The following is a 71774-nucleotide window of genomic DNA, read 5'->3' as shown; positions in this document are numbered from 1 at the left end:
ATCGTGCATCGAGTATGCGTGAGCGAGGAAGGGATCAGGCATTCGAGTTTGCCATCGAGTATCATCGAGTAAAGGCCATCATGCATCAAGTAAAATCCATCGTGCATCGAGTAAAGGCCATCGTGCATCGAGTAAAGGCCATCGTGCATCGAGTAAAGGCTATCGTGCATCGAGTAAAGACCACCGTGCATCGAGTAAAGACCATCATGCATCGAGTAAGGGCCATGTGCAAGCGAAAAAGCGTTTGGTTGCGTGCAAGTCGCTGAACGTAGGGGCGATGGGCATACGACTGATGAGCTATGTGATGAGGTTGGAATTGTGCGATGAAGCTAGAAAGTTGTGCAATGAGACTAGGTTGATGCGTGCAACAAGAGGCCTTAGGAAAGGAGCTTGTGCAAGCATTTCCATACATCAGGTAAGCGTTGAATTATACATGCGTTGAATAAATATGCGCCAACCATGAGGCTAAGCGTTGAAAGTAGAAGGCGGCCATTGGACTATGCATTGGTCTTGAGTGGTTGGTTGGACGCAAGGTGTTGGTCAAGACTATCAAGGTTGTGTGAGGTGGCCAAGCCCTTGTTAGGCATTGATGAGCCTTACTATGCATTGATGTAGGGTTGAAAGGTGAAGGGAATGTGTTAAGAAGCTTGTCAAAGAGCCAAGGTTGTTTTAAGGTTAGTTGATCGCATTATGAGGGCAAGGCAAAGCCTATGTGGTGAAGCCATGTGATCAAGTGGGCATATGACCATTTGGTAGGGCTATACGCTGACAAGAGGAAACTTGGAGATAGAGCATTCTTGGATGTTAAGGAAAAAATGACAGCAAGATAAGCTAGGTGGCTCAACCAAGTGAAATCTTAGCCAAACCAAGTAGGAGGTGGACGCATACATGTATAGGACAAAGATAGAGAAGACACCTTAAAGTAGGAGGTGGTAGGGAAGTATATGGTGTCAAAATAAGAAGAAGACACTCCAAAAGTTTAGAAGAAGGAGGTGTCATGCGTTGAGAGCCTTAAGGGATGAAGAGGATGGTCTTTTAAAGGCCTATAAATAGCACCCCAAGACTTCACTTCAGCTCATAACATAAATTCTCTTAAAAAAAGACGTTAGGAAGAGTGATTGAGGGCAAGTTTGGAGAAGGTCTTATGTTGATCATGAAGAGCATGCATTGATAGCAAGACCATGCATTGATCAAAAAGGTAGATAGTGCAAGTGTTGTCCGAGCGTTGAGAGCAGACTATAACACTAAGTTCAAATGAGAAGTTCTCCCAAACTACTCGTGCAAATCAGGTGATTCTTGAGCCAAAATCTTAGAAATTGAGTGTAGTTTATGTATAAGGATGCTGAAAATTATAAGTTAAGGGCTATCAAAATTGAAGGAAACCGAGAGGTGTTCACAGAATCGGGGATAGCCGAGCAAGGTGGAGGAATCTAGAGATTCTGAGCCCTTGCGTTGAATTTAAGCCCAAATTTTAAGGTAAGATTGTTAAGACAATTATGAACAGGTTTATAGAAGGAAATTTCTTGAGAAAATATCTGAAAATTAAGTTATTAAATAAGTAAATTGAATCAGGAAATCTTGAACAAGCAAGTAGCTTGAAGGTCTAATGGTGAAGATGTTGCTGCATAGCCAAGATCGAAGACTAGGAAATTGACTAAGTACTCAACGCCTACTAATGCTTGGCGTCAGAAGGATTGACATCAAATGAGGGGTACCTTAAAAGGATTGCCCAAAGACTGTGAGTGATTGTTTTAGCAAAGTTTTAGAAATTATGTTTTTATGCTTTGAGTTATTTGAAACTCTTGCTTGAATGTTTTAAGTTGGGGATTTTGAAAGTAACTTTCAAAACCATTAGATCTAGTACCAAGTTAAGAGCTCTGCATACATGTATTACGAGTATTATGTGTTGAGTTGGTTCCACATTGACACTAAGACTGAATGTGCTAAGTTGGTTCCACCTCAACAAATGAAGGTGTGAGTATGATTCCTCCTCATTACCTAGGAGTATGGAGTTGGTCTACCCCAGGGAAGCTTGGGTACAGGTTTGATGTATGATTGATTATGCATTCAGTAAGTTTATTGAAAAGCTTTGCTATGTAGTTTTCATAGTTTTCTTTAAAAGGTTTTATGTAAAGGCTAGGTTTACGGTTGGGAATCGGAAAAAAAAAAAAAAAAGTTTTTTCTCAACTAAAGACCAGACCAACTATGTTCCAGAAATGTTATACATGAATGTTTGCTTGGCTAGTTTTCAGTTACCAGTTTCCAGATCAAGCATGAGTTTTATGTTTTAAGTAAAGTCACTCACTAGGATTTTTGAAGCTCATTCTTTCCTTTCATGTTTTCTTCCCAGGTAGCGAATGATGAAGTTCCAGGGTGTTACTAAGGTCTGCCATGCCACAACTACACTTCTAAATTTAAGTTGTTATTATAGACATTTGTAGTTAAGTTTAGGAGTTGTATAAACGTTATACTGTTTGTAATAAAATAAGTTTAGCCAAACAGTTGTTGCTTATTTTCTTGGCTTAAAGTTTAGTAAGTAAAAACAGGTTCAGACGAGTAGTAGGTATCACAAAAAAAATGGTATTTTCCATCCTCATGCCTTCTTCCCAGTTCGAGAGGTGAGCTCGGGAGGGGGTGTGACACTTAGTGTTCGTTTTCCTTTTCATTTCGTTCTAGGAATTCGATTTTCCATTTGATCTATTCACTTTCTAGTTCAATTTTATCCGGTTGTGCCTAAGAAATAGTTTATGCATAATAGTTATGCAAATTGAACCACAAGTTCATTTGATTTAAGCAATTATTAGTATTGTGGATTAAAATTAACAGTCGGGATGGAGTCCTAAGATACTTTTCAAGATTAGAAAGTCGAACTACATCATGACTGGATTTTATTTATCAATTTTCCCCCTAGTAAACAATGAACTACTTTACCGCATACTTGTAGATTTTCATGCTTTTTGGTTTTTAGGGGTAAGAAACGATTTCATGAAGACCTTGAAAATTTAAAAGAGGAAAGCCAATGATAGCTTGCTTCAAGAAATCAAAGACTAATCTTGTATTATATCTGAAAATGAGGACTGAAAGCCTATTTATATAATAATGGTAAAATGAATAATATGTTTGATACAAGAGGGGAAGGTTCCTATTTATATAGTTTCATTACAAGTGAGGGTCAAAAGGGAATTAACCTAGAATATTACCTAATTACCCCATTAACCCTTATTCTTCTTACATCATTCTACCCCTCCAAAAAGAAAACTCATCCTCAAGTTTTAAAAGGAAAAATTTTATGAAGCAAATAAGGAAAAAAATAAACTTGTTCAACGGAGTATGACCAAACCAACCTCCTACATTTGAATAAAAATATTATGATCAAAAGGATAAATTCGAGACAAAAAATTCAATATTGCCATCAAAAGATGAACTTCTCCATCGACCATAAACCCAAAAAAGATGTTTCCTTCAACCTCATTCAAAACCATATTGAAAGGACCATTCACTAAAAAATCACCTTCCAAAGAGAATTGTTCAAGAATCATGTCTTCTTTATCATTCGCTTCATTTCGTTGATAGTTTGGTGATCCATTTTCAACACAATCAATTTGTTGCTCTTCCTGCTTGATTCTTGCTCAGTGTTCAATATTTCTTTTCCATCATCTTTGTTGAATTTTTTTCTTCTTCACTTGAAATATTTCCAAAGCAACATCTTCAAATTCTTGTTTTTCTTCAATTTTATATTCAAAATTTTCTATTTGGAAATTTTTCAACCACGATTCCTTTATTTTTTTCTTTGATATATGAAATTAATCTGTTCTTGAACTCTTGCAAATGAATTGATAGTTAATCAATATATTGAGTCATTTTCTCAAATGAACGTTGGATTTCTTTTATTGTTTTCTTTATTTCCTCCAATGCTACGGGATCAAAGTAGTCATTTTATTGGATTCTTTAATATGTTTTAATCTCATAGTGGGTATAAGTCTCATCCACTAATTTTCTTGATCGTGTTTCATACTAAAAAGAATGATTTTGAGTCTCGAACATTCTTTTTGGGCTGTAAAAATCTATTCTTGATGATTCTTGATGATTATTTAATTCATCTAACTCCCAATCTTTACTAATTTCTTGAAAAATGAGTTTGATTGGATCGTTGGGCCCTTTTTCAATATTGTTTGCCTTCTTATTCGTCCCAAATTGTGTTAGAAACATTATTGGAGTCACTAGAATCACTAGAATCAAATTTCCAATATGGATAATTATAGGTTCTTTGAGAAAATTGAGCATAGGTGAAATTAGTATGTTGGAATTATTCTTTTGAATCACTTGTGTCAAAACTCCAGCATTGTTTTTAGAAGTAAGTTTGATTTTCTTGCCTATACCAACTGCTGATTTTTTTCTTGGACATCATCTTTTATCGATAATAGTCCATTCTTGCAAATCTTAATAAATCTTCGGTTTCTTCTTACTTTCTTGGAATTTCAAGGGTTCCCCCTAATTAGATGTTAGTTGTTCGACAATGAGGACAACTCACAAAGCTTCCTCTTGTGATCGACGTCACTAAGAGTTTCCCGGACTTCCACCGACGGCAGTCAATGTTGGCCCAGACGGCTGCTCTAACATTAAATTGATGGCTTACTTCAAGAAATCAAAGACCAATCTTGTATTATATCTAAAATATGAGGGTTGGAAGCCTATTTATACAATAATGGTAACCAGTTGAACCAGTAAACTTGTTAAGTGACCTAAAGAATTAGTAATCAAAACATTTACTAAGATGTAAAAACAGATTCTCACCACAGACTCTCAGCTAAATAAAAGACCTTACAATATAAAAGACCTTATAACACCATAAATAATACATCTACATTAGCCAACCTCGGGTCCAAGGAGAATACAAAAGGTTTCAACTGGCCAAAACATTGTTAATACTGTCATTGTTGAAGGGAGAAGAAGTTTACACTATGAGAGAGCCACAAAGGATAAAGAAGTCTATAAACCAATCAAAGAATTTTACTTTGTATTTGAAGGTTTTGTGATTCCTTTCTAGCCAAAGGGTCTGAGAAAGGCTTTTATTATATGTAGCTAGAGGACCTACTCTTTTTTGAATGGATGCCTACCATTATCTTGGAAAGAATGGTGCTTGTGTGTTTGGGAAGGGCTAAGTGCCAATTAAACATGGAAAGTAGGCAAGTCCATATGTTTCAGATAGTAGATCTTCTAATTGAAAGATCACAACATTGATCTTTTGTGCCCTAAAATTTTAGCATGACTTTTTAGAAGAGATGTGTGCATCGACTCCTTTGGTTGTCATTCTCACAAGCTAAGTTAAAGGGTTAACTTAAGACCTAGGACTGTACAAATATAGGAAAACTTATATGGATCTTATATTCACAATCCATTTTCCACTCAACTGGTGCTAGCTTTTTGTGCTCATTGCCCCAGCTTTATTTGTTGGTATCTTTGTGATCATCACTTAAGCATATTACAAGGCCAAATTCAATCATGTAGTTTGTGAAAGTATAAACTAAGGGCTCATTTCATAACATTTTTGTTTCTTATTTCTTGTTTATCGATTCTTGTTTCTTGTTTCCTCTTATTTAATAAAAAAAGGAACTGTGTTTAGTAACTGTCTCTTGTTTTCTGTTTCTTGTGCTCTTTTTTATTTAAAAATAAAAACAAAAACATGTTTGATAACCATTTTCATAAAATGAGAAACAATAAAAATGAATTGTTTCCTAAACTTTTATGCATCTTAAGAATTGGAAATAAAGAATAGGAAGCTAGAAACATAACATTATCAAATAGACCCTAAAAAACTCACCACGTTTGTCATTACCCAAGTGTATTACTAGGTCTAAGTTTTATGAATAAAATGAGTGGTGATCTTCCTTCTTTCTTTTAATTACCTATAACTACGTTCCTCCTGAAAATTATAACTTAATATCAATGTTCCTCAACAATCATCATATCTAAAATATTTTAGTGGCATCTTGATTTTTTTAGTAGTCTTTCTAAACCATGAATGGTGTTTCCGCCCGTTGGGATGGAATTCTATAATGATCAAATCATCAAGGAATCATTTAAAACCTCTTTACACATTTAGAAGAGTGTCAAACAATATACCTCATATAGTGGAAAAAATGCTCTCTCCCCTCTCCTCTTTCCCCTTTGCCACTCTCCTTTTGATTACCTAGAACTACGTTCGCACTAAAGGTCTTCGATGTCAGTTTAAATCCATGTTGGCTACTTATTGGGAAAAGATATAAAAACTGTATGTTGGCTAATATAGAAAAGTTTGTAGGTCTGCGCGTGAGCTGGCCTGGACACTGATGGATATAAACAAAAAGTTTGTAGGTCTATCTCTCTCCTACCTCAATCAATGATATTATGATGAAGTTTCCTAGATGAAGATCCTTTTACTCTAAATGTTGGTATGATCTTCCTTTTTGTGTGAAAACTAGTTCGATTTGGAACCATGTACTCAGTTCTATTAATGGCATAATTCTATATTTCACCATCCAGAGTAATGGTGACTTAATAAACTCTTATTTATCTATCTAAGAAACACAAAGATAAACATGCAAACACCTTATTTTTTCAGGGGGGGGGGGGGGGGTGTTAAAAATAAAGGATACATGTATGGCAAGAACCATCCATAAAATATTTTTTTAAGAAACATCAGTCAACTCTAGAATGCACATCCTGGTCAATGTTTTCAAACATGAAATATTGTATAATGTAAGAATTTGAATATTGTTGCAATTATATCCCCGATCCCTTTAGTGATATTATATGTTCGACTAACAATAAATGGAACATCGCACAAAAATACACGACTTTCAAACAAAAAATTTCATCTCAAAATCCTTTCCAATTTCTCATCTTCTCCCACCATTATTTTCTACTTTTCTTTCACCACTTTTGTCACACATGAGGGATTTTGCCCACCCCAAAGTCAGCTCCGTGGAAACAGAAGTTTGAAGTTATAAATTCTCAATTTTGGGCTTGATCTTCACTGGAAGATATCACATCTCTAAATAATTCAAGTCTTTAAGAACATCTTGTGGGAGTTCACTTTAGTAAACTTCTTCCCAAGAATCTTCTCTTAGTTCACTTTTTAGTTTAAAATTCAAAATTTGGCACAAGAAAATTCTATGATAGGTCTCAACCTTTCAATTGTATTTATCAATAGAACCAAGGAGATTCGAGAGCTCTCTACCTCTCAATGTCTCTAAGAGACAATTACATTCACTAATTTCTCGATGCCTTACCCTATTACATGCTCATATATATATATAACCCTCTCATCTTCACTTTTCTAACCCTAACTAACATTATCCTTTTGGGTCCACACCTCATAACTAACATATTCACCCAATAACTAACATATTCCCTTAAGCCAACTCATTTCCCTTCCTCACTCGTTTTCTCACATATACCTTAGTGATCGGGGGCCTATCACCCATCCCCCAAAGAGTCACCTTGTCCTCAAGGTGGAAATCAGAAAATTGGTCTTTGATCACTGAGGAGAGCTCCCAAGTGGTATCAATTGGTAAGCCATTTTCCCAATGAATCAACACTTCAAAGGCTCCTTTCGTAGGTGAATTGCGCATACCCAAGACCTCTGCTAGTTGTAAAACATAAGTCAAATTAGGTGCCAATGTAGGGGGAAGCAGCAGCACCGGAAGGTTGGAACCTGTTGCTTTCTTTATGAGCGAAACATGGAAAACAGGGTGAATCCCTCAATTTGATGGTAATGCCAAGTGATAAGCAACCTTCCCTATTAGCGTAGTTATCTAATAAGAACCAATGAACCTAGGGGCCAGCTTTCGATGAGCATGCTAAGCCAATGATGATTGTCGATGTGGACGAAGCTTCAAATAAACCCAATCATTTACATCATACTCCACGTCTCGTCTTTTTTGGTTTGCTAAGTTGACCATCTGTTGTTGCACCTTCTGGAGTGTTGTTTTCAGGTGTAGTAACACTTCATCACGGGTCGTAGCTGTTAATCCACTTCAGCCACCAGACATGAATCTTGCTCATAACTCATCAGTGGGAGTGGCGGACGTCTGTATAATGCTTCAAAAGGTGATATGCCCGTGGCCTAGTGTACGACAATGTTGTAACTGAATTCTGCCCAATGAATCCCTTTGAACCATTATTTAGGCTTTCCCATTGCGAAACATCTCAAATATGTTTCAAGGCCTTGATTCACCACTTCTGACTACCCATCCATTTGTGGGTGGTATGTCGTGTTACGCCATAATTGTGTCCCTGATGCCTTAAAGATTTCTTCCTAAAATAAACTTGTGAAAATCTTATCTCTATCGGATATGATGTTGCGGGGGTAACCATGTAACCTCAAAATTTCCTTGGTGAATATTACTACCACTGACTGAGCATTAAACGAATGCTTAAGAAGGATTAAGTGCCCATATTTGGATAATCAGGTCTACCACCACCATAACTGTGTCAAACCCATCCGATTTTGGTAAGCCTTCAGAAAAATCCATTGCGATATCTTCCCAAACTTTGTCTGGAATTGGTATAGCTTAGAGTAACCCAACTGGAGCTAGGGTAAGGTACTTCACTTGATGGCAAATCTTACATTTAGATACAAATTTTTGAATTCGCGCTTTCATCCCAGGCCAATACACCTCATTTGCCAATCGTTGATATGTTTTAAGAGCTCCTTAATGCCTAACCAGTGTTTTCAAGGCATAACTGGGCACTCGCCTAAAGCGAGAGGCGCTGTAATGTGAGGCTCTTGTGCCTCTTGTTATAGATGGGTGACCAAGTTCAAATAGGCGTCCGCCTTGAAGGTGTCTCACGACGCCTTTTTGTGCCTTGGTTGAAGGCATGCGCCCGACAAACTAATTTTTAAATTTTTTTTATTAAATATGTTGGATACCCAAGAAATTTAATCAACCAACCCTATAAGAAAAAGTCTAGATGAAGATTTTTCATGAAAAAAGTATTTGATTCGATATTATTAGCTATTAAATTTGGCATCTTCTTTCATCTCATTCGATTTCTTCAACTTCTTCTACGACATTTTTTTCAAGTCTTCTTCTGCCACCAAACGACTCTTCTTTAAGGTTTCAAAACTACAAACAACTGACTCTTCTTTACTTCTTCAAGGCTTCTGCAAACGGATTCCTATTCCTCCCCTACTTTTCTTCTCAGCTTGGTTTCAAGTTTAAGTGAATGAATAAACTATTTTAAATGTTCCTCTTCTATTTTATAGTCTTCCAACTGATCCCACTTAAGATTTTCTACTAAGGTCGGCCTTATCTGAAAAGTAGCTATCATTCCTCCTGACGGTTCCACTGATAAGGCAGTTCTAGAATTCCTGAACTCCTACAATAGCATTCCTCTTATTGAACCAATAATGGCCTTGGGCCCCAAGGATTTCCTACTTAGTGCATCTGCCACAACATTAGCCTCACATGATGGTACTCGATGGAACAGTTGTAATCTTTAATCAATTCAATCCATCTTCGTTGTCTTATATTCAATTCCTTTTGATCAAAGATATATTTTAAGCTTTTGTGATCTGTAAATATCCTGCAACGCTCTCCAAATAGGTAATGTCTCCACAACTTCAAAGCCAAAACAACTGTTGCCAACTCCAGATCATGCGTGGGATAAATGCCCCCGTGCTGTCTCTTATACACATCTAGATGTGTATAAGAGACAGATTCAACATCATGCGTGGGATAAATGCCCCCGTGTTTCTTAAGTTGATGAGAGGCATATGCAATTACCTTCCCATCCTGCATCAACACACATCCCAATCCTTGTCGGGATGTGACGCAATAAATCTCAAATTTCTTACCTGGAATAGGCAGGGTAAGCACTGGTGCTGACACTAGTTTCCGTTTCAGCTCCTGAAAACTATGTTCACACTCCAACGACCATTTAAACCTCACGCATTTCTTGGTCAGGTTCGTCAATGAAAGGGCTATCTTAGAGAAACCCTCCATGAACCTCCAATAATAACTTGCCAACCCTAGGAAACTACATATTTCTGAAACAGTTGTGGGTTATTCCCAATTAATTATTGCTTCTGCCTTCTGGGTATCTACACTAATACCCTCTACTGAAATAACATGCCCAAGAAATACTACCTTATCTAACCAAAATTCGTATTTACTAAATTTAGCATACAACTGCCTATCTCGCAACGTCTGCAATACTATCCTCAGGTGGGTAATATGATCCTCCCTACTACTAGAATATACCAGTATATCATCAATGAATACTATCACGAACTGGTCCAAGTAGGGATGAAATATTCTGTTCATGAGATCCATGAATACTGCAGTGGCATTTGTCAATCCGAAAGGCATTACTAGGAATTCATAATGTCTATATCTCGTTCTAAATGCGGTTTTAGGAATATCGACTTCTCTCACTTTCAGTTGATGATAACCCGATCTCAAGTCTATCTTCGAAAACACCGTGGCTTCTCTTAGCTGATCAAACAAATCATCAATGCATGGTAACAGATATTTATTCTTAATCGTTACTTTATTCAGCTGCCTATAGTCGATACACAATCTAAGTGTACCGTCTTTATTCCTCACAAACAATATCAGAGCTCCCCAAGGCGATACACTAGGTCGAATGTATCCCTTGTCAATTAACTCTTGCAGTTGAACCTTTAATTCTTTCAACTCAATCGGCGCCATTCTATACGGTACCTGTGATATGGGAGTTTTCACTGAAACTAAGTCAATAGTAAACTCCACCTCCCTGTCAGGTGGTAATTCCGATAGTTCTTTAGGAAATACATCCCGAAATTCATTTACCACTGGGACATCTTCTGGGTTCAACTCTTTCCCTTGAGCAACCAACACATGAGCCAGATAGGCTTTACATCCCTTGTTCAATAGCTTCCGAGCTTTCACTGTCGATATCAAATTCCCCGCGACTAATCGTCTGCTTCTTGTCAGCATTGCATCTTGGCCATTTGATTTTCTGAGCACTACCTTCTTCTTGTAACAGTCTACTGAAGCATGATACTTACTTAGAAAATCCATCCCCAAGGTAGCATCAAACTCCAATTTTCTTTACCGCTCTCCATCTTAGTAGAAAGATACAATATTCGGGATAGAAAGAAAACAATAATTGAAATAAATCTATGCTTCTTGGATAAAATCTTGAATAAAAAGAAAAAGATTTAAAGGAAGTAAATCAGCATAGAAGTTCTGACCATTGATCAGTATCTCACAATGATTATAGAATCTATCTACTATTATCACATCTCCCAAAGGGATAGAGATAAATAACTCTTCAGGCATAGGTTCAACCAACCTATCTATACTAGGTGAATACATGCTAGATATAAATGAATGTGTGATACCAGGATTAAATAAAACATGCTAGATAACATTACCGGTCACATCATCTGGAGATTCCGTTGCCTCCTAGTATGTCACGGCATACACTTGCCTCTGCTGCTGGGGTCGACCTACGACATTCTTTTGCTTGGCACCACTTGACCCTTCGCCCCGATTTCCAGCACTCTTTGGTTGGTTAACTGTCTGGGAAGTCGGCTGTTGTGCTGTTGGAACGTCTCTGTTCATCTGGGGACAGTCCCTCTTGAAATGCCCTGTTTGTCCGCATTGGAAACATGCACCTTGGCCACTATAGAAATCCCCAAAATGCCTCTTGCCACAACTAGGGCATGTCGATCTCTTGTCTGTGTTGGCTACCGACTCATCAAGCTCATGGCATCTCTGATCTCGGCTAAACCTACACCGACCGAGGGTCTCCGTTTTCCTTTTCTTGGATCCCTGCCAAAACTGTTTCCCTGGAATGGGCTTCCACTAGCTGGTTGCCACTGGAGATCCGAATACCTCTGTCTTTAGGCCTACTCGGCCGCACTGCCTCTTGGCAACTGCTCAAACATCTGTCAAACTCCGCTCGACTCGTATTGCTGTTTCTACTAACTGGTTAAAAATCTAAGCCAATTAGGTGTAGACGTCACCAAAGTTCTGATTTCATTCCTCGAACTTGTCAAATTTCTGCATCTATCTCTTTCCTCCACAATAATCGAGCAGGAGTACTGTGATAACTCTGTAAATTTCTGCTCATATTCTGCCACCGACATCGTTCCCCTGTGTTAACCTGAGTGAACTCATCCCTTTTTGGCATCCCAAAACGAGCTGGGGTAAATACTATCTTAAAAGTCCTTTCCTGAACTCAGGCCATAACATCACATCTGTACTGGCTTGTCTGGGCGGATATCACTTTCCACCATTTTCTCTACTTCTTCTGTAGTAGAAAGGTGGCTAATCCCACTTTCTTGTCCTCTGGAACAACTCATAACATTGAACATTTTTCAACTACATCCAGCCACAACTCACCTTCAGTTGGATCTATTGTACCTTCAAATGTCACAGCCCCTAGGGCTTTTAAACCTCTCAATACCATATTTTCTTTTTCTGGGTCGGCTTGTGCAGAGCCCACACTGGCTGCTAACTCGCACTACCCCTGTCAAAACACTGCATCTTCTAGCTGCGAATCTGCCCTTGCTTGAGGAGTACTGGACTCTCTCCTCCGGACATCGTTTCTGACCCACTGGATCATTCAACTTTTTTTGCCACCGGTGATTTCTCCGCCCAACCTCCAGGCCCCTATTGGTAGAGTCAGTGTTCCTGCCACCTTGTCTGCTTACTCGGTCTGCCACGTTGCCTCGGCATTTCACCTAATACAATGTACACATGTTAGGGACTCACACTTAGGGACTTAGACTTATTCAAAAACTTCTCTTTCATTCCCAAAACCTTATGCTCTGATACCAACTTGTCACACCCCCTTCCAGATTACCTTTTTATTCTGGAAGAGGATATGATCATGGTAGTTACTAGCCCTACTGCCAGCACTCACCACCAAAGCCTTCTAATCTAAATACCAACCTATTCATCTCATTAGTAATATATACAAACAGCTAACCTCTCTTAAGGTTCTACAAAGATTACATAAATACATGCATACAGCGAGGACATTACTTTTATAGAAAAAAAATTATCCACAAGTGGCCCAAACATTCCTACAGAAACCCTAGTCCCTCACAAAACATGTGTACATAAACAGATCATCAACCTAAGTCTTTTAATAAGCCGAGTCTTTCGATGGCAAGCAGCAGCAAGATCAACCTTGAGGAAACTGACCGCTACCTAAAAAGGGAAAACACAGAAATTTTGTGAGCTAAAAGCTCAGTGAATGACTATAGAATCGTAAAGCTAAGTCTTTTAATAAGCCGAGTCTTTTGGTGGCAAGCAGCAGCAGGATCAATCTTGAGGAAACTGACCGCTACCTGAAAAGGGAAAACACAGAAATTCTATGAGCTAAAAGCTCAGTGAATGACTATAGGATCGTAAAGCAACAAGCGTAGCATTACTATAAACATGTAAATATACCAATGAGTAAACTCAAGCAAATGTCTCTATATGTAGTTGTAAATCATTCTCAGACATCATTAAACATTATTATTCCCTAGTTGAGAACGAGCCTAAACGCTTTAGCTCCCAAACATTTATTACCAATCAAGAGACCCATACTTTGGTCTCTCATTCATAACTACCTATGTGCACGTGGCCACACTAAGTATCATCATATTTTAGGTACTTCCGCTCAGATGCCTTCTCAAATTTGTCCTTCAGTATCGAGCTACTATGATACCTTCTCATATGTCCTTCGGTATCAAATTGGCCAGATATCTTCTCAAATGTCCTTCGGTACCTAATTAGTTAGATACCTTCTCAACGTCCTTCGATATCAAATATGTATTTTGTAACATCAAATTAAGTTCAATTGCCTAGTATTTACGCAAGAGTTGTTCCATTGCCACTCATTTACACAAGAACTCATTCTCTCATAGTCTTCTTCTAGAAAGCATATATCAAATCAGAAACATAGCTTTTGTAATGGTTACACGACATACCTTGGCCTGTGTTACACACATACAAGCCGGGAAACATGTATTAAGTTATTCTCTAACCATTTTTTACTTGAGGAAGTATAAATACACATATAAGCCAGGAAATATGTGATGGTAGCGAGATCCTCTAGAGCGAGATCAAGCTTTTCCTGTGAAATTCTTAGCGATACTCACCTTAATTCCTAGCGAGATTTTCCCCTAGAGTGAGATCTTCCTTACAAAAACAGCGAGATTTTCTTTATAAGCGAGATCCTCATGTCCAAATTTCGCTATAATTCTCCATGATGAACTGCTTGCTTGTTCTTCACAAGTAGCTGTTTGCTTATGCACCAATTTCCTATTATAACTTCAAAAATTCATAACTCAAAATCCAGAGCTCTTTTCAAGAAATTTCCTTGTACAAACCTGTTTAGATTTGAGTAACTTCCTTACCTTCAAATTTCAACCCAGAATTCCTTATAGTTTGGTTTGGAACTTCTAAACTTCACCTCGGGCCCTGATTAATCCGTGGTTCTGCCACTTCTGCAAATTCTCTACTTTTGTTCTTCTCCTCTTGCAATCTTTCTCCAGCAGGACAACCTTAAAAACTAGATTCTCCCAGCTTTCAAATAGCACTGAATTCGCTGAATTTGCTATCATTAATTGCCGAAACTATACTTTTGAAGTTTCACTTCCCTTTTAATCTTTCTGCCACTTCCTGAGTTCAAAGAATAGATTGCCATGTCACCCCACACTTAGTGCCTCCAGCCAGACTAATGATTAAGTTTCTTCATTTAATATATTTCCTTCCCTTCCTTCATAATCCCTATAAACAACATGAATTTCTACTTAATAAGTATGTAATATAACATCCCTTTGGCTAAACATGCTTATCTAGGGAACTAAGTTCGGGGTTTACAGTTTATCTTTTCATTTGTCAGTTGGTTTTATTATAAGTTTTATTTATTTATTTTCACTTTTTAGTTTTTCAAACACATTGAATCCGATTTAGTGGTTAATAATAACCTTTTTTTTATTCAATTACATACTACTCTAGTAACAATATATATTATACTTAAGGTTTACTGATTTAATGAATTGAGAATCTTTCTTAAAGTTTAGTTACTTTATATTATTAAGCTATAGTATACTTTATATTATTTAATTTATAATAATATGTAAATTTAAATTTGTTATATATTTTTTTTAATTTAAATTTTCTATATAAATTTTAAAATTTTAAAATTGTTATACGATATTAGATGATGTTTTAATTTGACATTAAATGATGTTTTAAACGTTTATTTGTTGTGTTTTATTCATTCTTATTAATTAAACTTTTACATTTGGATTCATTTACAATTTATTATTACTAGTCTTTAAAGGTTAAGACTATGCATATAAACTTATATTCTACATATATAATTTATTTATTTATTTATTGCGCCTTGCTTCGCTCAGGCGACGCCTTTTTGTTGCCTCTTGCCTGGAGGCGATCGAGGGACTTGTCGCCTTGAGGTGCGCCTTGCGCTTTGAAAATACTACCCCCAACAGGGCTGTTATGAAATTTTGTCAATAAAAGAGGAATGGTGGGAGAGTTGGCTGGAAAAACGAGGTATCCTTTGTAATACAATAGTCCTTCCCTCATGGAATAACCAGGGGTAGTTGGTTGCTCGGCTAAAAGGGCTTGATGAATGTCATTTAATTCCTCATTTTCTGCAATCTGATCCTTAAATACAGTCGTGTTGAATCCTCTCACGAGGCTGAGTAAACCAAATTCCATTGCTAGTGGTAAACAAGATAGAGCATCTGCCGCTGTATTCTCCATTCCTCGTTTGTATTCTATAGTAAAATCATATCCCATTAGCTTAGATATACAACGTTGATACTCACCTGCAATTACCCATTGCTTTAACAAGAATTTTAGGCTCTTTTGATCAGTACGGACTGTGAATCATCGCCTCAATAGGTAGGGTCTCAATTTCTTCACTGCCAACACAATGGCCATAAGTTCTTGTCCATAAACCGTCTTGAACCAGTGCGTAGGGGAAGGGCTTGACCAAAAAAGGCTATGGGTCGTTTCTGTTGCATTAGTACTGCTCCCACGCCTATACCTGAAGCATCCATCTCTACTACAAATGTTTCTTTGAAGTTTGATAGAGTCAGCACTTCTATGACAATCGTGGCCGATTTTAAGTGATAGAAAGCTTATTCAACCTTAGAGTTCCACATAAAATTTCCTTTCTTTAGCAGCTAAGTCAGTGGTAATGCAATGTGTCATAGTTAGCGACAAATTTACGATAGTAACCAATCAATCCCAAGAAGTCCAAGAGTTCTTTAACATTTATGGGGACCGACCATTTCTCCATGGCTTCAATTTTTGTCAGATCAGCTACCACGCCTTCAATGGAGACATTACGTCCTAAATACTCTATCTGTTAAGCTGCAAAATGACATTTATTCTCATTAGCCACCAACTGATTTTCGATCAAAGATTGCATCACTATTGTTAAGTGGCTCACATGTTCTTCTAAGAACTTGTTGTAAATTAAAATATCATCAAAGAATACGAGGACAAATTTATGCAGATACAGACATAAGATATCATTCATGATAGCTTGAAAAGTCGAAGGAGCGTTTCACAGCTCAAAAGGCATTACTAAGAATTCATAGTGCCCTTCGTGTGTCCTCAAGGCGGTCTTATGAATGTCGGCCGGTTTGACTCGGATTTGGTGATACCCCGACTTTAAGTCAATCTTTGAAAATATGGTGGTCCCGAATAACTTATCAAGAAGTTCATCAACTATAGGTATTGGATATTTATTTGGAATAGTGGCATTATTGAGAGCTCGATAATCCACGCAAAACCTCCAACTCCCATTTTTTTTTTCTTTACTAATATAACCGAGCTTGAGAATGAGTTGTGGCTTGGTTGTATTATCCCAGCTAACAACATCTCTTCAACAAGTTTTCCAATCTCTTCTTTTTGAAATTGTGGATATCGAGTCACCGAAGAAAAAGCAAAAGCCAGTAGTGGAGCCCCTTCATCGAGATTAGTTGGCTGTAAGATCACCAACATGAATACCTTACTTCAACTTTAAGAGGTAGGGGTACGATCGTACATTAATGAGCCCCACTCCTTTCTCTAACTCAATGGCATAGTCATGCTCTCAGATTGGGGGAAGAGAATTAAGGGTCGAGAATACCTGTGAGTATTGTGCTAAGACATCTTGAATTTCCCTGTTCATTCTACAATGTAATCTTAATGTTATTTTCCTCGAGTTTGGGCATCAATGCATTTAGCTCAATTATCAAGCCTCGATCCTCTACTATGAGAGATTTCATCATAGACTTCAGAGAGATCTGTGATTTAACTAGGGTCGAATCGCCCTGTATTTGCACTGCCCATTCTCCCAAATTAACTTCCATAATTGAAGTTCGATAATCTACTGTAACCCTTCTAAGAGTCTCCAGCCAAACCACTCCTAATATCATGTTGGCATTTCCAAGGGGAAAAGGAAGAAAATCGTGAATGATAGTTAAATTGAAAATGGTAAGTAGCACATCTTTGTAAATTCTCACTCCTTGAATGGAACCCCCAGCTCCCAACACTACTCCATATTCCTCTGTCACTAATGATGGTATTTGGAGTAAGGTGACCAGGTTATCGTTGATGAAATTATGGGTGGCTCCTCCGTCGATTAATACTACCACCTCACGACCTTTGATAGTTCCTTTTACTTTCAATGTTCGAAGGGAATTCAAGCTTGCCAAGGAATTAAGGGATAAGTGAGCTACTTCCTTGTCGTTTGTTACCTGGTTTAAGGCCTCACTGTCGTCGGGTTGTTGTAGTGCCCTATCACCTCCTTCGTCCCACGAAGACATATCTTCCCCATCTTGAACAAACAAAAATTGTAATTGCTTCTTCCTACATCTATGCCCAAAGCTAAACTTGCGCTTATTTTACGATCAGGGCTTTAAGTGTAAACCTTCGAGCATCGTTGGCTTCTTGAGACCCGCTTGGCCCACTTGATCCCCCTCCCAACCCCTCCCCCCCCACCCACACACACACACACACTATCGGGTGACCCAACTCCCTTTAGTCGTCTCTGTTGGATCATTTGGTCCTTCTCAATTAACTGGGCCATAGTCATCTTGGCCTTGATCCTTGATGAGTTTAGTTTCCTCGTTTTGCTTTGGATCTCTTCCTTCAACCTACAAACAAACTTACTCTGTAAGCCCTTATTTCCCAAGTCTTTCAATCCCATCGAATACTGCTCGAATCGATGCCGATACTCCCTTACTGACTTCTCTTATTGAAAACGCGTCAAACGAGCATAACGGTCTGCCTCATTTATCGGTCGAAACCTCTCGACAAACAGCCCGCGGAATCGACTTCAGCTTCCAATTGGTTTCCAGTCCTCCTCCCACTAGTGCCACTCTAGGGCTTCCCCTTCCAAATAGAGTATTGTTGCATCTAGTTTGTCTTTCTCTATTAAGTGATTAACCACAAAGTACCGTTCCACTCGATGCAACCATCCATCAGGGTTCTCTTCCTCCTCCCATTTGAAGATGGGTATCTCCAACTTCCTCAACTTCATGTCAAACAACGAAACCTCCTTACCCCCAGGTGCGTACACTCCTACTTGCGATTCATTCTCCTTCTTTGATTCTTTAGAAGTTATTTTTGTTACTCCTTTCCCTTTATCCATCACTGTTCATTCTGATGAGGTAGCTCATTTTTTCTTCATTATAGTGTCGAACCGTGACAACAACAGCTTGAGTTGTCTTTGTAAGCTGTTGAATCTCTCACCCATCTCGTTGAACCCCAATTTCACCTTGTTTTCTAACGTTTCATGTCCCTCGCCGATCTCAACCAGCTTATCTTCCACAACCAATACTCTTCCTTCCATCTTCCTCACCATACCCAAGATTCACTGCTCTAATACCAAAATTGATAGGTCTCAACCTTTTAATTTTATTTATCAATAGAACAAGGGGGATCCGGGAGCTCCCTACCTCTCTAATGCCTTTAAGAGACGATTACATACACTAATTTCTCGATGTCTTACCCCTATTACATCCTCATATATATATATATAGTCCTCTCACCTTCACTCTTCTAACCCTAACTAACAATATTCTTCTGGGCTCACACCCTATAACTAACATATTCACCCAATAACTAACATATTCCCTCAAGCCAGCTCGTTTCCCTTCCTCACCTGTTTTCTCACATATACCTTAGTGATCGGGGGCTATGAGTCTCCTCCTTGAGTTTTGCATTCTCATTTGGAATTGGATAAAGTCTTTTAATTTTCATAATCAAGCAAGCATTGATTTTTTTTCAGACTTTGGATCCCAGAAAATCACTAATAATGCATCTTCCTCTCCATTATGCTCGGAAGAAAAATCCAATTAATCTATTGGTTAATCAAGCAGCCAATCCAAACTTTTTGGAAGAAAATTGTGTTTGTTTAATGATCCCTATTGCTAATAATTCTCCAAAGAAGCTACATTCCTAATCTGTCTGTCACTCAATCTTCATTTAAAATACCAGGCTCAAACATCACCTTCGTTCAAGGTAAATTCAATCAAGTTGTTGAGAAGTCTTGCTTATCGGATTCAGATGACGATTCAAATGTTAGTGTAAGTAGTGAGGAAATAGATCACTCTCTTTTGGATTCAGTTGTTGAAGAACCATTTTCTGAGGATCAATTTAGGGAAGCTTGTAATGCATTATTTCAGCATCAGGCTGTGTAATTTGATTCCCCTTCTTTACCACAGCAGGTTGTGTAATTTTCTCAATTTGAGTTTTAATGAGATTATTTCTTGAAGTTCAGTGGGATTTGGTCTGAAAAGTGCTATTTGATGTTGGTCATGAACTAGATCTCTTTGATGCAAAGTGGTAAGAAATATTCTTGGGCTCAGCACTCATTTTTGGCACACATCAAGGGATTTGGGTTGAGTTTTCACCTATTTTACTTCAAACTGCATGAGAGATGGGTTCTTTTCTTATTCAAGGTGGGTGTTCCATAATATATCAAATTTGTACTTCTGATCTGATACACTGGTGACTTGCTATAGTTCTGCATGCTGCAATGACCTTTCTTTTGTGACAAATAATTGGACTTGTTTTTCCTTCAAATGTTATGAGATTGTGAATGGTAAACCTTTCAAGATATTCAATTAGATTATTTAGTTTCATTTTGCTTTTGGTTGGTTCAAGATGCTTTTCAATCTTAGTTTTGACCAAGATATTAATATCAAGATTTCAATTTTATAGACATATCAATATCTACGGATATTTTTGTAAGTCACGATATTTATAAACTTCATTTAAATTAAAAATTAAGTTTTTTTTAACTCCAAAACTAAGTTATGGATATTATTATTAGTAGTCGTATTTATATTTGACTAAATGGATGATACTTTTTATATTTTACGAGCATTTATTGAAGATGTTGAAGATTTTCATGGATATTTAGTATAGATATTGAACCCTTCGGTTCATGAATATAGATATATCCATGAATATTTTCATCCTTAATTTTGATAGACTTCCTCTAATTCATACTTATTGTATAAATTGAGTTACCATTGAACTTGAGTCCTTAATTCTTGAATGTTTGGTTGACTTATTTGATATTTTTAAAATTAAAAAATCTATTGAACTTTGAATTTTTTTTTTTCTTACAACTATGTGAGATTTTAGAAAATGTCAAAATTGAAAGTTTGGAGATGTATTACTCCTTTAAATTTTACCGACTTGTTTGACACAATTGAAAGTTAAAAGCTTTTAGTAGTAAATTTTCTCCAAATTTATAATTTAATCCAATATATTACTCATATGTAACAGTTTATTTTTTAAAATAATTTAGACCCAACTGCTTCATTTGCATATAATATAATAACCAATCATATGCTCTAATAAAGATTTAATTTCATCTACACACATACTTTATAAAAAAGTGCTTTTTTCCCCTTCCTTTTCGAGTTCAACCAGAGTGGATGTTTGATGATTTTGGTATAAAGTCAATTTGATGTATCACCCATCAAATAAGTATTTATAGATTATTGTTTAAGATGATAAAAAGATTGGGTTAAATTTAATCTTTAAATTTTTTTACGTTTGATTCTATTTGGTCTCACTTTAAAAGAGTCTAATATGTTTTTTAATTTTTTAATTTTTGTTTAATAGGCATTTAATGTATTTAAAATTTTTAAAAAATAATTATTTTAATACGAAAATTTGGATTTGGAAGATTCAAGCTTCCAACCTCTTGGTCAAGAATGTATAGTTATGCTTATATTTACTTGACAAAGGTAATTGTTTTAAACGATAAAACTGTTGAAAATATTTTCAAATATTACAAAATGCCATTGTTTATCAATAATAAACAGTGACATTTTACTATATTTATAAATAAGTTGGATCAATTTTACATATTTAAAAATAGCCCAAAAATTAACTAGTTTATTAATATCTAATTGAATTTCATTTTTAATATGACTTTAAAATTTTAATGTTGTGGCTCATAGTTATATGTATTTTTAAAATTTTTTGAATGGTTTTGACACAAAATTAAAAATTTAAGAATTGATTTGACCATTATTAAAGTTTAAGAATAGAAGTAGTTTCAAATATAACAATCAAGTCTAAAATATTAGAAGAGATATTACAATGTAAAAGAATTTGCAGACATTACAAAATTTAAATCTAGCTTTCGAAGTCTATCAATGATAGACAATATCGTTAATAGGAGTCTATTTGTGATTGAGTCTATCGCTTATAGATTTTCCTATATTTATTGTTATGGATGATTTTGGACCAAAGGGCACAAACGACATTTGTCGAAAATATGAGCAAAAAAATCGAGAATATAGCAACATTCGGGTCAAATGTGACAACTTAGGACCAAAATGAGTCTAGGAAAAAAGGTTGATTTGGGTCTTGACTGAGACCGAGCCTCACAAGATGCCTAACAGGACATGCCTCATGCATGCCCTAACCCAATTAACCATTGTAGACCCAAAATATAAATTAAAGTGAGGTGCTCAGGCTCGGCCTTGATTGAGGTCGACACTGCCAAATTGTGGAATAGGGAAACGTCCCTTGCAGGCCCGAACCCAATAAGTTAAAGGGGAAGCCTAAAACAATTTGGAAACCAAGGGAAGTAAGTCAATTCTAGGTCATCTACACCTATAAATACATCTAGATAGCTGCCAAAAGAAATAAGTCAATTCTAATACTCAAACTTTCTACTTTCTACACGATTACATCTTTTGACTTAATCATCGAAGACTGTATGGCAAGTACCACACTGGTATGTAGATTTTTCCAAATTTTATTTTGTTACAATTAGGATAAGTACATTTTTTTTTCCTATCCAAATTTTGACATCAATATTATAATTTTTAAAAAATTTTGTTAAATATTTAATTATTAATTCTAAAATTACTACAATTTCAATTACCATTAAAAGTAAAATAGAAAGTTCGGTGAGAATTAGTACCAAACTTGTGATCAAAGTATTTCTATATACTCGACCATTCCAATTTTAAGAAGAAACGAAAAGGCTAGAAAATGCGGTGGCCAAATTTCTATTTCATAACAACAAACCGACAGGTCGAAAAAGCCCTCCAACCGACGTGTCGGTTTCTCTAACACGTGGCACAAAAACAATGGCCCATGAAACAGACGTGTCCAAAGACCGACGTCTTCCCAAATTAACTGGACAAAAAGCCCTTCCTTTGCCAAAGTCCACACCCACTCGCAGTTTCCAAATTAAATTTCACACTCTTCTTCTGCCTTTATTCATAACAAACGCTGAAAAATAAACAATAAATGATTTTTTAAGAAAAATATTTTTTGGTTCCACAATTTTAGTTTAATTTCTATTTAGTCCTCAAGTTTCAAAATATTATACCTTTAGTCCTTAAGTTTTTAGTTTAATTTCAATTTGGTCTTTAAGTTTCAAATTATTACAATTTTACCATTGAAAATTGAATTTTGTTTCCATTTGGTTCGTAGATTTCAAAATTTTACACTTTTAGTCTCGATTTTTTAGGTTTAAATACTATTTTTGTCATTGTACTTTTATTTTTTGTTCATTTTGTTCATTATACTTTCCAAATGTTCGCTTTAGTCCCTATACTTTCAATTTTTGTTCGTTTTTGGCTGTGTACTTTCAAAATGTTCATTTTAATTATTGTATTTTTAGAAAGTGACTAATTTGTTCCATTCATTTCCATTTTTACTTCATTTATAAGGGATCAAAATGGCCACATTTTGAAAGTATAGGAACCAAAATAAACCAAAGTTGAAAGTATAAAGATCTAAACGAATATTTTAAAAACATAGAGAACAAAATGAACAAAAATAAAAAATACAGGGACCAAAGTAGTATTTTTTTTTATATTAAATACTCACTTTCAATTGTCGATGACAATGTCTATTAATTAATATAAATTAATTATGAAGTAAAATTTTAAATTTAATTTTAATAGTGATGCAAACTTAATTAATCATAATAGTTATAATTATTTTTAATTAATTAACAACCATTAATCCTAAAGACGAAAAATTAATAGAAAAATTTTTATAAATGAAAAAAATATGGAACTATTTATCCATATAGCAAAAACAAGATTAATATGTGTAAATAGTTTAGTCCATTTTCTATATTTGAAAATGGACCTTTAATATTAATATTGTTGTTTTCAAAATTTATTAGAGAAATATTGTTGTTTTGAAACTTATTAGAGAAATATTGTTGTTTTGGGAGTTCAAGGCTAGAGGTCGATCGTTGAGAACTCGACAAATGTGGAGGTTGAACGTTGAGAACTCGATGAACAAAGAAAAAAAACTTGGAAAACAATACATAGGTCGGAAAACTTAACCCTCGACAGAGAAAATCTCGCGAATCTCGCTTAGGTTGTCGAAGGTTGAAGTTTTCGACACACATCCACCCTCGAGATTGCAGGTTATTAACTTTTTTTCTTTTTCTCTCGTAGAGGAAATAAAGTAATGAGATGGTATACTATATGTATATGTGTACTCGAGCTGTTTTCTAACAACCTATGCATTTTGTTATCATTTTCGAATTAGACGGAGGCTTGGGGAATTGACGTGAGGGGTGGGGATGGCTATATTTTTCTGGGAGCAAACTCCAGGCGAATATTGAAGCGCATGGATACAAGTTATGCCTTGGAATGAAAGACAATTCCGAAATTAGCTTTGTCTTACGAAACAAAATTTTGTATATTAGGTTGTCGAAGGTTACACACATGTCGGAACTTCAAACGATTAAGGAGATAAGTGGGTGAAGCAGATTAAGGAGAGAGCGAGATTCAAAGCGAGATAGTAGGAGAGAGCGAAATGTTTGAACGAGATTTTAAGAGAGTAGCGAGATTTCAAAAGCGAGATTTTAGGAGAGAGCGAGATTCAAAGTGAGAATGTTGGAGAGAGCGAGATTCAAAGAAAGAATGTGGGAGAGAGCGAGATTTTATTTTATATTGACTAATCTGACTAACATGGAACTTGGTAAAATGAAATGGTTGAATGATTGAAAAATGAGATTATTCAGGAATACACATTGGAATGCTAAAGATTACGCATTGAGTTTCTGGTAGTGAATCCATAATCAAAAAAGTGTTTGTGATTGTTTCAGAAGAAATGAAAGCTAGTAATCATTAATAGAAAAAATAACAACAATAAACAGAGAGAGCGAGATATTGAGAGAGAAGCGAGAGAGCGAAAAGCGAGATCTTAGGAAAGGAGCGAAGAGTGAGAGACGCGAGATCTTAGGAGAGACGAGATCTTAGAGAGAGCGAGAGTCTTTACTTTATTTGAAACTTTCCATACAAATATATATAAAAAAAGAGAAAAAAAATAGCTAATAATCATACTAAAGTTGAATAATCATTAGACTATAATTGAATATATTAGATTATTATATACTTAATTAAATTAATCAATTAGACAACAAAATTGAATATATTTAGATTCATTATACTATAATTGAATAATCATTAGACAAATTTAAATTTGAATATATTAGACTATTTATATATTAAATTGAATATATTTAGATTATTATAATGTAAAAACTTTATGATTACAAAAAAAAAAATTTAATATACAGGTAGATTATTATCAAAAAAAAAAAATTGAAAAAAATAAAAAATAATAATAATAAATAAAAAAATTAAATAATAAAATAAAAATAAAAAAAAATAAATAAAAAATATAAAAATAAAAATAAATAACAATAAAATAAAAAAAAAAAATAAAAAAAAAAAAATAAAAAAATAAAAATTAATATAAAATAAAAAAATAAAAAACAAATAAATAATAAAAAAAAATAATAAATAAAAATAAATTAAATAATAAAAAAAAAAAATAAATAAAATAAAATAAAAAAATAAATATAAAAAAAAAAATTAAAAAAAAAAAAAAAAAAAAAATAAAATAATTAAATAAAAATTAAAAAAAAAAAATAAACTAATAATACAAAAATAATTAAAAAAATATAAATAAATATTAAAAAATAAATCAAAAATAAATAAAATATAAAAAAAAAAATAAAAAATAAAAAAAATAAAATAAAAATAAAAAAAAAAAATAAAAAAAAAAAAAAAATATTAAATAAATAAATAAAAAAAAAAAAATAAAAAATATAAAAATAATTATATATAATTATAAATTAATAAAAAATATAAATATAATAAAAAAAATAATAAAAATAACAATAAAAAAAAAAAATAATAAAAAATTAAAAATAAAAAATAAAAAAAAAATAAAAAAAAAAAAATAAAATAACAAAAAAATAGAAAAAAATAATAATAAAAATAAAAAAAAAAAAAAACAATTAAAAAATAAAAAAAAAATAAAAAAAAATAAAAATTAAATAAAAATATATTATAAAATAATATAAATAATAAAAAATATATAATAAAAAATAAAAAAACAAAAAAAAAAAATAATAAAAAAAAAAAAAAAAAAATACAAAAAAAAATAAATTATAATATAAATAAAAAAAATAAAAAATGATATAAATAAAATAAAAAAAAAAAAATAAAATATAAATAATTACATAATAATAAAAAAAAAAATTAAAAAAAATAAAAATATAAATATAAAAATAATAAAAAAATTATTAAAAAAAAATAAAAAAATTATAAAAAAATAAATATAAATAAAAAAAAAAAAAAAAAAAATAAAAAAAAATAATAATAGATAATACAAAATATAAAAAAATAAAAAAAACATAAAAAAAAAAATGAAATATAAAATAAAAAAAAAAAATAAAAAAAAAAATAAAATAATATAATAATAAAAAAAAAAAAAATATATATAAAAAGAAAAAAAAATAAAATAAAATATATCAAATATAAAAAAAAAAATATAAAAAAAATATTATAAAAAATAAAAAATAAATTAATAATATATAAAAAATTAAATAAATAAAACATAATAAAAAAAAAAAAAAAAAAAAAAAAATAAATAAAATAAACAAAATAAATAAAAAAATAAAAAATTATAATAAATAAAAAATATAATAAACAAAAAAAAAAAAAAAATTATATAACAAAAAAAAAAAAAAAAAAAAATAAAATAATAATAAAAATAAAAAATAAAAATAAAAATAAAAAATATATAAAAACAAAAAATATATAAAAATAATAAAAAAAATAAAAAAATTATTAAAATAAGATAAAAAAAAAAATAAATTTATAAAAAAAAATAAAAAGAAAAATAAAAAAAAAAAAAAAAATATAAAATATATAAAAGAAAAATACAAAAAAAAAATAAAAATAAAACAAAAAATAAAAAAAAAACAAAAAAAAATAAAGAAATAATATAAAAAAAAAATAAAATAATATAAATAAAAAAAAAATAAATAAAAAATACAAAAATGAAATAAATAAATTAAAATAAAAAAAAATAATAAAAAAAAAAATAAATAAAAAAAAATATAAAAAAAAAAAATAAATAAAAAATAAAAACAAATTAAATATAAAATTAAAAAAAAAAAAAAAAATAATATATAATAATACAAATAATACAAAAAAAATAAAAAAAAAAAATAAAAATTAAACAAAATTAAAAAAATAAAAATAATAAAAATAAAATAAAAATAAAATATAATAAAAAAAAAATAATATAATAAAAAAAAAAAAAAAATTCAATAAAAAAAAAAAATAAAAAATAAATAAAAAAAAAAATAAAAATAATATCAAAAAAAAAATAAAAAAAAAAAAAAAAATATAAAAAATAAATAAAAATATAAAATATAATAAAAAAAAATAAAATAAAAATAATAATTAATAATAAAAAAAAAAAAAAAATAAGCATAAGACAAAAAAAAAAAATTAATAACGTAAAAAAAAAATAATTATAATAAAAAATGAATATACAATAAATAATATATAATAATAAAAAATATATTATTATTCAATCCTTAATTATCTGGAACCCGTCTTAGTAACGAAGGACACTTCCTTCGATGTCCTAACTAGTTACAAAATCTACATCGTTGTCGAGTGGTTGGTTCTGTCCAATCCATCTCGTTGTGATAACGTGAATTTTCAGTCTACCAGGTATTCTCAACAACGATGGATCAGGGATGTAAGACGGGCATATTAGGGTGCGTGATCCAGTAATCTTCATACGGTACAGGTTGAAATTGAGGAGAGTAACATTCAGCATACGTTGACAATTGTTAGTAGTCCTCAATAAAATCTTCGTAGTTCATGTTAAAAATGTGAGCAAACGGCCATTAAATGCGAGCATGAAATGCCGAATGCTTGCCACTTGTTACATGAACAGTACCGTTCGGTATGAAGACTTGTTCGAGATCACTAAGTATGAAACACCTGAGAGAAATTGTAACAACACGAAGAGGTGAATTTCATATCGACATGCTGGTATAATTGGAACAGTGAACAACCCAGTAAATGGTTGGATGGGACCGAAATGTCACCATCAATTTCTGCTTACGACATATCGTCAACAACTTCAATAAAAAGGTATAAATTTAATTCATTGAAAAATTATGTTTATTGTGTCGGGGTGTCAGTTTCAAATTCAAAAGTTCAACAAAGCAGGAATAAATCGGAGCTGTCTAAGTTTTTTTGACAACATTAGTTTTAGAGAAATTGACTTAAGTACGTGATGGAGGATTCAGATATGGGTGGATGACGACAAAAATCTATCAGAGTGCATAAATGGAGTCCTCGAAGGAGCTCGAATGTTGCCTATAAATGCTTTTACTCAGATAACATTCTTCAAATGTATGAACTATTTCGAGAAAAGAAGAGCAGGGAATAAGGGATGCATTGGAGCGTCAAGATAAACCCAGGACCTGTTGATCCTGATGTTTTGTACGACCAGTCCATTCATCGATCATATATTGTATGGCGAGATCGTACTACTGGAGAAATATATTGCAGACGTCGAGAAGTAGGATTTATTTAGTTGGACTGGCATCTGATCACACCTTGGTCGAGAGATGGAGGCCCGAGACGCATACATTCCATATGTTTGTTGGAGAGTGCACTATCACTCTACAAGACATAGAAGTGTTGTTGGGTTACCTGTGACGGTGAGTTAGGCACGGAGTGATGTACGATGATTGGTTAGAGTTTATCAACTGTACCTCGGTGCGATCCCACCTGCCGACAAGATTAAAAGATCGAGGTTAAGTTTAATATGGTTAGGAACACAATTTCGTGAGCTCACATATGATGCAGACGAGGAACCGTCATAAGATATACGCAAGCATATATACTACAAATAATGGGTGGAAGTCTATTTTCAGATAAATCAAGTCATTTTGTTCACTTGATGTTCCTGCCATTGTTAGCTAACCTCCATGATGCGGCGCGGTATTGTGGGGTGGAGAATGCTTGGCATGGTTGTATAGACAACTATACAAAAGCAACAAGACTTGAGGTTCGAGAGATAGTTGGGCCTCTCATACTTTTTCAACTATGGGCTTGGGAGCGATTTCCAACAATGGCTCCACAGCTACATCATGTTAATGACGCTCAGTTAGTTGGACGAGCTTACGGTTCTCGGTATGTGTTTTAATTCATTTAATTTTTATATCACTGATCTAGTTAATTTAAATTCTAAATTATCAATTTTGAAATTTAGGTGGAGAGATAAATTTTGTGTGACTAGGACAGTCACACATATAATCAACCAGTATAGATACATGTTTGATCTGCTTCAACCTGAACAGGTACATTACATTAAACCTAATTGATTATTTTATTCACATTTTTACTGTATTGTCTCTAATATTCTCTAATATAATATTTTGTGTTTCGGGTTATTTGGGAGCCGTACAAAATTATTGTGCATACTTTGCCTAATTTTTGTACGAATGGTCAAAACATATGGCGGACAATGAGTCCTCTCATATGTTTTCACATTAGTGAGTGGCATCTTCCTGACTGGGTGTGAGACAATTCGGTTTTCAACAGGATGTCCCATCACCTTATAATATTGAACCCGTACTGCATGATATTGACCTAAAGACTGGAGATTGGTCCAAAAAAGTTGCACATTTGATAGTGCGATGGCACTATCGTGCAAGGTTTATTGCAGTAGGGTTTCTCTTGAACAGTTTGACATAGATGTCACTTCATAATATATTCATTGGTATAATAATATCACAAGACGCTACGTCACTCGTCTGGGAGCAACTGTGGGTCATCTGGTAAATGAACGAATATTATCTATTTTTTTAAATTTAAATATTGTCTAATTGTTTTATAATTCACAGAGATCGAACAACAGTAGACTCCGTGAGGTTGCGAATGATCCGAACCAGGTTCTTGCTATATGTAGTGATAACCAAAGCTATATGGAGGAAATTCAGTATATGTACGATATACCTATTGTTCCTCCACCAGCTTCTAGACGTAGAGAACCTGTTCGGGAAGATGATGAGTTTGATGAGGTTGCACATAATGTGGAAGAGTTACCCCCTATGACGCAGACGCAGAGTCAAACTAATTATGTTAGTCTGATGATGATGATGCCAACATTTAGTTCAGGACATTATGACTCAGAGGCTGGTCCTTAGTCTTCATACGTGCATGGACATGGTCGGGGTCGTGGAGAGCATAATGAATATTTATATTATGAAGCGCCTGCAGAGGTACTAGAGCAACATCAAGAAGAACCCGAGCAACCTCAAGTTTGAAGTCGACGACGACAACCAGCTCGAAATCGACGACGTCCGCCTTGTGGGACACATTGATTTTTGTAATTATTTTCATATAAATGAAATATTTAATTTACATTTTTATTTTTTAATTTATTCTTTTTAGAGTTTAAATAAAATAATAAAATATTTTTAGAAATTGTTTTTATAAAATGGAAAAAAAAAAATTAGAAAGAAGAAGGTGGAATGTGTAATAATTAAAAAGGAAAAAAAGGAAAATTTGTATGGTATTCTCGCTCTCTATCAAAATCTCTCTATTTCGCTCATAATCTCGCTCTCAAATTTGATTGTGAAGTTCAGTGGCAAAAAGAAGTAGATTCATTAGCTCTGATAGAATCCGTAAAAATTATTCAACAAGCTTTGGAAGGAATTCCAAGGGACCTTATGAAAATTTAGAAATACGATCTTTTGATAGAGGAAGGTCTCCGGAATGATAATTAAACAGACTCAATAATAATGTTAGGAAGGGCAAGGTCGATGGTTCAAAGTTCGACGTACAAGTGAAAGGAAGGTCGAGGGTTCAAAATTCGACCTAGGTCGAATTTTCAACCCTCGACTTAATTTTTTAAAAAAAAACAACAATATTTTTACAAATAGTTTGAAAGCAACAATATTTTCCTAAATAGTTTCTAGAAGGACAATATCCTTTTAATTTTCTCTTTGAAAATGCCTCAAATTAATATCTAATGAAAAATAAAAAAATAAAAGTATAAATTTTGAAACTTAAGGACCAAATTAAAACATAACTTAAATCTCAAAGGTAAAACTGTAACATTATGAAATTTAGGGACTAAGTTGAAACCAAACTCAAAATTGAAAGATTTAGGTCGGTTTGGTAACCATTTTGTTTTTTTAAAAATTAAAGTCTATGGACACTAATTTCACTCCAAATTTCTTCATTTGTAAATATTTTTCATCAATAGTTTTAAAAATCAAGCCAAATTTTGAAAACTAAAAAAATAACTTTAAAAAAGTTGTTTTTTTTTTTTTTAATTTGACTAAGAATTCAATCATTGTATAATAAATATGCAAATTATTGTAAAAAAATATGAATGAAATGAAATTAATTTTAAAAATAAAAATAAAAAATAAAATGGTTAATAGACCTAAATGTGTAACATTTTGAAATATTAAATGAAAACTAAATCCAACACTTATGGACCAACAAGTATTTTTTTCATATATATATATATATGTATATTTATTGTGAACAAGATGGCGAGTACCTCTAAAATCATACTCGAGCAAGTAGGAAAAGAAAGAAAAATAATTCAACTATTTATTGGTACAACTATAATATAAAATCGATCAAAACCCCCGTGATGATGTGACCGAAAAGGCGCAAAATTTTCTCTGTTCTTGTTTTGTTTTGCTTAAAATTTCAAAACCCTCTTCCCATTTTCATCCCTAAACCCTAAAAAGATGATCGGCGCCTTTCGGAGAAGCTCTGGGATTTCTGGGTTGTTGCATTTCCGCCATTTTTCTCAGTTGAAAAGTTCTAAAGCTTTTGAAGCTACTGCGATCGTTAGGAAGCAAAGTCAGCCCATTCGGCCGTACTTCCGGTTGCCGGATTCTTTCAGGAAGACGAAGGAGGTTGGTGTTTTTCCGTCGGTGCAGCAATCGTCTGTTTCATCAGGTTTTTCGATTGTGAAGGTTGAGTTTCTTGAATGGTATTTGGCGATGGTCAAATGTCGTCCTGTTCTTACCAAGAGTGTCACTTCTGCGCTTATTTACACGGCTGCTGATTTGTCGTCTCAGGTGAATAGTTTTGGATCTTGCATCTGCTTTTTTTCAGTTTGAAATCTTTGTTATTAGGGATTTGTTGATATTTTGTTTCTATTTAGCTAGTTTAGGAAGCAATTTTTCTTGGAAGAGTCCTTTCTCTTTAATTCGATTGTTCTTAATGGTGGTAAACTTTTCGTTGTTGTTGCGCTCATTGAAGTTGAATACTGCTTTGAATTGGGAATCAAATTTCTGTGTAAGAATGCTGCTTTGTTTTTTGGTTTTCTTCGTTAGGGGTTTGTTGATGTTTATCTCTAATGGGGGTCCTCATTTGGGCAATTTTAAAGCAAAGTTTTCTTTGAAGAGTCTTATTTTCTCTATTTTTGGATTTTGTTTTTAATTGGAATTTTTGTTCTTGTTTCTTGTTTACTTTGTTCTTGTTTCTTGTTTACTACTATCAAACATTTTCTCTCATTGGAGATTGTCATTTTAACTGTCTCTCTGATTTGGGAATCAAATTTTCTTTCAGACCATTTCTCTGTCATCTTCAGAGCCATATGATTTAATTCGAACATTACGCATGGCTGGATATGGTATGTTGATTCTAGGGCCATCTCTCCATTACTGGTTCAACTTAATGTCAAAACTCTTCCCCAAGAAAGATCTATTCTCCACCTTCAAGAAAATGGCCATGGGCCAAGGTCTCTTTGGCCCTTCCATGACAGCCGTTTTCTTCTCCATGAATGCATTTCTCCAAGGTACACACTACTTTTCACAACCTGCTTCACATGTCTTGAACTTAAGATGACTGAGAATGAATGGTTTGGTTTCATTGAACATAGGTGAAAATGGTGCTGAAATTATTGCCCGATTGAAACGAGATTTGCTTCCTACCATGCTCAATGGTGTTATGTACTGGCCAGTTTGCGATTTCATTACGTTTAAATTTGCCCCTGTTCATCTTCAAGTATATTCTGTTCTCTCTTGATTTGATTCTCATCTCTTCTTCTCTGGCTGTAGTTTTGTTCTGACTGGTGTTTTGGTCTTTGTTTGGTTGTTGTGCAGGCGTTGGTTAGCAATTCTTTTTCGTACGTGTGGACAGTTTACATGACATACATGGCGAGCCTTGAGAAAGCTGCTTCTTGATTTGATCCCAATAGCCGAAAGGTTATGTTCAGACAAGAACTCTTGCAACAGTGCCTTTTCCAGGATGAAGAAAAAAGTGAAAATGGAACCAGAAATTGCCAACTTATTAGGAAGGGAGAGAGAGATTCTTTTATAGTTAATATAATTGTAAACATTTTAATGAGAAGAAATGTAGAAGTGAAGAACCTTTCTGCCTTCTGGGATTCTGTTTTAGCATTTGCTTGGTAGGGGAAGCATGATGGACTAAAAATTGGACCGATCAAGACCGACCAACTCAGTTTGGTCGGTTGGAGAAGAGGAGAGGTTCAGTCGGTGTTGGTTTGGATTTTAAAATTGAAGAATTAAATTGACCGACCGACGGTTAGTTTGCATTCTTCGATGGTTGGGGTCGGTTTGAACATTTACTAAATCAATTATAATCGGAAAAACCGACTCCAACCACTGTTGCACACCCCTAATTACCCCTAATTGAAAGTATGGGGGAATTTTATTTCTAAAGCAAAATGTAATCCATCATTGGTGATAGTGGGTTCTATTTGATCCAAAACTATAATTAAATGCAATCCGAATTAAATGTAATCCGATTACGAAGTTGAGGATGACCCTTAAAAGTTATATGGATCCAATAGGGTTTTTCAGACAGATCCAATAGGGTTTTCTAGATAGTTTTGAACAAATTTTCAATTTTTTGTGTTCAGATATCGTTTCAGCAAGAGAGTTATTATGGTTGCTCTTATTAAGCAGTAAAATTACATTATTTATTCTGCATTATTTATTGAATAACAAGCGAAGTAAAGTCTTAGTTATAATTTGTTTGTGAAATGTCTACATAAATGTGAAAAAAAAAACTATCAAATTACATTTAATTTTAACTAAGGATTGATAAACATGACTTTATTTGTTTTCACTTCGTAGTTATTTCCAGAAAGTGAAAAAGGACCAGATTTAAAGAACACTGTTGAAATGTCACAGAAAGAGTGATTGAAGTTGTATGCTTTTATTAGATCATAAACATATTACTCAAGACAATGATCATTTGAGCCTTTATCTACATGTAACCTAATCAACTTGATTTAAGGCTCAAAATGGATCTGAAAACCTATCCTCACAAGAATCGCAAAAATTAGCAACGAACTTCCAAAGGCACCGAACCATCAAATTATTCACAATATATGATCACCTTTCGACAATTCAGAGACTACTATACTTCTTCTGATGTGACATGGTCAGACCAGCTTGGCCGGTTCACTCTTCAGAAGCTCGTAAACTGATTTTCTCAAGCTGCATCGTCCAGTCTCTCCCAAGTACTTCAGGATTCAGTTGCATTGCGACACGGAAGTCCAACAAGGATGCGTTATTCAATTGTTGAGCTCGATGTCGATGTTGTTCCTGGAAAGCGATTCTTGAGCCAGTTATTGGTTGATTGCCTGTATATTTCATTCGCTCGCACCTTGACCGAGAGAAATTCAAACATGGCTCGATTAACCTCTTTAAATAAACATCCAGTGCATTGTTAAGAAGGTTTACGCCATCGACAGATATATCAATCTGCTCTGTTTCCAACTTCTGCCTCAAATGCGTTCTTAGCAACCTGGTGTCGGGTAGCTCGCCACCATCTTGACAAGTTGTTACATAGTAGTTTCTTCTGACAGGAACATTAGAGAGAGTTTTACTAGAACCAACGAAGTTCATGGATATACCAAGCGGAGCAGTAACTGGGCTTCTGCTCTGAACTCCTGGACTTCCAGCCACCTGCTCAACCTCTTCTCCGTCTTCTACGGACGCCATTTCGACAGGAGGACGGCTGCCAAGAGAATGCATCTCTGTTGCACTTTGCTGTTCTTGTGCCTTGAAAGACAATTCTTCAAGTGCCATATTCTGTGGCTTCCCACATGGTCCCAAAGGACTTGGACGATCTCGAATCTTGCGGTCTCTACTAACCGGAGACCTACACTTTCGGGGAGAAGAAAGGAACGTATCCCCATGAAGCGATTGAAGACAACTCCTCTGATATCCATTCACAACCTTTACACTGAGATTGCCTCCAACTTTCCTTGTACTATTAAGAACAGGGGGAGTTTTAGCCCCACAAGCATTTTGAAGAATTGCTCTGATAAGACGATTATGAAGAGGTATAATCTCCCTCCCAATAATCTGAATGCAAAACTTGTCGAATTCCCTTTTGTTAATCTTTAAACTCAACAATTTCTTGAGGTGATCAAAGTATTTCTCCGACTTTTGATGTCCAAGCTTCCGATAGATCATGGCTTTCAGCTCAGAAGTGTCTATACGAGAACCGTCTTTCCTTGGAATCATTTTTCAGAGTCAAAATTTCAGCAAACGGCTGAATTTGAGATAAAGCCCTCAGAAATCCTCCACCAACAAAACAGATAAAGACTGAAAGGGCAAGAAATCTTTGATCAGAAAGCCAGAAACCCTAATTTTCACAGCTTAAGTAATCAAAACATAACCCAAAATCGCACTTAAAGCATTTGAATACCAATTGCTGAAGTTTGGGAATCACAGGGAACAAACCCCAAACTGAAGAACAGCTCGAAACAAACCATATAATTGATTTGAAAACAAAAAATGGATTGCAGCCAAATCGTAACTGGACAAGGGCTTGGTTTTTGAATCATTGTGGAAAGAAGAATAATAAAAAACTAAAACCCTAAAGAAATGGAGGATGTAAAGCATTGAATTGAATTCCAAGTTGAAAACCCTAATTAGGAGGCAATCAATTTCAGAAACTTACAAAAGAATTGATGGAAATTTTGACCAAATTGGGGATGAAATTGCGCCGTCTTCTGAATGAAGAATCGAAAACTTGAGTAAATTGTGTTAATGGTTGGATCGGATTTTGGTGATTAGGAGATCGGAGAGACCAAAAGCAAAAACAGCGACCTTCGACGGGAGTTCTTGCGATTGTGTCTGTCTTCCGCCAATCGCTTCGAAATTCAATTACGCACGTGCGCCTTCCCTTTTATATTTTTTATTTTTTGGTCCCAGACCTTTTTTTTTAAAAAACAATTAATTAATTAATCACAACTCTAAAGTCTAAACATGTTTTTCTATTTACTCCTTTCTTCTTTGGTTTAATTTTTTTATTTTTTATTTTTTGGGAGAATAGTGATTATTTGGATTTTCATTTAATTCCAATGTCAGGTAATTTTTTTTAATAGAAATTTTGTCCTAAGAAAACAACGCTCAAATGAGGTCAACAAGCTTTTTCCTATGTATATATATATTTTTAACTTTTAATTTGAATACTCATTTAAAATAATAAAAAATACTTAATTAATGTAAAAAATAGGATAGACCTTTTAAACTTATTTTAAAAAAGTGAGGAACTAAAATGGTCAAATTAAAATTTAATAAACTAAATGGACCTATTTTTAAAAAAGTGACCTAGAGAAATCTAAGAAAAAGGAAAATAAAATTAAATAAAGTTTGAAAATCTTATCAAAGTTTTATGTATGCTTATGTAAACAAATCTGAACACAAACAAAAAAAAAAGACAATAATAATAAAGACACGTTACATTTGAATCATACATATTATTATCTTTCTCCTTTCAACTTTACAGCTTAAACTTTTTTAATTTGTATATTTATGATTTTTTTTAACCCTTAATCCTAAATTTAATTTTTGCATGTGTTTAAATTTGTTTACATAAACAACGTATAATACACACAAACTTTTTTATTCAGGAATTTAACTACAAAAGACTTAAGTTTATTTTAAAATAAATTTCAAACATAACAATTGGTATTTTCAACTATTATAACCTACCATTAACTACATTATTATTATTTCAAATCCTTATTTATTATAATGTTTACAATTTTCTACTCAAACTAAAATAGTTCACACTCCAAACTAACTAATAAAACAATGTGTATCTCAAACGTAGACTATGATCTTATAACCCACCAACTCTAATAACTCAATCCTGTAAATTGTAGATGATATAACGAATTTAAAATAGTGTCATACTTAAGTATTGGATTTTTTTTATAAAAAAAAATAATGTTATTTTAATATTTATGGACAAAAATAGGGTTGAAATGAAAGAAATGACAAAAATAAGATAATCTACCATCTTTCAAGTTAGTCCCTTATCTTTATTTCAACACCACAACAACTCTATTTTTATCAATAATTTGATATTTAGTCTTATTTTTAAAATTTATTTCTTCAACCACTTTATTATTATTTTTTAAAAAAAAAAAAAAATCCCAAATCCTCATTATTTTGGAAAGGAACTTACTCCTAAAGTATCACTCTTATGTTTTGAGATCCATCGGGAAGCATCGGATAACATTCCACAGTGCTTTCCCGCCCTGAGTCCAAACATGTCTGAGAATCCCATGCAAGCTCTCTTTCAAACTGCTCAAAAGATTTCAACTTCCATTCAAACCCATCTCTCAAATCTTCTTTCCCAGTCGCCCCATCATTCACGCCCCAACCACAAGCCTCTTTCTTCTCCATTTTCCTCATCCTATGCAACTCCCTCATACACTGACACCACTTATTTGCAATCTAGTGACATAATCCATAAGGTATTTTTAATTTTCTTGTCATTCATTTCCCTTCTGTATTCTGCTATTGGATTTCAATTTCAAAGAGCTGTTGCTTTCGTTGATTTATATCATGCCCTGTAAGTGTTTGATAAAAGTTCTGAAAGAAAGAACAATTAGATTTTCATATGCCCTTTCCAGGTTATTGTCTATTATGATTTATAGCATGCCCATCTAATGTCTAAATCCTTTAGGCCATTTGGGATTGCGTGTTTTTAGTTTTACTTGGTATCTTCTCAAGAATTTGTCGTAGGTTGAGAATTGAGTTTCTTGGACTGAATCAGAGAACGAATTATAAAGATTGTGATTTATTTCCCACGATCATGGCTATGTAGGTACCATTTTGCAATGTAATCTAACAATAGAGCTTCGGATACAATAATGTTGAGTATAAAAATAGACTGATTGAAGAAACAAAATGAAATCCATCTTAAACAAGCTGCTTCTACTTGTTACTCACTGTTGAAATACTTTCAAACTCGCTCAGTTGCAATGATCGATTGGCCATGTATCGATTCTCTGTTTAATGCATCGACTTCTCTGTTTAATGGCTGTACAGCTGAATTTGAAATTCTCTCATTGATTTGGTCTTGATTTGATAATTTATATTGAGGAAAGCCTGCTGCACCTGTAACTAAGGAAGCGCTTGGAAGGGCTACCTGGACTTTTCTTCACATCCTTGCTGCTCAGGTTTTCTCAACAATGTCATCTTTTTAATTTTGTATTCAATCAGTTACCTGTTAAATCTCTCTCTCTATTCTTTATTTATATATGTATATAAACTTGCAACGTTCCTAGTATTACTATCTTGCTCTGCATTTAAACAGAACTATGGGATGCTCTTAAATTTGGTATTTAATCGTGCTTCCCAAAAGAATTGAGAAATTATTGGATCAACTCCTTTGTGCTCATCTATATCTATATCTATATTATATATAAAAGGGGCTATGTGGGGAAAATCTTTACATCTTTATTTTACCATTACAATTTGTCATAATTCCTGTTTTGCCCATCATTACAACTATTTGGGTCGAGATGTTTACATGTGAAGTGGTGTATTCTTTCATGTATGAGTGTGATTTAGACCATAGATGTGAAACATTAGGATCTAAAAGTGGTGATATATTTGAAGGAACAGTTATGTCATTTTCATATAACTATTCGAGTTAAAGCAATTACATGATGAAGTGGTAAATCTTTTGGTGTATTGGGTGTAATGTAAACTATAGGTATGAAAAATCATGATCTAACATTGAGATATATTTGTACAGATAGTCACGTACTTTGTCCCATTACAACTATTCGAGTCAAGGTGATACACAATGAAGTGGTATATCCTTTCATGTATGGGTGTGATTTAGAGCTTAGATATGAAACATTGTGATTGAACAATGAAGATATGTTTGAACGAATCTCGTGTTTTGCCTTTTAAAATTTCTTAAACACCTATTTTGTCTTTTATCTTCAAATAATAACTATTCAGGTCAAACAATGTAAAATACTATTATATATTAATTATAATCTTTTAAAAAAATAAAAGTATAATAAAACTATAAATTTCATGTGCATCACATGTGTTATGACAAGTCGTATCAAATGGCAATGGCTTTGACTTGGAAATTTTGGTTATGAGGACATTGAAGAACTGTCAAGGATAGCCTAGAAAAAGGACTGCGGTTTTGGAAATCAGTGAGATTCTTGGCCTCCTTATGGTGTGTCTTTTAAGAGAACCCCGTAATTCTTCATTTTATTCATGCTTTTCTCTGAAGTTGTTTATGTACACCTTGGCTTTCTGTCTTCCCCCCCTTTTCTTGTGTATTTTTCTCTATAAATCATAGAATTGGAAGAAACAAACTTTAACTCCGTTCAAGCATCAAGAGAAAACAATTCAATATAAAATATTCCATGCCTTTCATTCATATCTATGGAACTGTTGACCATTCAATTTTTCAGTACCCAGATCACCCAACGAGGCAGCAGAAGAAGGACGTGAAAGAATTGGTAGGGTACCCTTTTTATAACATGTGTAGGTCTCTTATCCCACTCCATAATCCCTTTCAGAGATATAGATTTTTACTTTGAAAGCTTTGATCAATTTGTCTTTAACCGAGACAAACAGATCGTTGAGCTTATGATAAAGCATGGACAATGGCTGTATAGAATAACTTGTCGTGTTTTGTGTGCAGATGGCAATATTATCTCGCATGTACCCTTGTGGAGAATGTGCGGACCACTTTAAAGAAGTTCTGAGGTACATCATTTATCCCCTACTTTCAAAGTATGCTGGTTAATCGTTTGTTGATACAGCTTGGCAGCCCCAGCCCTTGCCCTTGTGAATTTATCCTATGAAGCTTGGAGACCTTATTTTTGTCAGATGTTCATATCGATTCGTACTAGCTAGACACCCTAACATTTGTCGATTGCTAAAACTAGAATGGATAATCATTTATAATTTCTTAAGAAAATGGAAAGGGAAAAACAATACATTTTTATGCAAACTATCAACGTGGTGAATGTGACACTCATTTATTATGCTTAAGTTGACGTTGTTCTTACTCTCCTTTTTTATGGAACATTTTGTGTATCATTGACATAAATGGTTCTGTTGAGAAAAAAAGTGCCATATAAAATAGCATTACACTTCTTTGTTCAAATCTTCAAGTGACATTGTTTGGTGATTGTATGACAGAGCAAACCCCGTAGAGGTTGGATCTCATGCCGAGTTCTCCCGTTGGCTATGCCGTGTACATAACGTTGTCAACAGAAGGTTATGCCACAAATTCCGTATGAAATAATAACTTTTGATTTACTTTAATGATTTGATATCAAATCATTTGTTTTCGACCCTATAATTTCTGTATAACTACTAGTTTTCACTTAGTTGACTTACAAGAGACTTTGCATTATTCTCTGTTATTTTTCCATTAATGTACTACTGTTGCTATGGAGTATAAGTTTACACATTCTATATTCTGTTTGAACCACTTAAACTTGGGTGTTTCACATTGTATTAATCTGATTAGCCCCCTTTTGACGGTTACTACTGCAGTCTTGGAAAACCAATATTCCCGTGCGAACGTGTTGATGCAAGATGGGGAAAATTGGAGTGCAAACAACGTGCATGCGACGTGCTTGGAAGCTTGCCAAATTTTGGGGAAGAAGATAGACATTGATACCGTATATAGCACGTTGAGGTCTACATTTACATTGTAATTACAGTTGTAAAGACTTGTAGTTGTGGTACTTAAACATCATAATTACATTTACTTTCTTTTGATGAATCAATGGAGAACAATTGATGTCTATATTTCATAATCATCTTCTTTTCCTAATTTTTCGTCAAAGCCTTCAATGATGAGTGAAGCTGTCACTACAGCTAGTGTATCCTTCCAATCTGGAGAGGTCTTTTGTAATCTTTCCTTTGGGAGTTCTTTCCCTTTTCTTTTGTAATTTCATACCATCAATGAAACAATTTCATTTCTCTAATAAAAGAAAAGATAAGTGAAGCTGAAACCAAAATAGAAGCGAAGTTTCGCCAGGTCAAGGCCAACATTTGAAGAAAAACAAAGAGTGACAAAAATGGGGAACCAATTTCATTAATGTAAATCAAGGTTTGTAATAAGAAGATTCGTCAGCTTCAAGTAAAAGCTTCCTATAATCTTTTAACAAGATGGGAGATTCTAAACTATCCCTCGCTACTGTAAAGTAAACAGCCAACAACTTACAATGAACACATTTGCTCACTTCTGCGAACCAAGACACCAAGATATCTAATATGTCGAGACTATAAAAGTTATAACACTAATAATCTGATATTTCAGTTCCCCCAGCAGGATGATTAATACTACCGAAATGGCGGGGCCTCACCAAATTTCAGTATGTAGGCAACTTCGTGTACTGGTCGTAATTCCTGAATCACTTGTGCATCTAAATATGCGTCGCAGGAGAAACACCAAACTGACAAATCACTGTTTCCAAATGCAAATTATTAATGAAATTCACAAATCTATATTCATAATTTTTGAGAAAATTTTAAAGGAAGTAGAGTACAATTTAAAGAACCATTTTACATTCACCTGTAGCTGAGTGCAAGGCAATGAGTTACTTGCTCATAATGTTGAAGCATGTGCTTATTCACAAAACGACTACAAAAGACATCCTTACAGGATAAGCACAACCAGTTCTCCTTGGGATTCTGACATCTTGCATATGTAGACAAATAGAAGTGTGTTTATCCAAATCATGAAAACTAAAACCAAAAAGAACACAAAATCGGTCTGAAAGTACTTATAGACACAATAATACACCACTTACGATTCATACAAAAATTTACAAAGGAAATAACTTGACTTTGATTTGGATGTTATGATGCTAAAAACGTCTACCTACATTATACTCATACGGAGGCACCAAAACAAGATGTCCAACTGAAATGGAAGAACTTCAATCTTTTTTGCATTACATCAATGGAATACTAACTTCAATGGGTAGCCTTAGAGGTTAAGACTTGAGATTTTGAAATATATCCTTCAAGATCTAGAGCTTAAAAGCCTCCATTTAGAAAACTTAATTTTAAATCTTTACTGTCTATGAACGTAATTTCAAAGACTGGAGCCTCCAGATATATTGGTTTTGTCAAAATGAATTTTTAGTAAGAAAGCAATTCTCTGATAAACCAAACAGATCTCAGCCAGCCTAAGAGGTAAATGCAGGATACAATAAAGGCATTACAAGTTTATTTTCATGTAGTCGCATGTTTCTCAGATAGGAATGCTGTTAGTAATGAAATATGAAGCTTGTTATGGAGTTTGGTTATAAATAAACAGAAGGGAAAGGAGGAGGTGATAGGAGAATAGGTTAGAATAATTAGTATATTTGAGTTAGTATTTGTTTAGTTGTTAATTTAGAGTATTGAGTGTTTAATTAGCATTTTATAATTAAGTAGTTAGTTTTCTTATTTTGTTGTAAGGTTATAAATAGCCACTTTTAGAGTTGTAATAAGAAACTTCTAAAATCTCATTTGAATATTGAACTTTTGTTTTCTGGAGAGTGCTCTCTCAACTTTAGAGATGGATTTCCCTTGTTTGATCATGGATTTGGCTTAATACCTTTCACCTGCTACATAAGGAGAATACGCAATATTTTGGTGATAATTAAAGCTTGAGAGTGATCTCTAGAGAAGAGGGGTAAATACCCTAAAATACTTGTTAATCTTATAAATTCTTTACCTTTTATATTTCAATACGTTTGCTTCCTACACGCCTAAGGTCCACAAAAGGGGGCAAGGAGATTCAAACACAGCACAAAATGAAGAGAAGCTACTATTATCTAACCAATCAAACTATGCTCATTATAGTTTGTCAATGATCAAATTATTAAGATTTAATCTCATTTTAGAATTTGTCCTTAAATTTTTAAGTTGGTTCTATATTCGTCCTGAAAATTTAGGAACTAAAGAGATATATTTTCAAAGTTCAATGACCGAAAATAGACATTTTAAAAGTTGATAACCAAAATGAAACAAACTTGAAGGTTTAAGGGCTAAAATTGACCTATTAAAAGTTTAAGAAGCAAATAGGATTTAGACCAATTAAACCAATTATCCACCAAAACATTTAAGGATTTTTTTGCTATCGCGATATTAAATCCATTGTAAGTAACCACCATAGATTAAATCCAATATCTCTTAACTTTTTATCAAATCAAAGCCTTTTATTTACCACTGGACCACAACCCATAATAACTCCAAAACAAAACATTAAGGATTGATAGAGTAAAATCTTATTGGAAAAAAAAAAAAAAAATCCTGATCAAAACATCAATTTAGCACATCTTCCTTCAGCAATGCTCTCAACAGAAATGGGAATCAAATTGAAAATTGCAGAGATTGAAAGGTCCCAAAATTCGAAGCCTAAGATGAACAACAAAACCAGAACTAAAAACATAGTTTAGGGAAACGAAAAACTGACTCGCTGCATGGAATATCGGGGGGCGGAATGTGAGCGAGGTCGGGAGATAGCAAAGCGAGATGATCGCAAGAAGTTAGAGCTTCGACCCATCCCGATTCGGCGCCGTATAAGAGTTCTTCCTCAACTTCTTCTTCGAGTATGAGTGGCTAAAGAAGAGAAAAAAAACAACATTAGCGAAAATCAGCGATTCAATAAACTGATAAAGAAGTATAGGAACTCGGAATTTTTGGGGCAATCAAAAGAGAATTGGAAGAAATGAGTTTGATTAGAATACCAGTGGGTTGGAAGAAGACGAGCCGGCTTCTTTCGCCATTGATGAACAGAGAAATTCTCTGCAGCGTCTAATTTGATGATGTGAAATTATTTATAATTTAGAGAAATGCAAAAGTTTTATGGAATTTGAAATTGAAAAAAACCATTAATTTTTTGTTAGGGTTGATTTTAATTTTAAATTAGATTTTTTTAAGATAATGTTATTTTAATATATATTAACAAAAATAGGATAGGGTTGAAAAGATTGACAAAAATAGGTTTTTTTAATCGTGTACATCGGTATCGGTATACAAGTGTCTGTTGATCTGGCACGCGCAGACTGTGGCAATTACGACTTCCTTCTCCATTAAACCGCCGTGTGGCCCTTCTTCTTCCTCCATCCGAAACCTTCTTCGTCAATCTTCCTCCGAACTGTCCATCCAAACATTGTCTGAAAACTTCAATCTTCTTCCTTCGTCTTCATCCTTCTCCATTAAACCGTCCGTCTTCCTTCGATTTTCTTTGACTGAGGTAAAACTTTTTCTTTAATTTTTTCCAATATATAATCTTCGTATATATATCATTTTGTTTGTATTTGGGCTGAACTTAATGTATAGTTTATGGATCCATGATTTATTTTTGGATATATGTTGAACTTAGAAATTAGATTTTGTTAGGCTGATTTTGTTGGGCTATTTTTCGATTATGTTTGCCTATTTGTTGGACTTTTTTTTTATGATTAATTTGTTGGATGATTATGTATTTGTTGGGTTGAACCTAGAAATATATGTACATGTTTATAAAAATGAAGCATATGTTTATAAAAATGAAGATTGCTTCGTATATATATATATTATTTTGTTTGCATTTAGGTTGAATTAAATGTATGATTCAATGATATATTATTTTATTTTTATTTGGGCTGATTTAAATGTATAGTTTATGAATCTTAGATTTGGACTGGTTTAAATATATATAGTTTATGGATCTTAGATTTGGGAGATTTAAATGTATAATATTTAGATATTGTATGTTGAATTTAGAAATTGGATTTTGTTAGGTTGACATATTAACATATTTTTTTGTCAACTATAACCGTTGAAAAAATCATAATAAATATGTTAATGCATCCTAAAGATTTATTCTTGAAAATAGTGATATTGATGTTGAAGTTGATGAATTATTTGGAAACAATAGTAGTGGGGAATATGATCTTGGTCGAATATGTTCACCTAGATAGATTGGGAAACTACAAATTCAACTTTGGAGGAAAGTAGTATAGGTGTAGATAATTGTAGTTTAATACAGAAATGTTGTTTAATACTAACGAAGATTTACAGCTTGCTGTAAAAAAATATTGTGTGACAGAACACTACGAGATTATTGTAGCGGAATCAAATCAAGATCTTTGGTATGTCAGATGTATATCATGGAAGGATGATTGTGATTGAAGGTTACTGACATATTGGCGTAAAACTCATGGGATGTTCGAAATCACAAAACTTTAAGAGGAACACTCATGTTTGTTTTCAGAATTGATACAAGATCATTTACAGCTTGATTCAAATTTTATGAGTATCGAAATCCAAATTTTGGTTAGAGCTGATTTTAGGGTAGCTGTGAAAGCAATTAAAAAACAAGATGGCTATAATGTTAATTATAGACGGGTGTGGCAAGCCAAGAGAAAAGCGTTGATTGCTGTGTTTGGTGATTGGTTTTCAGAATTGACACAAGATCATTTACAGCTTGATTCAAATTTTATGAGTATCGAAATCCAAAATTTGGTTAAAGCTAATCTTAGGGTAGTTGTGACCCTATTCTAAGAAGCAATTAAAAAACAATATGTCTACAATGTTAATTATAGACGGGTATAGCAAGCCAAGAGAAAAGCGTTGATTGTTGTGTTTGGTGATTGGGAGAAATCATATTTAGAGCTTCCTTATTGGTTGAGTGCTCTTGTTCATTACAATCCAGGAACACGAACAGATTGGTATTTACTTCCATCTGATGTGCTAGGTACGACTATTTTTGGTCCTTCGGTCCTGCGCAAGGGAAGGGTTCAAATATTGTAGATCATTAATCCAAATCGATGGAACTCATCTCTACGGAAAGTGTAAGGGGAAATTATTGATCGCCTTATCTATGCTTGATTTCTAATAGACATAAGGGCATTCTTGCTGCAATTAATAATGAGAAAATTGGTTCGAGTGAACCTAGAGCGTACCATTGATATCGTCATTAACTTGGAAAAATGGACCCAATCACATGAGTGTTTTCAAAGGTGTTATAATGTTACCAATTACTTCTTTGGTTAGGCTAACATTTTATCACATATTTTGAATGTCGAAGACAAGAAATCAGTGAAGCACTCGATCGTGGGGACATATATACAGAATATGCCCTGAGAAAACTTAAGAGATGGGAAAAACGAGCATCTGCGTATACAGTGATATCTATTGACAGTTTAAGTCAAACTTTTGAAGTACAAACTGCCATAAGTATGATTTCTCCCTATAAAGGATAACACACAAGTTTTAGTTTGAAAGAAGGAACATGTTCTTGTAATAAGTGGCAGTCATTCAAGATTCCATACTCTCATATAATTGCAGTTTGTAATTACATGCGTTTGACATACATACCACTTATTAATGAATGCTACAAATTGTCCAATTTCAAGCGATGTTATGAAGGTCGCTTCCATCCAATAGAACACCCAAATTATTGACCAGAATTATCATTTATAGAAGATCGTATGAATGCGGACTTACTAAGAGAACATGGTCGGCCAAAAAGTACGCACATTCATAATGAAATAGATTGGAGAGAGGCAAGCCAAAAAGTTCGATGTACAATTTGCAAGAGAGAAGGACATAATAGAAGTATTTGTCCACAACGTACATTAGGTGTTTCGTCTTCACGTCATTAGGTGTATCTTTTATGTACTTATATTTTTTTATGTAATTGTATATTTTATATACTTGTATTTTTCATGTAATTGTATCTTTTATGTACTTATATTATTTATGTAATTGTATATTTTATGTACTTGTATTTTTCATGTAATTGTATCTTTTATGTACTTATATTTTTTATGTAATTGTAACTTTTATATAATGAATTTATTTTTCACGTAATTGTATCTTTTTATGTATCTTTTATGTGATGGATTTTATTATATAATGTAATTTGAACTTCTTAGGTAATGGAGCCTGGTCCTTCTAATCCTGTACAATATATCAACAAAATACGCATCGTTCACAATCGGTATGAGATAGTTCTTCTACAATAGTTTTGAGTTGTCAGAGAACGGAGGCTTCTGCACAACATATTATCCCATTTGATCACCACATTAATCCCTATGTTGATCCGACAGATTTTCTTGGGGTTGCACAAATTGGATTTATCCAGCTTGATTGACACCTTATTACTGCTCTAGTTGAATGTTGGAGACCAAAAACCCACACATTTCACCTGCCTTGTGGGGAATGTACAATCACGCTGCAGGATGTTGCCATACAATTTGGGTTACGAGTGGACGGGTAACCATTGACAGGTTCACTACAATATGATTGGAAGAATGTTCATGAAAAGCTCTTAGGCGTATGATCTGAAAGGCTCAAGATTGAGTCCCCTGGTTGGCGTCCCAGTTTCCATAATTACCTCCCGAAAAATATTTGACAGACTGATGCATAATCAGATAAAAAATGTATATATAAATAAAAATTTAAAACATTTTGGATGTATACTTATCTTCTTTTTTTTGCCAGATTAATTTGAGAGGTAAGCACGACCAAGACTGGCATCGAATCCATGCGGAATATATATCCTACTGGCATGGACGACATGATCGTTGTGCACAGGAAGAATTAACAAATGGGCCAACTGTATCAGACGACTACTTTTCCTGGTACGATTCAATCACGAGGCGATTTATCACACTTGATGACGCTTACTATTACTGCATGGTAAGAGATTTAAAATCAGACATTTTCCATATATATGATATGAATATTGTTTAATATTCATTTTTTTCATTGTACAGAATAATTTTATTGGAGATGTACAACAATATTCAGTGCAACACAACTTACCAAAGTTGGGTTCAATGTGTTAGCAAACATTGGTCAACATAGAATGTATTATTCAACAAACAAGATGACTCAATGTTGCTAACACCGATCAAAGACGTATTCATCGTAGACGATAACGACAACAGGGTGAACCTAATTTAGAGGGACACGAAGACAACCCCATGAGGGTAAGGGCCAGGGGGTCGTTTTAAAATTTCACGTAAACTTTTATTTTCAAATTAAAGAACTAATTGTAAATCTTCTTTAATATCATGACATTTTTTTAAATATGAGTGCTGGGTAATTATGTTTTCATTGTAGATTAAATATATAATTAAGTCTAATAATGAAGGAATTTGTGGACCAATTCCTAAAATCTTAATATTGTTGTACATCTCCAATTAAAAAATAATAATTAGTCAATCTATTTTTTTTAAAAAAAAAAAAATCATGGACCGGGTCTACGATTATGACAATCGTGGACCGGGTTCACGAGTCTCCATTCGATCGGTCAACCAAGTTAGTTGACGTGGTGCTGACGGGATTAAACGTTAATCGTATACCCCCTGTCTCTTATACACATCTAGATGTGTATAAGAGACAGAGTGTATATCGTACACGATTTCACTGCTCTACTTTTTTACTACTTTCAATATCCGCCTATTTTTAAAAATACTTTCTCATATACCCCATTTTTGTTAATAGTTTGAAAAAATACTATATTTTTTAACTTCATCCTTTAAATTAAGATAAAATTTAGATTGTTTTGTCATTCACGAGATTATTTAAAGAAGTGGAAAGGTTTTATGGAAGTTTAAAACAAAAAATAAAAACATTTCAAACATCAATAATAAATTTAAGGTTTAAATCTATTTTGGTCTTGAATTTTTAAAACATCTAGTTTATTTCTTAAATGTTTAAAATGTGTTCTGTTGTTAATTCTTTCTTAATTAGTTAACGATTGGTGATGTGATATCGATTTTTTTTTAAAAAAAGGGTTTATTTATTTTCTCCTTTAACATTACTCTTTTTCAAAGCTATACCTCTCTTAAACTTAGTGTCTAAATCTTAGAATCATTCTATGGGCTCTCTTCATCAACCTATTTTCTTTACTTCTTCATTCTCATCTCTTCTTCTCAATCATTTTTTTTTTTATGATTTTTTATTATGGTTTTCTCCTTTCATTTCCATCTCCAAAAAGTTACCAAAAAATCGAAACATTTCTTCTTATATCTCAAAATGTGCTAAAATATAAGCTTTAAGCTTCCATTCCTTTTCTTTAAAAAAGGTTTCAAATTTAAAAACATTTCTAAGAGAAGTTGCTAAAGCGTAAGCTTCGCTCCTTCTCTTTCAAAAAAGCTACGAAGAAGAGTCACAAAAGTTGAAGAAAACCCCCCAAGCTCCTCTCCCCTCTATATTTTATCTTCTAATAAGTTACTGAAATACAAATTACTCTCCCTGAGAAGTTTCACCAAAAAAAAAATCTAAAAATTTACAGAAACACAAACGTGTGCTCTCTCTCTAGTTTCTTTGTCAAGAAATGTGGTGGATGGAGAAATTATGAGAGAATTTTACATAATATTGATGGAGAGATGAAGAAATTAGGACTATTCCCTTCGTATAGACAATTGAGAATTGCAAAAACCCTTTTTTCTACCATATGAAGAGAACCAAAGAAAATCACCTAAATAAAACTCATATCTTTCTTGGCAACAGATCATCCACGTGGATATATATATATATAAAAAAAACTATATGCTATATTACCAATTTGTTAACTAATTAACATGGAATTTGGACACATTTTAAAAATTTATGGACTAAAATAGACGTTTTAAAAATTTAGGGACTAAGATAAAACAAAGCTCAAATTTTAGAGACCAAAATAAGGTTTGAATATTGTTAAGCTAAAAAAAAATATATTTTCTCAAAATTACAATAACTTATTATTCTTGGGTAATTGTTTTAAATAATAAAATTATTACAAATATTTTTAAATATAGTAAAATGTAATTGTCTATCAATGATAGACCGTGTTAAACATCTATCATTGACATTGATAGATGTCTATCACGGTCTATCACTGATAAATAGTGAAATTTTGCTATATTTATAAATAAGTTGACTCATTTTTCTTTATTTGAAAACAACAATTATTATTCAACGGCCATTTTTCTTTCATAATAAAAAAACATATATATTGGAAATATTGGAAGAGCTAGAGAAGATGATGAAGTTTTCTAGCAAACTTCAATAGTTAATAAATGGGAGCATTGGAGAAATAATGAGAATTCTTGCACAATCGAAAATCCAAGATTTAAATTGTTGTCCTTTCATCATGTCCTTCTAAAGATTTCCTTAATTTGAACTTTTCTTTTGATTCATGTGTTCTTCTATGTCCCCTTCACGTATTTTATGGATTTGGGTGATCTATACGTTTTAGGTCTTATTTTGGACAACTCTCGACAATCTCAAATTAAGAAGAAAAATTGGAGAGTATAACATATTTTAGAGTATGGTTTCGAAAAATGGCAAAACCGGTAAATAATAAGATTTATGACAACTCACATGACATGCACATGGTTGCGAATTTTCAAATCCTTATTTTACTCCTGTCTAGTTCGTAGCTTTTGTTATTGATGAACTACAAATCTATGGTAATTGTAGAGTCTTAAATAATGATGAGGTTATATAGAGCAATTGTTGATGTCTTGAGCCTCGTTTGGTAACCATTTTGTTTTTGAAAATTAAGGTTATGGACACTACTTCAATCTCTAAATTTTTTTCTTTATTATCTACTTTTCACCAATGATTTAAAAAAACCAGGCCAAATTTTGAGAACTAAAAAAAATAGCTTTCAAAAAGTTGATTTTGTTTTTGGAATTTGGTTAAGAAAAGAATTCAACATTGTATTTAAGAAAGATGCAGATCATTGTAAGAAATGTTGATGAAATATACTTAATTTTCAAAAAATAAAAACAAAAACAAAAAATTATTAAACAGGGCCTTGGTTCTCCAGTTTCATTCATTTGAAAAATTAGAAATAACCGCTTTCCTCAAAATAACCGTTCTTCCTGATTTTTATCACATAATTAACATTTCAATGTACATTTTATTATTAATTTAAATTATATTTAACCACTTTTTGAATTAATCCCACTTAAATTAAATATCCAGATTTTTCTATCAAATTTATATTTTAAATATCCATATATTATCAATTTTCATTTTAATTTTGCTTAGTTATGCGCAAATGATGCCTTTCAATGGGTTTGCAAGACAATTTAGTTTTGTCTAATGAATTCTGTGTTGGAATATAGAAACATATAGTGGAAGAAAACGGGATCATTAAGCATTCTAATTCCTTAATTTTGACATCAAAACAAGCATGTTCATAAGGTATTAAGAAGGTTTTAATACATGCCTTTGAAGAATTCCTCAAATCCAAGCTGCTCCTCACTATTTCTCAACTCTAAAACTTCAATGAACCACCAAGAGATCTTCTATACTATTCTCAACCTTGAATTTGAGTGGTGGAACTCATAATTGAGCTAAATTTGTGAAGAGAAAGAGATAAGTTTTCAGGTGAAGGAGAACAACAAAACAAAAAAAATTTCTAGTTCTCTCTCACCTCTTCTTTGATCAAATTTAGAGTTTTATCATACTTCTTCATGCAACCATTACTGGAGATTGCTAATGCCGCCTCAATTGGACAACATGAAGTGGAATAGGTGGTTTAATAGTGAAGAAATACCTTTTTTTTTTTTTTTTTTTATGAATTTTTGGATTTTTCCACTAACATGAAATTCCATTTCTCAAATTCAATTTGAATTTGAATTTTAATTAATTCAAAATTAACTTAAATTAAAATTTCAAAATTCAATTTCTCCAATTGAATTAAATTTGAAAAATAATTTGATTTTAATTAATTAAACTTATTTAATTAATTAAATAATAATTAACATCAAATATTAAATTAATCACACACCTAATGTTAAATATGAATCCTATTCATGTAATTAATATTTAAATCAATATTTAAATATTATAAACTCTCAAATTTCGTTTAATTTCGATAAACTAAATGTTAATTAAATATATCAAATATAATTATACAACCCTAATTTGAATTTAAACTATTCAAATTCAAGCCCTAAAATCAATTTGAACATTTCATATTGAAATTCAATTTGAACACTTCAAATTGATATCGTTCCAAATTCATTCAATTTACTAATTCAATGTGTTCATGTTTTACGAGCTAGTAGAGAGACCTTATGGACCTACAGATCATGAGCTCCAATGATTTGGGATTAATTGGCTAAAACTCTTTAGACCGAATTAATCAATATTCATCAACTATCGAATCGCATCACTATAGCGTGATAGTTTCACTCTCCTCACTGATTTAACTATAATCAGTAAGTTGACCCTTCACGGGTTGTTCGTAATAACGGTTCGGTCAAATGTTGTTTTATCCCCGAAATTACGTCTTGCTTCTTAAGTTCAACTGATCATCTAAAGAACAATTGGTTTGTGATTCAATCACTAAACCGGATCCCTCTTGGGCTAATGAAAGGGTGGGGCCTCTTGTTCAAGACCTGGATTCAACACTCACTTATGAAAATCTACCCAGTCATACCCCTGAAATGGGAGGCTTATTGAGCCGACGCTGTTGAGCCAACCCTCACCTATGAAAATCTAAAGATAATCCCAAATAATCAGAAGTTCATAGTTAGCTCAAGATTAAGATCAAGTTACCTAGGTCATCTGAGCGAAATAGTCAGCCTTAAACAGTAAACAACGTTATAAAGTAAGAGTAACTTATTCCTTGGTCCGATTTTATGCAAACTCATTGCATAGGACGCTCCCACTCCCCATGTCAATACATGAACGAATCAGAATCACTTTTTTTGTAGCACCTTACAACAAATTGTAATAACTACAGAGTGAGCCATATCCGATAGTGTTACCATAATAAGATACCCAACCTTATTCATATACTATAGATCATGTTGGCTATTTACTCGAACTTGATCCATTTTTATGTCTCCACATAAAGTTCAAGTATTCATATAATAACCATGAATCTTAGTTTATTGGATTTAGTCTTTAGAAGTGCAATTTACAAATTCAATAACAACTTTATTGAATAAATGTTGAATAAATTTTTTATTGATAATAGAAAATGTTTAATTCTATCAACTGCGAGTTTTATGACATATAACCCAACATTCTGGCATCCGATCCCAAATGCTATTTGCACATAATACGAGACAAAAGGAGCGGGGTATTGTTTTTGAATGAGTTTCAGTCAAGTCTAACCAATCGTGCCTTTCTTTGTTCATGGTTTGATATTTTGGTAATCAAATTTAAAATTTATTCAAATGTTTGAATTTTTTTTCCATTATTTTATACATATTCTAAATTAACTATATATATATATATATATATTATTTTTGAAGACTTAAATTGTTTTGTATATGTTATTATATTCAATTGTACATATTTCATATTTAGTAACTATTTTAGCTGACATTTTGATAAGACTTGATTTGCTCTGAGTTTGTTGGTATGTCTAGAATATTAAATACTTTGTAAGTGTAGAGCTTTATTAATAACCAAGATATAAATACATGTATAAGTGGAGAGTCACGCAAAAATATATAAGTTGAGTCAAAATAAGGGATCTTTTTAAATATAAAAATACTTAAAAATATTTACACTTTATAACAAAAAATTTCAAAAGTACAAACAAACATTTTTGGAACTTTTTGCTATAAGATGTAAATATTTTTGGGATTTTTCTATTCATAAGAATTTCCCTTAAAATAACATTAAAAAAAACCTTAAGTTTTAGGTTACAGCCCCAATAAATAAATAAATAAATATATATATTTAATTAAATATAATTAAGATTTTGTAATTCAAAATAACTTTTAAAAAAGGAAATTTCTCTTCCTTCGTGAGCTTCCTCCTTCGCGTGAAGAGCAACGCCACCGTCTGTGCCATTCCACTCAACTGCATTCTACCACGAGCCATTTTGCCACACTCATCGATGGCCTCACACTGTCGTTTATGTTGATACCACCTCTATGGTGGAAGGCAATATAGATAAGTGTCGTGGATCTTCTTCTCACTTTCTCTTTTTTTTCTTGATATCTTTTTCACTGCTATTTACCGTATACCATTATTGTTGTTGTTGTGTGGTTGTAAGAGTAATTGACCAGCAGTATTTAGGTGAGTATTAGTATTATTTTGTTTTAGTTTGTAATGTTTAATTTTATCAATTTTAGTGTGTAGGGTTAGTTTGGATATTTTCTAATTAGTATTTTTTAATTTTAAAAATTGTTTTGCTATTTTTACGATTATTTTTTTTTGTAATTTTTTCAAACGAAATCTTAAAATTTGCTATTAATCTTGTCAGCTCAATTAAGAAAATTGGTTATATTCATATTCAATTCCAAATCAACTTTGAGTGAAATTAAAAATCAAAAGGTACAACAAATAAAGTAGAAAAAATCATAATCAATTTTGTTATTTTAGAAAAATTTGATTGAATATAGCTCTAATTGTAGAGCATTTATAAAAAGATAGAATAAAATAAAAATAAAAATAAAAATAAAGAAAAATGAAAAGAAAAAGCCAACATACAAATAACTTTAGTCTAAACAACTATGCACTCTAGATTAGTTAACTTCCTAAACTAAACAACTTGATATTTAATACCTCAATTTAGTATGCCAAGCGTCCTTAAAAAGTCATTTCAAATAGACTCGTACATGTCTTTGTCGAACGAGGTATCTCACCTCTTCTCCAATGTAATTTTGAAAGCGGTAGACTAGTAATTGATATGTACGAGAGAGGGAAGTAAATCAAAACAGAGGGACATGGAATTTAAACTGATATGTACAGTAGACTAGTAACTGGTATCTCACCTCTTCTCCAATGTAATTTTAAAATTTTCCCATCAAAATAAGTGTTTGTGAAAATTTGGAGTTAAAATGTAATATATTGAAGTTTAGGAAGTAGATGAAAACAAACTCAAAACTCAACCGTAAAAAAGTAACATTTTAAAACGTATAAACCAAGTAGAAATTAAACTTTGAAACCCTAGAAACTAAAGGAAAGTTAAATTAAGAAATTATGGGTAAAAATTAGGAAGAAATATTCCTACATTCTATTTATTTTTAGTACCCACAAAACTCACCCTATAATTTCATGGGGATTATTCATAGGGGATGATAACAATAATTTGAGCATATAATAAAAAAAAAGAGAGACAATTTTATTGTGAAAAGTTTCTCTTCGCTCTCTCAATTCCACTTTTAAATATAGATCCTTTACGACAAGTTTCAATAGACTCCTTGGAGGTCGGAAAAATAAAAATGAATATTTTTACTAAATAATTAATATTTTGAAACTTAAAAACTAAATAAAATGTTTTGTTTAGAGACGGAAAATGTATATTTTTCCTAATTATTTTTGGAGGGAGTGAAAAATAAAATGGATAGGACCATCAAACCCCCTCCCCAACCGGGTCGGGTAAGTTTATAAGTGGCTAAAGTCGTAAAATCACCACAAACCATTAGGGTTTATCTCTCATATAAAATCAATCCTTTCTGCCGTCTTCTTCTTCCTCGCAAAATTTTCTGCTTCACCATTGTGATTCCGAAGCATCTCAATACCTCACAGTCATGGGGCACTCCAACGTCTGGAACTCTCATCCTAAGAACTATGGCCCTGGTTCTCGCACTTGGTAAGCAAATATCTTCTCATTCCTTCGGAACCCTAGTTCCGTTTTCTGTTTGAACGAGTTGGGAGTTCATCTAATGAGTATCTAATATTTAATTATGTTTCCTTGTGTGTTTTGTAATGTAATGGAACCTGAAGAATAATGTGCGATTGAGGATGTGTTTATTATGTGTTACTTTTCTTGTTTGGATAGATAATCAGATGCCTAAGATTCAGCTCTATTTTATATACTTCAACATGGCTTTAAGTTTCGGCTGTCGTCCTAAACGTTTTCCCAACTTGGATGAGATCTTGTGATGCTTAAAATTTCTGTTGATTTATGGGGTTTCTGTCACCGCGTTGCAAATGTCATTATAATTGCAGAAGATTTTTAATTTGAACCGGGATTTACGTAGTGATCATGTCATAGATTTGTTTAAAGTATAGTTTTCGGGCGAAAAGTTATAACTGATATTCTTTGATGTATGAGATCTTGTTTTCTACGATTTTATACTTCTTTATACGTATTTTATCATCCTATCCTTCTTTAATCCAAATGATTGTTCTTTGCTTGGTTGAGTTATTTGGATTCCTAAGTCTATGGATGAACCGTTTCCTTAATGCTTGTAGTATTAGTAAAATTAATGTATATATGCAGGAAAAAAGAACTTTTGTTATAGGTGTGTGGGATGAAACCTTAAGGGCTATAACTCCATTAAGTTTAGATCAATTTTTGTCAATTACCCAGGAGTTAACTAGTCTAGTCATGAGTGACGGAACACATAATTATCCTTAATAGATATCTTAGGCCCCGTTTGATAATTATTTGATTTTTGGTTTTTTGTTTTTTAAAATTAAGCCTATAGACACTACTATTTCTTAATTTCTTCCTTTGTTTGTTATCTGCATTTTACAAATGATTTAAAAAATCAAGCCAATTTTTGAAACAAAAAAAGTCTTTTAAAAATTTGTTTTTGTTTTTGGAATTTGGCTAAGAATTCAACCATCCTATTTAAGAAAGATAGAAAACGAGGAGGAAATAGACTTAATTTTCAAGAACCAAAAACCAAAACTGAAGTAGTTATCAAACGGACATTAGCGGTTAATGTTTTCTATAGTGTCAATGACTTTTGAGAAAGCTGAATTTGAATAATTTCTTTCTTTCAATCCTCTTTCTCAGTCGTGTGTGCGGAAATCCCCATGGGTTGATCAGGAAGTATGGACTTATGTGTTGCAGACAATGCTTCCGTAGCAACGCCAAGGAAATTGGTTTCATTAAGGCAAGTTAATTGTGCGATATCTATGATTATTTGATGTGACACACATTTATCTTCTGCATTCCCTAAACTTTGAAACTTTTTCCCATTTGTGCAGTACCGCTGAGAAGCTAATTATCTCTGGATGGAGTTGAATTTATATTGAAGAAGATTTTCCTAGTTTTTTCTCTTGTTTACTCAGTATGGACTATGAAATGATTGTTAGAAGACGATTTTGACACTTTGTTCTGAACTACCATATTTAAGGTTTCTTAATTGAGCTTATTGAGATTATTTTGACATATATTCCTTCTATTGTTTTTCAGTTCTTAAGTATGTTTGATATTTGATGCCTCATATGGGTGCATATTTGAATTTTGATCCATATTGTTTAGCAGTTTAGAATTTAGAAATATATGAAGTAATTGGGTTTAAGTTATAAGGTATTTGTTTCCCTTTCAATGGTTGCGAATTTTCATCCTTTTGATTTACCTATTTTGTTAGTCAAGTGTTTTTAAAATGGTTTCAAACGCTTCTCTATACATTTTGTAAACATTCTATTAAAATTTATTTATCAACTATCTTTGGAATGGGGCTTATTTTAGGTACAAAAGGATGTGATTTGTAAATTTTGAGATCATAGGGTGATTGCGATTTTAGTTAATTAAATGTGATTTCTTAATTTAACTAAATATAAGATGTAGTTTGTAATTATCCTATTATTATTTTAATAGCAAAAGTGTCATTTTGGTTTCTGGGTTTGGGGTTATATTCCATTTACTTCAAATAAATCTTAAAGGTAGATTTTCAACAAATTAGTTTAGTTTTCTCTGTGAAATTGGTTGAATAATAATTGTAAATTGACAATATGAATATATTGAATTATTATCGTGGCTAAGAACAGATATTATATTAGAGAAACTAGATGTTTTTTTTTTTACTATTTTAAAGAATTTCAATGAATTTCAAAGGGTTGAAGTAAAGAAATAGATGGAGGAATCATGATTGACATTGTATTGACTTGGCTAAAACAAGACTTATGTGAGAAACATTAACAATGTGTGAAAGAGATGAATTTGCAAAGGCTCTTTGGAACTACTTTACTATCTATAAGACATTCATGTAAATAATAATAGGCCTAAAAGGTAGTTTCAAGTTGGTTCGAGTTTTGAACATTCACAAATAATAAATTTCATAGACGTATTTCTATTTTTGTCATTCCACTTTATCCATTATTTAACAAGTTAATTTGAACATAACTTATGGATAAAATCACTTATCATTTTAAATATTGATGATTCAATTTTCATCTTTACAATTGTTGGACGGAAAGTTTATATAGCATGGACAAAAACTTAGCATCTCAATGGACATTTTTCTGATTCTTCCAATCAAAGACTTTCTTTTCCTTTTCTTTTAACAGCAATGAACAAAAGCTTAGAATTATGAATAAATTCTTTGCACCCAATAAACCTAACCTATGACCATTTTTGGGAGACAAGATGGGCAATAGGCTAATTCAAAATGCTCTCAAAAGCAAAGACAATCTTTATTTGATTCCACCTGAACAATGTTACAGAATGATTCTCATCCATCTTTGATGGGATTTCACCATGTAAACAAATCTCTGCTCACTTAAATAACCCCCATACAAGAAAAAAGGTTTCATCTTTTAAATATATTTTTTCTTTTTTCTTTTTTTGTTTTGTTTTTGTTTTTGTTTTTGCTTTTGTTTTTGTTTGGTGGGGGACTGCCCTTAAATAGTAATGTTTGCAATAACTGATATACACTACAGACTCTTAACCTATATATACTTCATTCTTGCTCATTTTAGCCACTCTTGGGTTACCCATCTCAAAACACTCTTTTCATCTTAACCACCAAAATGGAAACCTCTAAGAAACCGAATGCCTTCTGTTTCTGGAAGGTGTTGACTTAGCTTCCTCCTGATTAGCAGAACCAAGGCTCTCCGATGAATCCGAGCCGCTGTTTTCACCATATCCTCCTCCTTTGCTTGACCATAGCTTTGTGAAAAGCTTCTTTGACTTGAGCAATCCTTTCATTTTACTAAGAGCTGCTTTGTCAATTCCATTTTTACCATCTCCATTCCTCTCACTACTTCCTCTACCATTAGCAAGCCTCAAGGAAGCTAGCTCCCCTTTGAGAGCCTTGAGCTCCTCTGCCATGGCGACGGCATCCCAATCTTCCTCGGGGTTCGTTGTGGCTGATCTTGAGCTGCTGTGAGACCCACTTGTTAGATCCTTGATGCCTTTAGGTAGGTCGGGAGTGCTGCTGCCTGATGATGCCGAGGCCCTGACTTGCTCGAAAAATAATACCTGCACAACCATACGTAGAGGGAGCCGTTCATTTTGTACAGCATGAATGCACGCATCGGCAGATAGTCTCTTGCAGTCTATCAGTTTGCAGATTCTCTTCTTATCACTCTTGCCGATCCCTGGATGTTCCTGCAAATCAAGTCCAACAATGCTAATTGATATATGGTTTGAGCGAGAGGGAAAGACAAGTAGGTTGGAAAAATAAACATAACTTATCATGTGCCTACGACTATAACGGTGAAAACTACGAACAATTTCAGGCTCAGTTAAGGAACTGGTACCTTCAGATACATGTCTATGGCTCGATAGAGCCCGTCATGTGAAGGCCGAGCGATGCCAGATACCATTTCTGCAAGATCAATGAACTTTACTGATGGTAGGTTGGGATCCTTTGCAATTTCAGCAAGATAACCATCGATCAATTTTGCCACCATCAACTTAGTCGCATCTGATAAAATCCCTGGCCCTCTTGGCTCCTGAAGCTCATTTCCCTCTTCAAGTGACTCGATTTCACTATTATGATCTTGCAACAGAAACACCTCCACCATTTTCTGTACAGCATGAACATCATAAGTTTTAGCTTCACCTTCCGGTGCTCGCAGCAAAAGATCGATCACTGTAGCCTCCTCTAGCTGCTGTCCCATTCGTCGAACGAGCTCTTCTTTGGTCTCGTCTCCAGAAGCTAGGAAAATGGAAGCCTTCAGCAATTTGGACAAGAAACTACTAGAAACACTGCCTTTCTCGGCAGGTAACAGCCAGACAATTGTCGACACTGCTGACTGATACTTCAGTGGATCCCCACATTGAAGCACACCTTTGCTAAAGCCTGGAAGATAACGGTAAGCATAAGCCTTCAAGGCTTCTCCAATCACGTCATTTGGGACTATTCCTTTGTTTTTTATACTCACTATAACACGCTTGTATACATCAATTTCTAGCTCACAAAGATCCTCAACCCACCAGTCTTTCGGCACACTACGATTCCTGACGCCATTCCAGTTGGGATTGTTCCCGTTTTCCTCAGGTAGTTTCTTACGGTTATATGTGTAAGACCAGTCCACTTTAGAAATATCAGCAGAGGCCTTCACAGCAATAGATTCTAAGCAATTGCTTACTAATTTCAGTTCCTCAGATAATGGCATTAATGCCTTTGTAGACTGAAGAACGATGATTGAATCCTTCCAGCTACGAAAGATGCTTGAACTAAGGAAAACGTCGATTTTGTAGGTGAGGTTTCCCTTTTCAATTGTCTCATGCATTCCTAGGTATTCAGCAGCACAACGGGCTGCAACTACATTATAGGCATTAAGAGTAACGGTCATGCCATAACAGAATTTGGCACATATCTCAAATGCCGCAGAACCACCTGGGATCTCTGGTATGTATATTTCATCATTCTGCTCCCCAGAGGCAGTAGTGACCAACTTCTGCAAGTGAGCGCTCTTTGACAGAAGGGGAAACTGCAAAAAAGCAGGTACTACCAATTTATCAGTACAACCAACCATATGCAAGGAATAACTATGCAGTATCATAGATGTCAAGATGCATAAAAGCAGCCAGCTTTCAAAAGAGAATGTAGTTAAACTAAGTAAAGATTATTGTGCCTCGTTTCTGTTACTGGACTAGCACTGAACATTTCGCATATACCAGTTTTGGTTTGCACATAAAGATAATCATTATCATTATAATTTTTCATATAAGATGTTAGCCTGCCAAACTTTTGGGTGTTTGCTTTCGTATAGGAGTGATCCAATTAAGCTGTCAATGCAACGAGAAAGATTATTTGATTCCAAGATCTTGCTTCAAGCACTTCTTTCAGTAGCACATACAAGTCAGAACTATATTTATATTTATACTGAATTCCAACATAAAATTCCACACAATAAGAATGAAGAAGGTTAACGATCGACAGACCTTGTGGAGGTAAAACTTGACATCCCCAATGATAACAGTGATGTCTGTTGCCAATTCACTTACAACATACCTGCAACATAAATGTGAATTCTTTTAAAATAATGAGAAAGTTGTCTGATTGTTTCCTTTGAATCTCACTTCCCTATTAACTCTCATTTCTACAATATAAGATGCAAATGGTAATTCTAAATTCTTAGTACAGCAGGCGCATTTTGTTTAAGCTCTAAATACTTACTAATAACAGTTGCAGTAAATTTCATCCGAAAGAAGTAACTACTATACATCAGAGTGAACATCAACTACAGAAAATTCTCATGCATTAAGGCTTTAAAAAGAAGTGAGAGCTGTATCTGGACAATTGTACCAAAGAACATGCACAACCATTATTCAGCATTCCATTGTGACAAGATTCTTATTGTTCCCATAACAGACAGAGATAAAAAGGTGATTCTTAAATTAAAAGATCATTCAGTACCATCTTTGTGAAAATGTGGAATCTCAATACTGCTATATTCATGTTCTCGAACTCTTCCGAAGCACAGAAAAGATATATGCTATTTTGCTCATGGTTCTTTTTCAAAGCATCTCTCTAATGTCTGGTCGTTTGAGCGAATTCAAAATTTTGCGAACTTAATTCCATCACATATGATGCGATCCCTTCCCCAAAGAATCGTAGGCAATAGCTGCATAGTTGTGTAAGAAAATTTCTAATTCTACTTCAAAACTTGTACATGTAATAACGTTTGAGCATTAATGAGCTATGTAGCTCTCTCAGTTTCAACATAAGCTGTAATCTCAATTCTCTATGTTCTCTTTCCAGTGCATGTATAATCCAATGGAGCAGTCGAAAAGCATCACTATAATCCATGAACAGTTTTAACCGGGTTCCGAAAGAGATAACTGCTCTAGAGCTTATCACTTTTACATGAGAATGATCAGAGAGTTGTTACATTCTCATAATAGTATTTCTTATTTAAGTCAGAAAAAAGTTAGTATTTGATCATTTGGCTATGTTTAATATATTAGCTTTATCCTAACAAACATCAAAGATTTTAGCTTATTTGCAGTGTTCGTTTTCCTAAGATATTCATATCTTTCTGAAGACCCTACGAATCGATACTTAACTCTGCAACATTGAACCATGTTACATAGAATAATCATTCTCATGCTCATATTGCCTCCATACTTGCTCCTGTGATGGTTACTTTTTATTATATTATTTTAATTTAGTTTGAAATAAATGGGAAAAGAAATATTAAATAACTTCCATATCTTCTGAACCTTCCTGATGAATCAAGAAAAGGTTTACATCTAAATGAAAGCCAGTGAGAGCAAGGGAAAGGGAAAGCAGAGATACATATATTAATTTGGATTTGATGACAGTGACACATTAGAAAAGCAAGAAGCACTTAGGCTTGTCACACAATCAAAGCAAAGGAGAACTCAAATCCATCTATTTAAAAAAGAAAAAAAAAAAAAAGAAAACCAGGAGCCCCAAATCATGAACCAAGTCAGTGGGAGAGCCAAAGTGAAAATTTTAACCAATTAATCATCATAGAAAGGAGTAAAAGGAAATGAACTTGAAAAAACTTTTGCCAGTTATTCTGAGAAAGAAAATAAAGTGAATGATAACCAAAGCTTCAATATTGACCCCTTTCCCCCACTTGACCATTTCTTTGAAAAACAGCAATATAGTTAGTTGAACAAAGAAGATTGTTAAGTTGATGATCCCCCAACTCACCGCCGGTCAGCGGCGGTTTCCGGCGGGGGGGGGGGGTGGAAGAGTGCAAAAACCTTAGAAGTGGGAGTAGTTCACAGTGTAAAACAGTAAAATGGAAGCAAAGTGAAATATCATTGCAAAAAAAGTGCCATAACTTGAAATGCAAGAAGCCAAAAAAGAAAAACAAAATATGACAAAAATGAGAATCAGATATAGAAAAGTAAATGAAGAAGGCAGAAGAGATCTCTCACCTAACATTGGTCCCATCACTCTGAAAACAATCAGGTTTTGATCCAAGTTTCATGAACTTCATCTTGACAACCAAGAAATAAGCTTCAAGTTTCCTCAATCACCCCCCAAAAAAATGAGCTCTTCCTCAATACTCAAACAACAAATTACACCAAAAATGAGCTCAAAACGTCAACAAACAAGCAGCAAGACCCCCAATGAAGAACCATGCAGAAAACCACAAAAGAAAAAGACAGAGTGGGGGACCAAATCTCTGAATTTGACCAAATTTCTGAAGAGAAAAAAGAGGATTTGAAAGAAGGGGATGAATATATGGTTGTGGGGTGTGATGGAATCTTAACAAAAACCAAGGCAAAAGGCAAAAGCTTAGTGATAGAGAGAGATTAAAAGAGAAAGAAAGGGAAATGAGAGATGGGGTTTGTGAAATTTTTTAAGAAGAAAAAGGATTGTTTTAAATGGGAAGAGGGTTTAAGAAAATGGCTGTTTCCTTGGTCGGCGGCAAAGCCCACGGAGCCCGGGTCAGCAAGTCAGCTCTGGAGACATAGCCAACAGACTTCAAAACACTTAAAAAATTTGGCAAATCTGATTCTACATCACACAATACCCCTCTCTTCTTTTTCATTTCATTTTCTGATTGCTCTGTCTCTGTGCTTTCTCCTCTTTTTAAATCCCCTTCCCCCTTTTTTAAAAGCTTTCAATTTGCAAAACCCAACATATGCTGTTCTATGCTATTACTTCAAATGATCTAATAATATATATATATATATTGTTCTAATGGGGTTTCTTTCAACTTTCAAGTTTGAAAGGTACTACTATACTACTACAACCCATAAAACAGCATCTTGGTATCAGTTAAATTAAACCACCAAAACGGTAGACAACAAGTATCTTCTCTTTTTTATTTTGCTAAAAGTATGAGAGAAAAGAATATGAGCAAGATCATAAAAAGAGATGTGATTTAACAGTATCGATGAATCAAACATCAACTACCCAACAACCAAATCTGTATAAAAATTGCGCTGAAAATCCAAGGAATCTACCAGATTATATATATCATATGGAAAAATCTAGCTTAAAATATTTGGTCAAGAATCATCAAAGATCAAATTTTTAATTATGTATAGTCTGTAACTCAATAAACCCACATGAAAAAATTGGTTCCTAATCAAATGGGAAACAAGAAGACAACCACCCCATAAGCCACTCTCCGTGTAAATCACAACAGAACCCAATATAAAGTAAACCAAAGCTACTAAAATGGCAATTTGTGATTTACAAATGCCAATGTAAACAGTGCTTTTTTCTTAGCCACAAAACCAAAAGCTCTTTTGAAAAAGATGATAACTTTCAAGAGAAGCCAAGCAATAAAAACTCAAAACCCATAAGAAAACAGACAAGATCTCTCCTAAAATGACCATTTTTCCAAGGAAGGGTATTTAACTTGTTAAGAAATTGTTGAAGACTGGAGAGCAGAGAGTGGTTAAAAAAGGAAAAAAATTTCAATTTTAGAAACCAATAGAGAACAAAGGAAAGGACATCAATATTGTTTCAACTAAGCTGTGGTAATAAAATATATGCTGCTAGTACACATCTTGTTATATGCATTATTTAGTTTTTGAGGTAATACTAATATTGAGGCATTTCAACAATCTTTCATTTCTTTTCCCTTTAGCTTGGGGTTGCTTAATTCATTGTCTTTTTGCAACAAAATCCTTTCTTTCTCTTTATTTCCTTTTCCCCTCTCTATATAGTGAAAAGAGTTGGAAAAATGATTGAGAATTTGTTTTTTTTTTTGGGGGGGTGAAGATTTGTGCACATTCTCAATTGTTCTTGTTTGTTATCTTTCCCAAGAAAAGAAAAGGAAAAGGAAAATTTGAAGCCACATTGTGCAATATGATAATGCAACACATGGCAGACATAAGTAAGAAGATGACTATTTTCTTGAATTTAACCAAATATGGTAATTCTCATTCTTCATCCACATCACCATAGTTTATATGTTTAATTATCTAATGCTGAGTTGTTTAATGTGATATTGTTTAGTCTATGAATAGTTTAGTAATTAGGAGAGTTATATGTATTTACAAATATCATATGAGGATAAATCAACGTTCAATAATTGATATATACTATTTCTCAAGTTAAAAGAGATTCAAATTTTCATATTCTCATATTTGTTATATTAAAAAATAAAAAGTAAAAACTATAACTTGGTGCAACATGCAAAATTTATGTTAAAGATTCATTATCTTTTCTCTTTGGAGCAGACACAATATTGATATATTTGTTTCATGTTAACTTTCATTTTGATTTAATTTGCAATGCATAACCATTCATTTAGAACTTTAAACAGCGTACGATGTGGTTATGCATCACACTCAAACGGTAACCTTATGTAAATAGAGAGAGAAGAGTGAGATTATTAAGATCCTGATTGATAACTATTTGGTTTTTGAAAATTAAATCCATATTTTCACAATTTTTCTACAATGATTTTCATTGTTCACAAATAAATGAGTTGAATTTCTTAGCAAATTCTAAAAACAAACTTATGTTTCTAAAAATTACTTTTCTTTTCCAGTTTTAAATTTAAAGGTGAAAGAAATATTTATAGACAATTTTCCAAAACTAAAAACCAACAACCAAATGATTATCAAACAAGACTTAAACTCTTCAATTACTCAATCACGTCTAATAATTGGATATATGTCTCGATCTAAATCAACTATTTCCACTCACACATGATGTAACATTCATTTAATGATAGCTACTTCTACCTCCGTTCATATAGTTACTATTGTATCAGTGAGTTTGTTGAATTCATTCTCTAAAATCATATTTTTAAAGTCAAACTAAGCATAGTTTAATTGAAATAGTACATAGACTATCAATTTTAAAGTCATATATTCGATTTTCCCACTTCACATATTGTCATAGAACGAAAAAACTTGTATCTTGTAAAAGAAAAAGGAAAAAATTAAAACAAGTGTCTAATCTTTTTTAATAACTTTTACTTGTTAATCATCTCTGAGAAAGAGAGTATTTTATTCAAATATAAAATTAAAAAAAGAAAGGGAATTGAAAGGAAAGACGTCAGTTAGTAATATAGGTAAGTGATTGAGGAGCTCAAAAGACTTTAAAGGTTAAGCACATGGTGCTGACTGTGCCAACATTAACATTGTTATCTATATAATATATATATTATATATATTATATATATATTGAACTCTAAATTAAAAGATTCCTCTACTCTTCAGCCTCTTTCTCTCTCTTGCTCTTCAAACTGAAAAAAAAAAAAGAAAGATGAGATTTTGTTTCAACTTCTTTGCTTTTAAGAGAGTCAACGGCTTAATTAGGGTTACCAAAACAAAAAAGGACATATCATGTGTATTATATCAACCCTTGGGATATTCTTGAGAATATCTCAATATTATAATCTCATATATCCTAATAAGCTACATGTGACCGTATAGTTCAACTGCCATAAAACATAGATCTCTGACTTAGATATCTGGGAGACTTCCTTCCAAGCTACTACAACAAATCTTATATCAAAATAATAAACCATCATTCATGGACTTCGGTCACGTTTATCCTAGGAAAAATGTAATAAATCAATGATAATATGAAAAATGGACTCCATTTGATTACGTTTGGTGTTGTTTACTTATGTTTCGTACCCATACTCACATTTGGAGTCCACTTCTAAATTTGTAATAAAAACACAAATTGATTGACGAGCATAAGGTGTTTAATACAATTGCATTTAAATAATATGTTGATAACGTATTATTACCTGTTACAACATGAAAATTATGAATTTGTTACATTTACTATCATGTTTACTATTACCATTACTGTTTGACAGAAAACGGTAACTGTAAATGTGACAAATTCATAATTATAACTAAATGTGGTCAAAAGCAATCTAATTACGTTTGTGATTGTAGCCATTTACAATTGATCTATCAATAGAATTCCATTACAATTACACCAATTTTCATTACGAATCGGTAAACATATAGCCTAAATTTATGTTCTTCCAAAACATGATTCAATAGGTTGTTACCCTTGTTTACTTAATTCTAAACTTGTAAATGCATATCAAAAGAATGGCATGTCCATTTTGATTGCTATATATTGACATGAATAATTGATATCACAAAAGATCAGAATTTATGAAAAAAGTTGGGTATGTAACTCCTCCATGTAGTGCTGAAATTAATTGAATCCCATATTTCAAGGGGAATCACATCTACTAATAGTACTAATTGCTCATTGTCTGGCACTGCAAAATCAGTGAAAATGAGGCAAATTCATGGGAGACAAGGTAACAATAATCTCAGATCAATTGGGAGCCTTAAACCCAAAATATTCTTCTTTAATTTTCATCAAAATCAGTACTCTTTTCATACATTATAAATATATATTTACAACTTCGATTTCATAACAAAAAGCACATGGCTACTAGTTCATAAGGCTGCAACAAAATTGACATTTATAGTACTTCTAATAATGCATTTTGCTTACATATTAAACACAAATTTCTGAACCCACAACTTTAATGAATCATGACAGCCATTGGGCGTGTGGTATGTTCACTACATAATCCAGAACAATCACATGACCTAATCAATAATATTAAAGGCATATACCATTCAATGGCTGTACTCTGGATTCATTTACTTATTGTATTATGTACTATACAAGGGGGAAAAAATAACTTAAATCCCATCACTGATTAAATCAAAACAGTAAGTTTTTGAGATTCCAAATAATTAGTGATCTAAATCTATAATCAATCAAATTATGGATAGCTTGAGCTCAACTTAAATTCATTTGCACCAAGAATGATGGTGATAAGTTTCATCTTCAAAGTGGATGGGGAAGATTTCAAGGATTCTATGATGCAAGAAAAAACCTTTGATCATTATGAAATTGAATCAGATTGTCTCATGAGTTTGTTTGTTTCTTGGGAAAGTGAAAGGGCAAAGAAAGGAAAGGAAAGGAAAGGAAAGGAGGGAACTTGTTGGTAGCAGATGTATGTTTGTTTGAATGAAATATCTTTGGGGAGTGGGATAAGGCAAATTTGGGACAAGATAAAGGAGAAAAGGAAAGTGATTATATTGTTTTGTTTGTTTGCTTTTTAAGGTAGGGAAAGGGAAACTTGTAATAACAAAGTGGGGTTGAGGAGTGATTGGAGGATTGGAATGTAATCAGGATTACTGGGAATCAGAAGAATGTTGGAAAACGTGAGTAATTTAAGACAGAACGGAAATGAGATTGTGAAACATGAAAACGATGAGAAAGAGGGTTAGATTGAAAACTGTCGACACAAAATGAATTTTGTATTATAAATTGGACCTAAAACGTTCAATTCAAACATTGATTTTGGATTACAATACATTATATTCTCATCCCATTATAGGTCACCAAACATCCTAATCGGCAACTAAAAGATGTCACTTTGTATGTGTCAGAATGCTTAAACCATAGAAATGAGGAGATATGAGACACCATGCAAAAAAAATCTAAGCTGACCTTTTGGATATGTTGCCCAATTATTGCAAATGGTATGATATCTTTGCATGCTTGAAAAGCTTCTTGGCCCCATTCCTGCTTGGATCTTCACCCAACTCACACCTTCCACTTTCTCTCTCTCTATCTATAAGAAAAAAAGCAAATAATGATAGCAAGACTAAACACTACAAAGCTGAATCATTCATGGGTACCCTAAACTTTCTTTGTAATATTCTCTTTCAATTCAGTGGGATAGAATTTCAACCTTGAAGCAATACTAAAAGAAGGTAAGTTAATTACAACATTGTATACAAAATTTTCATTATGGAATTGAAATAAGAATCAAATTTATTCCATACAAATGTCTTGAAAAAAAGTTCAAATATTATTTTGGTTATACAACTTTGATGCATATAATATTTTAATCTTTAAACTTTAAACTTCTAAAGTTCTTAATAATTCAAAAATAAACAAAAGCAATGTTTTATTTCGGACATAAACTTTCAACCATATGTCTACACAAAAATCCATCAATTATGGAACAAATAAATGACATGTCAAGCCAGGTCTACGTTAAGGGCATATTTACGAAAAGTTAATCACAATATATGAAATGTAATTTGGAAAGTGGGACCCATTTTATTACATTTGATAGTATGTACAGGCGTTGTGCATTCTTCCTAATAAGTGGGCCATAGTTAGAAAACTGTAATAAGTAATGTAATTTGAATGAAGACGAGGGGGTGATCAATTGAATTGTGTTTGAATATTGCATGAGACCCACACCCTTTTTTCTAATAATTTTGTCCAAGTTTCCAAATTTTTCCCTCACGCATCAACAGTTATTGTTGCACTGGTCAGGTTTATCGGTAACGATTATTGTTCTAGATGATTGATATCGTTGATCAAATCTTTAGGGGTTTCGATCTATTGTTTTATATAATCGAAAACTGTATCAATAAAGTTATATTTTATTATGCCTGTGATGAATGTCTTCTTATTTTCTATGCATTTGTTCACTACTACTACTTGACATATTCATTTGTTGATGAACTTAGTGAGATTGATGGAGCCCAAACAAAAATATATTAACATTTCAAAATAAATAGGTTTACAATTTTTTTTCTTCAAAAAGTTTTTTCCCACTTGGGGTGGTGGTTCTCCAAAACAAACAAAAGAGAAGAAGAAAATTACACCCTACTTCGAATCATTGGAGAGGATCACTAATGTCATCCGAGACTTGGTCTTCTTCTTTTTGTCCACCAGGATGCCTCTTGAGGGGAAGACTTGTTCACACTTGGCTGTGAATGCAGCTTCCCATCTTTTGGAGAAAAAGTGAGTGATAGATAGGGGGGACTCCATGTCCAAGGTTCCAGTCCCCTCGTGTGCAGCTGTATACGGAGAGTCATCCATGGAGGACTCCTATATGGTTGCAAAAGTTGGTGGCCTCTCTGGTTTTGAACTTGTCTATTAAGGAGTCGATAGATACTCATATGAGTCAAAACTATTATCTGTATCATACCACATTTTTTCCCCTGAAGATAGGTTTGATTTTTTTTTTTTTTTTTTTTAAATTTTATAGAATGGTAGTTGTACATATATAATAATAGTTCAAGAGGTGCATGGTATGAGTGAGGAAGATGGGCGGATACCTGGTGATTCGCTGATCACATAAAGCTACATATTTACCATTTTCAATTGTGTTTGGGTTAACAATGGACTGAATCCAAATAATAAGTAAGTACATGTGATGTTCATATGCAGCCATGTAATGCAGTAGTTACTATTCGGTGATTACTCACCTAATTACGCGTCTATTTAATTTGTGGATCGATGGCGTTATGGTTCTCAATGTGCGTTAGCGGGAAATGATTAAAAGATGTCAATCAATGAGAAGATCAGTTTATGAATAAGCTATATCGGAATCAATAACGCAAACAACAACGGAAACAATATCTATATACCATTGCAAGGAGTTTGTATGTGCGCATCATAGTGCCATAACGGGATGCCATTCAGTATCAATAACTCAAGCTCAAACAGTAAAATGCAAACCCAAATGGAAACAATATTTATTAAACAAATGTTTAATTAATTTTCTTGCACTGATTAGGGTTCACACTTGATTGTTTGTCTCATGCAGTCTGAGTTGTTCGAAATCAGATCATTCTTCACGTAAACCAGTACGTAAATTCACATTTTATTTACATGTCTATCATGATTTTTTTTTTTTATTTTTGGATTGTTTGTTAATCTTATGTGTTATGTGTTATGTGCTCAACTGCATTTTGTTTTTTTTTTATGCACATATGTGAGTTCTTTTGGTGATTTTTTTTTTCATTTCTCAATATGTTTATACTTCCTATTTTCGTTGTGAGAATGTAATTTTTTTTTAATGTATGCATCAATTTATATGTAGATTTATTAATTGTATGTGTTTGTCAATATGTCTCGGCTTACTATTGAAAGGAGAAGAGTGTATATTGTTATTAAAATGTTGGTTATCATGCTTCGAGAAATACTTGTAGCATGTGCAGTTAACATGTTGGTTATCACCCATGCAGTCTAACGTGGGAGCGCAAGTATAGGTTTTGGTGCAACCTGAACGAGTGACACAACATCATCTTCTGCTTGAGTTGAGGGTTCTGCTTGTAATGTTATTGTCAATGGTGGGTTGATGCTAACGGGGTAGGATCATTCTTCTAGGTGTGTATTGGGGTTAACGGGGTGGATCCATCTTCTAGGTGTTTGTTGGGACTACCGGGGTGCTTTTCTAAATCAGAACAGGGCTAAATGTCCACAATAAATAGGACTTTTGATGGTGATAGTGGTGGCATTGATAGTGAGGGCTCTATGTCATGTGTCGATCTAACCTCGGGGGTGGTGGATATATGGAATTCAGATTATGATTCAACTGTGGGTGGGATTTCAATATTCTTGTTAAAAGAATCGGATGTGTTTTGAGGGTCAACATGTGTTTGGACTTTGGAGTGTGGAAGAGTTTGTACACAATGTGGGGAATCTATTTCGTGAGGGGGTGGATGTTGAGGGGCAATAAGTATGGATGCCACATAGTTTTGGGGATCAATAGTTTTTGAAGGATCAGATTGTAAAGGGCTTGAAAGTCACTCT

General features: G+C 33.1%; 6 protein-coding genes across 10 annotated transcripts; 3 read left to right on the top strand and 3 right to left on the bottom strand.

Moving 5' to 3' along the window:
- The first annotated feature begins 31497 nt into the window (after positions 1-31497).
- On the top strand, positions 31498-33245 carry LOC120090095 (PXMP2/4 family protein 4-like). The gene is made up of 4 exons (XM_039047586.1): positions 31498-31932; positions 32426-32654; positions 32739-32863; positions 32962-33245. The coding sequence occupies exons 1-4, from the start codon at positions 31597-31599 to the stop codon at positions 33040-33042; spliced, it is 771 nt and encodes a 256-aa protein (XP_038903514.1). The 5' UTR covers positions 31498-31596; the 3' UTR covers positions 33043-33245.
- A 761-nt stretch (positions 33246-34006) lies between these two features.
- On the bottom strand, positions 34007-35987 carry LOC120089765. Its single transcript, XM_039047154.1, has 2 exons — positions 35798-35987; positions 34007-35439 (listed from the first exon to the last, which is right to left on the bottom strand). Exon 2 carries the CDS (start codon positions 35356-35358, stop codon positions 34288-34290), a length of 1071 nt encoding a protein of 356 aa, XP_038903082.1. The 5' UTR covers positions 35359-35439; positions 35798-35987; the 3' UTR covers positions 34007-34287.
- A 1303-nt stretch (positions 35988-37290) lies between these two features.
- Positions 37291-40937, top strand: LOC120091159 (FAD-linked sulfhydryl oxidase ERV1). Of its 4 annotated transcripts, XM_039049047.1 has the most exons (8): positions 37296-37604; positions 38241-38312; positions 38894-38934; positions 39266-39311; positions 39576-39623; positions 39809-39873; positions 40312-40389; positions 40672-40937. In XM_039049047.1, the coding sequence occupies exons 1-8, from the start codon at positions 37398-37400 to the stop codon at positions 40793-40795; spliced, it is 681 nt and encodes a 226-aa protein (XP_038904975.1). In that variant the 5' UTR covers positions 37296-37397; the 3' UTR covers positions 40796-40937. The 4 variants fall into 4 exon arrangements, with proteins under 4 accessions (XP_038904977.1, XP_038904978.1, XP_038904975.1 ...); XM_039049049.1 differs by lacking the exon at positions 40672-40937 and having other exon boundaries at positions 37291-37604; positions 39576-39652; positions 40312-40372; XM_039049050.1 differs by lacking the exon at positions 40672-40937 and having other exon boundaries at positions 37292-37604; positions 39576-39648; positions 40312-40385.
- Positions 40938-41193: 256 nt separating this feature from the next.
- LOC120091161 (histone deacetylase 6) lies at positions 41194-43997 on the bottom strand. The gene is made up of 4 exons (XM_039049051.1): positions 43866-43997; positions 43592-43737; positions 41699-41824; positions 41194-41590 (listed from the first exon to the last, which is right to left on the bottom strand). Exons 1-4 carry the CDS (start codon positions 43902-43904, stop codon positions 41467-41469), a joined length of 435 nt encoding a protein of 144 aa, XP_038904979.1. The 5' UTR covers positions 43905-43997; the 3' UTR covers positions 41194-41466.
- An 11514-nt stretch (positions 43998-55511) lies between these two features.
- LOC120091376 (40S ribosomal protein S29) lies at positions 55512-57207 on the top strand. The gene is made up of 3 exons (XM_039049378.1): positions 55512-55672; positions 56828-56927; positions 57022-57207. Exons 1-3 carry the CDS (start codon positions 55611-55613, stop codon positions 57028-57030), a joined length of 171 nt encoding a protein of 56 aa, XP_038905306.1. The 5' UTR covers positions 55512-55610; the 3' UTR covers positions 57031-57207.
- Positions 57208-58418: 1211 nt separating this feature from the next.
- Positions 58419-64479, bottom strand: LOC120092196 (BTB/POZ domain-containing protein NPY2). Of its 2 annotated transcripts, XM_039050434.1 has the most exons (5): positions 63125-64475; positions 61629-61836; positions 61154-61223; positions 59521-60699; positions 58419-59368 (listed from the first exon to the last, which is right to left on the bottom strand). In XM_039050434.1, the coding sequence occupies exons 4-5, from the start codon at positions 60559-60561 to the stop codon at positions 58799-58801; spliced, it is 1611 nt and encodes a 536-aa protein (XP_038906362.1). In that variant the 5' UTR covers positions 60562-60699; positions 61154-61223; positions 61629-61836; positions 63125-64475; the 3' UTR covers positions 58419-58798. The 2 variants fall into 2 exon arrangements, with proteins under 2 accessions (XP_038906362.1, XP_038906360.1); XM_039050432.1 differs by lacking the exon at positions 61629-61836 and having other exon boundaries at positions 63125-64479.
- Between the last annotated feature and the right edge of the window lie 7295 nt (positions 64480-71774).

Source organism: Benincasa hispida, chromosome 11, assembly GCF_009727055.1.
Source record: "Benincasa hispida cultivar B227 chromosome 11, ASM972705v1, whole genome shotgun sequence".
Lineage (NCBI taxonomy): Eukaryota > Viridiplantae > Streptophyta > Magnoliopsida > Cucurbitales > Cucurbitaceae > Benincasa > Benincasa hispida.
The sequence above is the reverse complement of the archived record's forward strand: the minus strand, read 5'-3'. Positions and strand labels throughout refer to the sequence as shown.

Bases quoted from the DNA above. Each gene is read 5' to 3' on its own strand.
- LOC120090095 (XM_039047586.1), top strand. From the start codon at position 31,597: ATGATCGGCGCCTTTCGGAGAAGCTCTGGGATTTCTGGGTTGTTGCAT. The intron at 32,655-32,738 runs GTACACACTACT...CATTGAACATAG, and splicing joins CATGAATGCATTTCTCCAAG to GTGAAAATGGTGCTGAAATT. The intron at 32,864-32,961 runs GTATATTCTGTT...GTTGTTGTGCAG, and splicing joins TTGCCCCTGTTCATCTTCAA to GCGTTGGTTAGCAATTCTTT.
- LOC120089765 (XM_039047154.1), bottom strand. From the start codon at position 35,358: ATGATTCCAAGGAAAGACGGTTCTCGTATAGACACTTCTGAGCTGAAA.
- LOC120091159 (XM_039049047.1), top strand. From the start codon at position 37,398: ATGTCTGAGAATCCCATGCAAGCTCTCTTTCAAACTGCTCAAAAGATT. The intron at 39,624-39,808 runs GTAGGGTACCCT...TTTTGTGTGCAG, and splicing joins AGAAGGACGTGAAAGAATTG to ATGGCAATATTATCTCGCAT. The intron at 39,874-40,311 runs GTACATCATTTA...ATTGTATGACAG, and splicing joins CACTTTAAAGAAGTTCTGAG to AGCAAACCCCGTAGAGGTTG.
- LOC120091161 (XM_039049051.1), bottom strand. From the start codon at position 43,904: ATGGCGAAAGAAGCCGGCTCGTCTTCTTCCAACCCACTG. The intron at 41,825-43,591 runs GTCAGTTTTTCG...TACATATGCAAG, and splicing joins CCCGATATTCCATGCAGCGA to ATGTCAGAATCCCAAGGAGA. The intron at 41,591-41,698 runs GTGAATGTAAAA...ATTTGGAAACAG, and splicing joins TGCCTTGCACTCAGCTACAG to TGATTTGTCAGTTTGGTGTT.
- LOC120091376 (XM_039049378.1), top strand. From the start codon at position 55,611: ATGGGGCACTCCAACGTCTGGAACTCTCATCCTAAGAACTATGGCCCT. The intron at 55,673-56,827 runs GTAAGCAAATAT...CCTCTTTCTCAG, and splicing joins GGCCCTGGTTCTCGCACTTG to TCGTGTGTGCGGAAATCCCC.
- LOC120092196 (XM_039050432.1), bottom strand. From the start codon at position 63,186: ATGAAGTTCATGAAACTTGGATCAAAACCTGATTGTTTTCAGAGTGAT. The intron at 60,700-61,153 runs GTCTGTCGATCG...GCTTTTTTGCAG, and splicing joins TCAAGTTTTACCTCCACAAG to TTTCCCCTTCTGTCAAAGAG. The intron at 59,369-59,520 runs GTACCAGTTCCT...CTTGATTTGCAG, and splicing joins CCATAGACATGTATCTGAAG to GAACATCCAGGGATCGGCAA.